Raw genomic sequence first — 72,089 nt, 5'->3', positions numbered from 1 at the left:
ATTACTTCTTGGAATAGGTTTGTGCTAGACACATCAATAGGTGGGAATTTCTTGGAAGCTCCGGTTTGGGAAGCTCTTAACGTTATGGAAAATCTTGTTGGAATCCCACCTATTGTTGACATAAAAGATGATATCACTTTAGCTCACATTATGAGTAAACTTGAGAATATAGAGCTAGAGATGCCAAGCATGGGTAAAATAAATGGAGTAGATCGTAGGATTCAAGGGAACTTAAATATACTTGATAGCTCCATGCACAAAATTTACAAAACTTTGGAGACCCTTAAATCCCATGATGTTGATCCTTTTAGGATTGATAAGATCGAGGATATTATTGAAACTTTAGGAACTACTCTATCGTCCATCAAGACTAAAAAGGTAGAAACACCCGCAAGTAAGGAACCTAAGTTCATTCACGTACCTAAGGTTCCTCAACCAAAAGCGAGTATACCTATTAAGGGTGTTGAAACAGTGAAGACCTTGGAAGAGATACCTCTCTTAAATAGAATAAGAAATGAAATTCCAATTGGTCTTACTACCTTTGCTTTTGTTCCTAGAAGTGATGCCACTAGTCCTCTCTTTGAGAGTCTTCTTAATAGTAGTTGTACTATTGAAGAGCTTTTTGATGATCTTTGTGATGGTTTAATTGATACAACTTGATCTTTTTGCATCATGCCTATCTCAAAAGAATAAAAGAAAGCGCTTGTTGGGAGGCAACCCAATTTGTTTTTACTTTCAGTTTTAGTGGTCTTGATGCTTGTTACTACTGTAGCAACATCATTGTATATTTATTTTCAAGCTTTGTGCCAAGTTTTAGCCTCCGATTGCAAGAAAGTTCAAAAGTTGTGACATGCTGTCCAAAAACAGATTATGTCTCCTTGACGGGAAAATTCACCAAAAATCACCAGATCATCTTTTTAATATGAATTGATTTGAAAGTATGGTCTATACAATTGTCTTTCTGGCGTCTATTCGGAGTTTCTTTATTTGAGTTGCAGAAGTGCCCCGAAAAAATTATTTACTACGTGTTGTTATGTTTTTCCCAGATTCTGCCCTATTTTTCGTTTTCATTGTTTTGCAAATCTTAAGGTTGATTTTTATTTGCAAAAACCTTTTGGAAATCTTGAGAAACAGTAGCTCTTCCTGAAAATATTTATTTCCAGTAGGGAATACATTATTTTATTATGGGCACTAACCACTCTAATCAGCTTATGATGAGTTTCGTATGAAGGGAGTTTTCAAGTATGCGAAGGAAGATGATGAAAGAAGATCCAGGAGTGTCAAGCTCTCAAGCTTGGGGATGCCCCCATGCACTCCCAAGAAATATTCAAGGAGACTCAAGCGTCTACGCTTGGGGATGCCCCCGTGCATCCCCTTTTGTATCAACAATCACCAGTTCGTCCTTCTCCATGCTATATTATTATCACTTCATATGTTATGTGCTATGCTTGGAGCGTCCCGCTCTTTACTTTTTAGTTTGTTTTAGTTTTGCTTGCTGTTCATAACAAGTTGTACTCTAGCCTTCTTTGTTTGGGAGAGAAACACGCTTCACTCCACCATAGAACATATCATTCATGCTTATCTTTTTGTGTGTTCTTTATCTTTTCATAGCTGCTGTCATGCTTAGCTCTTAGTTTTCATGCCTTATCTTTTTAAGAGATTTTATTTAGGTTGCTTTTGTAACTCTCTTGAGTTATCATGCTTATCTTGTTTAGAGATTTGGCTTGTTGCACTGAGTTGTGTGTATTTCATGAGTAGGTAATTGAGGTTGTTATTTAGTATAGTAGTAACTTGCAATAGTTTTGAGGTATTGATTTGAGTAATGTTTGGACTTTTGGTGTCAAGAGCTTGAGCCTATAAGTGGTAGGTGTTGTATTTTGGGAAATCCGTGTGTATTTTCAAAAACTAAAAAAATTAGTTGAGAACTCTAGCTACTAGATGGATCGCTAACCTCTCGAGGGGTTGGAATATATAGAGTACCATCACGTTATCATGGGTCGAGGATGCGCAAGGATAACCAAACCCCCAAACACTCCTCCTCGGTGTACTTGTCTCTCTGTGAATCTCCTGACTAGATAGAGAGTTACCAATAGTAAGTGCATGAGTTCTTCGGACTAATACGAGTATTCGATTGTTGGCACTTCCACCATCCATATTTTGCTAGCCTCCTCGATACCGTGCATTGCCCTTTCTCATACTGAGAGTTGGTGCATACTTCGTCGGTGCATCCAGACCCTTTGTCATCATAAGCCGCATTATACCTTTCCTCAAAACAGCCACCATGCCTACCTATTAATGCATTTCCATAGCCTTTCCAAGATACATTGCCATGCAACATCCACCATCTCATGACTTGATCTTCATGTCATACATGCTTTTGCTTGATCGAGGAGCCGCATGCTAGTTGGGCCTTGCCGTTATTATTGCTACATGACGCGCTAGTTTCATTGCTTATCCTCCTACACTAGCACACACATACATTTGCATACATCATGATAGTTTTCATTTGTCTTTATGTTGAGTACTTCTTATAAAGTGTGATGATCTTCTTTTTATTCTTGTAGAATATAGAGTGTTGCCCTTAAGTGAGGAAAAGATCCCAAAGAGGACAAATTAAAAGAACCCAAAAGAGGAGACATGAAAAGATCCCAAAGAGGAAAAATGAGAGATAAATAGAAAGAGCCAAAGAGGGCACAAAAAGAAATAAAAAGAAATAAAGAAATAAAAAAAGAAAAGGGGGCAACACTACTATTCCTTTCGAAAGATCCACACTCGTACTCCATTGTTATATTTGTACTCCATAGAGATTATCATCCATGCATAACTATGTGGGGACCCTTACACTATAGAACTTGGCTTGTATATTCCAATGACGAGCCTCCTCAAATGAGCTCTAGGTCTTCATGAGCAAGCAAGTTGGATGCACCCCCACTAGTTCCATCGGAGAGCTTACCTTAGCTCATATGAGCATCCGTTGCATGGCAATCCCTACTCCTCACATCATATCTATCGTTTGGCTTTCTCTCGCCTATGATTGTCCTCATTGACGTGAGCCTGCACACCCTTTTTGTCTTCCTTCCCCATCATTATTCTCTTTGCCATCCTAAGTGGCAATATATCTTGCTTGCGCTCATCCATTGCATGAGTGCTCAAAGTCGAAAGGGAGAGGATCATTTTGACTTGTGCCTGACTAGTTGTCTGGGGATGAGTCAAAATAAGATTCCGAAGGAGACCAAATGTGAAGTTTTAGTAGATTGAGTTCTCAATTAAACTACAAAATATTTTTATGCTCTACACCCATCTCCCACTTCTTGCACGCAAACACCATTTGGAGACATTCGAGTCACGGACAGCGAGAGCTCTTGCACCTCTATGTTCTTACTTTGCTAATTTCAATACTAAATATAGACTCTTGCTTGTTATTGTCTTGACTTGAATTGCATATATCACTTGCTTTACTTTGAAGTTCTTATATGTGTGTTAGCATGTCACCACAGAAATTATTTGTGTTATCATTTACCTACTCGAGGACGGGCAGGAATTAAGCTTGGGGATGTTGATACATCCCAAATGTATCTATAATTTCTGTTTGTTCCATGATCTTTTGGGTGACATTGTTATATGTTTTGCTACACTTTTATACCTTTTTACACATATTTGGACTAACTTACTAACTCAGTGCACCGAGTGCCAATTTTTGTCTGTTGACGTCTTTTTTCCAGGGACTTTTACGCAAATTTACAGAGTCCCAAAAATCTCGAGAAAAATATATGAAAATCAGCGTGACGGAAGCTTCTCGAGCACCAAAGGGGGGGGGGCAGAGGGGAGCCAGGACCTGCCCAGGCGGCCTCCCTGCGCGGCCCACCCCTCGCCACATCACCACGTCGCCTGGGTGGGGCCCACCTCCTCTAGTGCCCTCCTTCGGCCTATATTTACCTCTCCGATAGAAAACCCTACCATCATATCCAGAATCACGAATTTCTCCATCATTTCGCTGCCACAGCGCTTTCGAGATCGGGAGCGCGAGAAGACCTCTTCCCGGCACCCTGTCGGAGAGAGAATTGACCTCCGGGAGCTTCTCCACCGCCATGGACGCTTGCTGGACGTGCTGTCAGTAGTCCTCCTTGGACCATGAGTCCATGACCAGTAGCTATGTGATGTCTTCTCTCCAATCTTGTGCTTCCATGCTTAGCCCTTGTGAGTTTTCCTACATGATCAAGGCATCTATGTAATTTTCCTGTTGTCGCTATGCTTCGTTTGCTGGGATCCAATGGATTATGAGATTATGTTTAGATTGTGATGAATTATATATTTGGTTCTTCTTTTATATTATGTTCTTGGGTAATTCATGCATGTTCTCCGTTGCTTTTTATTGCTTTGGCCGAGTAGTAGATTGTAACTCCAAGAGGGAGCGTTATGCATGATTGTGGGTTCATGCCCCCTGATGTCTAGCTTGAGTGACAGAAACATGAGACTAGGGGATGTGCCGTTGCCACCAGGGAGAAAACAACGGTGCTTGTAACCACGGTTGCAAGGATTGTTTACCTTATGCAAAGCTCGTTAATGCAGTTGTCCGTTGCTTTGAGTTTACACTTTGGGTGGGGCTCGCAACTTAATACCAACGAGATGTTTGGGATAGATCTCTCAAGTTGGATGATTAGTAAGTAGATGCTGATGAATAAACGGTCTACATGTCTTGGCATACTGCTGATACGTCTCAAACGTATCTATAATTTTTGATGGTTTCACATTGTTATCGTGCCTTCTTTGTATGTTTTATGTACCTTTTTGTATCTTTTTGGGAATAAATTATTAATTCAGTGCCAAGTGCCAGTTCCTGTTTTTTCCGTGTTTTTGACTCCTTTCAGATCTGATTTTGGAACGGAGTCCAAACGGAAGAAAAAACCCGAAATGATTTTTTCCCGAACGGAAGAAGTCCAGGGGGCTTTTGGGCCAAGCCAGGTGGGCTCCAGGGAGCCCACAAGCCCCCACTCCGCCACCAGGGGGAGGCGGCGGTGGGCAGGCTTGTGGCCTCCCTGGCCGCCCCCTGACCTAGGTCTTTGGCCTATAAATTCCCAAATATTCCGCAAAAAATCAAGGGAGCCTCGAAAATACTTTTCCGCCGCCGCAAGCTTCCGTTTCCGCGAGATCTCATCTGGAGACCCTTCCCGGCACCCTGCAGGAGGGGACTTTGGAGTTGGAGGGCTTCTTCATCATCATCATCGCCCCTCCAATGAATCGTGAGTAGTTCACTTCAGACCTACGGGTCCGTAGTTAGTAGCTAGATGGCTTCTTCTTTCTATTGGATCTTCAATACAAAGTTCTCCATGATCTTCATGGAGATCTATCCGATGTAATCTTCTTTTGCGGTGTGTTTGTCGAGATCCGATGAATTGTGGACTTGTGATCAGATTATCTATGATATATATTTGAGTCTTTGCTGATTTCTTATATGCATGATTTGATATCCTTGTAAGTCTCTCCGAGTCTTGGGTTTTGTTTGGCCAACTAGATCTATGATTCTTGCAATGGGAGAAGTGCTTGGTTTTGGGTTCTGCCATGTGGTGACCTTTCCGAGTGACAGTAGGGGCAGCAAGGCACACATCAAGTAGTTGCCATCAAGGGTAAAACGATGGGTTTTTTTTATCATTTGTTTGAGATTATCCCTCTACATCATGTCATCTTGCTTAAGGCGTTACTCTGTTCTTATGGACTTAATAAACTAGATGCATGCTGGATAGCGGTCGACGTGTGGAGTAATAGTAGTAGATGCAGAAAGTATCGGTCTACTTGTTTCGGACGTGATGCCTATAGAAATAATCATTGCATATATATCGTCACGACTCTACATAGTTCTATCAATTGCTCGACAGTAATTTGTTCACCCACCATCTACTTGCTTTCATGAGAGAAGCCATTAGTAAACACTACGGCCCCCAGGTCTATTCACATCCATCGTTTATAATTCCGCTTTTACTTTGCTTTGTTACTTTGTTGCTTTCAGTTCTCACTTGGCAAACAATCTATAAGGGATTGACAACCCCTTCACAGCGTTGGGTGCAAGCTGTTTGTGTTTGTGCAGGATCTTGAGATACTCTTCCGCCGGATTGATACCTTGGTTCTCAAACTGAGGGAAATACTTACCGTCACTGTGCTACATCACCCTTTCCACTTCGAGGGAACACCAACGCAAGGCTCCAAGGCCACAGGGGAAATCCTTTGCATACTTGCCTAGGAAGTCCCTTAAGGCGTAGCCGCAACTGAAGTATTCCTGGTGCCGTCGACACAACTATTTCTGGCGTCGTTGCAAGTGATACACAATAGCCATCAACTGCCCATTACTTTTGATCCTCTAACTTTCTAGTAGCATAGTTAGCATTGCGGTGCATTCATAATTCTGTCAATTGCCCAGCTGTAATTTGTTCACCCAACATAGTTGTTTATCGTCTTTTGGGAGAGAGACATCACTAGTGAACACCATGAGACTCTCGTCTAAATTTCCACCATTGCTTACACCTCGACTATTTATTTATTTTTCCGTTACAATCACTATCATTATTCACGCTTGTGTTTTGATCCTTTGCAAACTACAAGGCTGGAGAGATTGACAACCTCTCTGTACTCGTTGGGAGAAAAGTTATTTGTTGTGTGTGCAGGTCCACGTCTTCTGCTAGCACTAGAGTTGCGGACACCTACTTGTTGATCCTCGGAGTCCTCCTGGTTCGATAAACCTTACCGTCCCCGTGTAAGGGAAATCTGCTGCTGACTATATCTCCACCTTCCACTTGGGGTAACCAACGAGGGGAGAGAAGTATATCCACCAACTCGTCAACAATGACGACCTCCAGCTACGCGAGCCTTGGAAGGTCTTCTCCCATGGATGCCACCACGACGACAAATGACGACCTGCACCTACGCGAGTCCGTCTCCAAGCAATGGACGTAGATGCATACTAAGATAGGTTCGCACCACCGCCGTCGCCCACCACCCACAAGCGCCACCCAGCCCCAAGGTTCCCGAAGCGGCGCCTTCAAGAAGGTAACGACGCCGTGAGTTCCGCCGTTGCCCAACAAAGTTAGGGATTTTTCCTGGGAGACCTAGGGGAAGGGGAAGTGAGGAGATCAGTCCATACCGATGTCTCCAAGGAGGGCAACGGCGCCGAAGGTGTCGCCGTCGGCGCGGCCGGTCATGGCCGGCCAGGGATTTCACCCGAACTAAATCCCCGCCACCAGCAACGCCTCCTGTACAGAACCGGCGACCAAGGGAAGCGCGGCCCGACCAGGCTGGCCCGCATGCCAAATAAAGGAGGAGGGGAGGTGCCAGATCGTGCGCACCGACCGCCGCAGAAGCCACCGTCAGCTGCCCACGACCACCGGGATCCCGCCGCCCGCACGGCCAGGACGCTAGATCCACCGCCCACATAGTTGCTCACCGGAGCCTGCCGTGCCTCGCCAAAAGGAGCCACCACTCCAGATCCGGGACTCCACACACAGAGCCAAGGCAGCCAAGATCCCGCCGCCACCATCCTTGGCTCCCCAGGCTTGCGCGGCGGCTGCCTCAGGCGGCGGTGAGGAGGTGGGACAAGGTGGGGAGGGGGTCGACATGGTGTGGCTAGGGTTCCCCGCCGCCGCCGGGGGTGGCGACGCGGGGTCGCGAGAGGAAAGGGTCATGTGAGGTTGCGAGAGGGTACAAAGATGGACTCAAGATGCCAAACAAACACAAGAACACCGATGCTGATATTCCAACACAACCTTTCTGTTATATATTTGTAGTTGCTATGTTGTTAATCAACTTGGAAGTTACATGTTATTTGTGACAACATCAATATATTAAGAAGTACATGTTTACTTCTCAATTTGTAACATTGTATTACTTTTTGACATGCGACTACTTCGGACTATGTGGTAGACCTTGATGTAAGATCAAGATATGAAGTGTATTGCCTATCAAATTCCATTTAGGGATCAAATCAAAAATTAATTTCAGGACAAAAATTAGGAATTTGACTAATCAAAAGTTATAGTAAATTCCGACCTTTTTGTTGTCCCGCTATCCAGCCATCAAAATAGTATAGCTCTCAAAGGATGTGATACCATGTTTGGCCGCGTCATGATATCTTCAGACATTTATACTGTGAAGTATAATCAATGGTTCCATGTTTTTGAATGTTTTAGCTATATTTGATGTGAATGTGACAATGAAGACTTCAACCTCAATTTATGGGTTTTCTCTTGACTAACAGGGTCCAGTTTCATATAATTGCATTCTAACTACCCTACTCTATCGCTAATGGTGTAACTACCAAGCAAGGTTAAAGAACTTCTCTGCCATATCCAAAAGTGTAGATAGATGCCTAAGTAGATGATACGATGGCATCAACATGCTTCAATCCATCTAATACATAAAACAAAGTGTGGGTATCTTCTCTCAGTGATGTCTTTCACCATCTATGAATGTGTATATATCATGATAACTTTTATTGCCCATGTTGCTTGAATAGGAATTCCATTATTTGTTCATGTTTTAACTTTAACCAGTGTTATGGTTGTAGATCGATGGTAAATTGTACTTTTTTATTTGAAAACCTTAGTGATGGATAGTCTTATCAGGGTTGTGTGTGCCGCTGCAAAATGGCAAGGTAAGTTGCACAATCCAAGAATTTTATGCCACTCACATCTGGTAGTATTTTTTGCTGTATCGAGTTTTGGTATGAACTACAAAGAAAAGTAGTACAATAAATAACTTTGCCTTCATTGATTGTTCTTCTTACAATCCCTTTCTTCCAAGGACAGACTAATTAAGTTTAACTTTTTGTCCTTAGTTGACATTTTAATGTTTTGTCGTCTATCTCTACTATTAAGTTGACTTGATTTTCTTGTTTTTTGGTGTTGGTATTTTCTTGTTTTTAGGTGCTGGTAAGAACATATGCTAGTTGTTGTCCTCTTTTTTTGACCATGTTAAGAAAAAGAACCTTGGTTTAAAAAAAGCCCATATAGTATGATTCTCCATAGCTTTGTAGGCAAAGGTTTCGAACATGTGGTGATCAAAATCTAGACAACTATTTTCACTACAAATTCCAAGTAATACTAGATGGTCTAAGATGGCACCTTCATATTCTTTTGTTGTTTCCTATGTTGTAGTTTTATACATTGCATGGACAAGGGGACTATGTTTGGTGTGTGTTATAGTGCCCCCGTTCCTAAATATAAGTCTTTTTAGAGATTCCACTAACTGATTGCATAGGAAGCAAAATGAATGAAGGGCTTAACTACAGAGCAGCGCCGCATGCAAGTCTTCCCATGCTGCGGCTAATTCCATCTCCCTACCATGCATGCATGCAATGACGTCATCAAGATTATCTCTATTGACTTAAAGTTTAAAAAGTTTTATTTCTAAAACTGTTAATTTAATTGGCAATCCGTTTTCACCGTTGGCTTTGTCGCCACGAAATCTTCAAAACTAGACCCCATGTTGACATGTTTCGAGAACTATTTTTCTCTATCCATAATTGCCACATTTTTAGACTTACTTGTCGTATTATTAGCCACTTACTTGTCCAAAAAAATAACTTAATTGCCATTTTTTTCTCGATGTGAATCATGTGCCGCATGTATCCATATTGCAGCACACAACAGTGTGGCTTAGAAGGATATGCAGATGGCATCACAAAAATATGCATTACATACAAAGCGTGACACAGAAAATCAGTAGAAAAAGTGTCTCACACAAAACATGTGTTGGCAGACCTTAATCACTAGCGAAATGCATCTGGTTAGTACTAGTACTACTAGTAGTAGTTTAAAATTGCATAGTTGCCAATTTTACAAAAACTTAGTTGTCAAGATGCTAGTTTAACTATGCCGAGTTGTCATATTTACAAACGATGACCAAAAAAGATTTGTTTGTGGTCACCGGTTTTAAATATGTTGAGTTGTCATATTTTTGCGTGTAATCGCCTCAAAAAGTTGTTTGTGTTTGCCATTTTGATTATGTCAAGATGTCATGTTCATACGCAATTTTTAAAAATTTGACGATTAAGTTATTTTTTATCAGACAAGTAAGCACTTACTAATATGACAAGTAAGTGCAGCAAATGTGGTAATTGTGAGCAAAAAAAAGTTGTCGAAACATGTCGACATGGGATCTAGTTTTAAAGATTTTGTCGAAACAAAGTCAACGGTGAAAACGGATTATCGATCGAATTAACGGTTTAAGAGATAAAAGTTTTTGAATTTCGATCATTTAGAATGAATCTGATGACATCATTGCATGCATGCAAGAGAACACACAAGCCGCTGTACCGGATGTCCATGGTGCGGTGCTTCTAGATAGAATTTCCCATGAATGAATCTAAATAATAAAGTATGTCTATATACATTCATATGTAGTTTGTAGTAGAATATCTAAAAGGACTTATATTTAGGAACAGATGGAGTATATTTCACTACACCACGACACCACAACGACGACATGCATCTGTTGGTATAAATGTGCATTTTGACACATTGTGTGTCCAAAAGAACGCTGACACAAAAATCGTTAGGGTTACTTAACATTTTCGATAATCAATATGTTACTAATGTTTAATAGTTCATCAACGTACTATGTGTCGACAGATGTTTGATGGCTGTTGGATTATGTGTTAATGATGCTTAACCACATGAAAAGTGTTAGTGTAGTTCAAGACTGGCCCACTTATTTTCACCTGCGCGACATGGGCCCAAACTATCGAGCGACAACCGATGTGCGTGTATCCGACAACCCAAACATATTTCGTCAAGTCCTCCCATCACATCTCTCTCAAAGCACACACATTCAACCTAAATCTAATTCATCACCGCTGCCCCGGACTTGCCCGTCGATCTGCTCGATTTGTCGTTGGTCCCCGCATCCCCGACCTCCCTTCCTTGGTCGACGCCCCCAACCTGCACGTGCGCTCGTTGGTCCCCACATGCATTGCCTCCCTTCCCTTATCTAGGAGTCGAGGAGCAGCAACACCGTCAATCAAACCGAGGAGCATCAACACCGTCCACCGACGAGTAGTAGAATTTCGGGCCTTCCGGAGCCAAGGATCTGTCGCGCTGACTGCTGCTGAGGACCACCGACTGTTCTTCTTCCTTCACCACAAAGCGTCTCTGTCACGACCATCTTCAGTTAACACTTGTAGTTTCGTCAGTTATCCAATGGCTGATAACGTATCTCTCCTGTACCGGTTCGTACCAGCCGTTGGATGGGACTGTTCACTGTCCGTTGCCGTTTTAACTGTAGCCGTTGCCGGTAATTCACCTGAGAGTTACTGTGGGTTAAACCCTCGCCTATAAAGCATGCCGGGTTGTGGCTTAGCTGGATATTGATTCCTCTTGTCTTGCCTTTGAGCAACGAATATTCCTCTTACAGTAATACAATTCAGATCGAGGCGATACTTTTTCCCCTTTCCCTTGCGCAAGAACGCTATCTCTTTCCTTTGGTCCTGACAAATTGGTATTCAGAGCTGTCGATTCTCGGCCACAAGATGATAGAGTGATAGATTTCCCTCCCGATCCGTGATTCCCACCCTTTTCCCACCCTGTTAGAGGAAGATAGGCTTAGTATGGCGGTGTAGGTGGCGGTGTTCATCTCCGGCAGATTTCTGGTGGCGATTGGTGGCGGTGTTTTCATTCGGGCATAAATCAGTCGAGCAGGAGTGGTTGATCGAACACACTGTTTGATCCGTAAAATTCCATGTCCTTGCACTGATTTGTATGCTTCAGGAGGCGTGGATTGTGGCGGCGGAAGGATCTTAGTTTTCTGGAAGGGTTGCGGTTGAGCCGTGGTAAAATTCCTCACCAGGATTGAGATCAAGGAGATGGGGCGTAAAGGCACTATTGATGAAGCTGATGTGCAAGATCTGCTGGCTCTGAGAGAGGAGTTTGGCACCCCACAAAAATACAATTCGGTGCTGCGAGCAAATGTGTCAAAACTTCAGGCTAACATGTACTCCATTGATGCTAAGCAAGGTGATATCTCTGTACATGTGGGTAGCATAGAGAAGGCAGTGCTAGATCTGGGTAAACAATTATCAAGCATCAGTTTGGTGTTACAAAATATTGTTCCATCTAGAGGCACAGTTGTGGGTAATATGCAGCCAACTAGTTCTAGTCAGGCAGTGAAATCCCCTACCTTACATCAGGAGAACTTGCAAGAGCAACAAACCAAAAATGAGTTGTTCAGGAAGCAATTGGAACTAGAGAAACAAAAAACAAAACAGTTTGAAGATATCCAAGCACATAACTTACCTCCATTGAAAGTTCAGAGACAGTCTTTTCCTCCTGGTTATGATAATCAACAGAGAAATGAGAATGCTAGTCCTATGGGTACTCCTGTCACTGCAAGAGATGGAGGTCAAACACCTGTTTTCAATAGATTCTATCAAGGTAACAAAGACAGAAACTTGTGGCAGGGTTATTATAGAAATTATGAACAGGATATGCAAGCTCAGTTCATGAAATCATTAACCAAAGGACCAAAAATGGAATTTCCTAAATTTGATGGAATAGATCCTGTTGGATGGATCAGACAATGTAACAAGTATTTTCAGATGTGTGCAGCTCCAGAGGAATATAAGGTTTCACTTGCTCAACTCTACATTGTGGGTGATGCTGATACTTGGCTCAGAAGGTCTGGTATTCTGAAGAAACAGTTGAGCTGGAAACAGTTTGGAGCTGAACTAGTCAAAAGATTTTCTGAACAAGGATATTATGATCTCACAGAGAAATTTAACTCTGCCAAGCAAGGAAGTAGCACTGTTTCTGAATATACTAAATTGTTTGAAGATTTAATGGCTGACATCCAGGAGGAAAATCCTGAGTTAAATGAAATCTGGTTTGTGAGGTGTTTTGTGAATGGGCTAAGAGATGGAATTAAATTTCAAGTCAGGCCCTTAAGACCATAAACACTCACTGATGCATATTGGTTAGCTAGGGATGTTGAACCTTGTCATCCTCCTGTGTCATCTTGGGTCAAGAAGAACACTGTCCCCTACTCCAATTTTTATAACAGGCGTAATACAAGCAGCAGTGTAGGCAAACAAATACATACTACTTCAGTGGCTACTGCAACAACAACTCTACCAAAGTCTAATGAGAGTTACCAAAGAGTTAGTAAACTGGGAGAATGTTGGAGATGTGGAGACAAATGGGTTCATGGACATAAATGTAAGCTAGTTCCTAATCTCCACATGATGCAACAAGAGGCAGAAGAACAATTGGCACATGAGATGGAAGAAAATTCAAATCAGGAACAACCTGAAGTTATCTCTGAAGGAGAACAAGCCATGTTCATCTCTGCTTTTGCTATGGGACAACAATTGACTGTGCCTACACCTACAGTCATCATACACATCAATGGAAAAAGAGCTGTGGCCCTACTGGATTCTGGTAGTACATCTTCATTTTTAAATCAAGATTTTGCAGTTAAAGCTAACTGTCAGTTAATTCCAGTTAAACCAAGACTGATAGCTGTAGCAGGAGGAGGAACATTAGTATCTGAAGCAGTAATTCCTCAATGCACATTTCAGTTAGGCAAGTTGAAGTTGCAGCACAGTTTCAGGTCCATATCTCTACCCAGTCATGATGCTATTCTAGGATATGATTGGTTTACAGCTGTGAGTCCAGTAGCATTTGACATTCCCAAACAGCTATTTAGCTTTACAGTTCAAGGACAACCGACAGTTACTACTGCCATGTTTACCAATGCTGAAAGTTTGAAAGAAGTTAAAGCAGAGAAAATGGATAAGTTGCTTGATAAGGGTGTGGAAGTGTTTCTAGTGCAAATCAACAACATCATGATGAATGCACCTGAGGGTTGCAAAACTCCTCCTCAAGTACAGAAACTACTTCTGGAATATGCTGATTTGTTTGAAGAACCAACAGGTCTTCCTCCTCACAGAGCTTTGGATCACACAATTCCTTTAATCCCAGGGGCTACTCCTCCCCAAGTAAGACCTTACAGGGTTCCACAACATCAAAAACAGGAAATGGAGGATCAAATCAAAAAGTTATTAGCTGCTCATTTTATCAGACACAGCCAAAGTCCTTATGCAGCTCCTGTTATATTAGTTAAGAAGAAAGATGGATCAATGAGACTCTGCACTAATTTCAGAAGATTAAATTCCTTGACAGTCAAAAAAAAGTTTCCCATCCCTGTCATTGAAGATTTATTGGATGAATTGAATGGGGCTACTTATTTTTCCAAACTGGATTTAAGGTCTGGCTACCATCAAATCAGAATGAGTCCTGAAGATATTCCTAAAACTGCTTTTAGAACCTTCTTAGGACATTTTGAATATTTAGTCATGCCTTTTGGATTGTCCAACGCTCCTGGCACATTTCAGGAATTAATGAACACTATTTTTGCACCCCATCTGAAAAAGTTTGTGCTGGTTTTCTTTGATGACATACTGATTTTCAGTAAAAATCTCAAAGAACATTTGGAGCATATCAAAATAGTTCTGGAAACACTGAAGACCCATAGTCTCTTTGCTAAGTTGTCCAAGTGTGTATTTGCTGCTCAACAAGTAGAATACTTGGGACATGTTATTTCTGCTGTAGGGGTAGCAACAGACCCTAAGAAAATATCAGCTATTGCTGAATGGCCTACTCCTGATACAGTAACTAAACTAAGAAGTTTCTTGGGGTTGGCAGGGTACCATAAAAGGTTCATTAAAGGATATGGAGTAATTTGCAGACCCCTTCAGGATGTGTTAAAGAAAGGAAAATTTTCTTGGCAAGCAGCTCAAGATGCAGCTTTCAAACAGTTGCAAGTTGCACTGATATCTGCTCCAGTACTAGCATTACCTGATTTCAGCAAACCATTTGTGTTAGAAACTGATGCTTCAGGGAAAGGAATAGGAGCTGTGCTAATGCAAGAAGGCAGACCAATTTCTTACTATAGCTCTGCTCTCTGCCCTAGAAATGCTGCTCTATCAACATATGAGAAAGAAGCTCTAGCTATTTTGGAAGCCCTTAAGAGATGGAGACACTATCTATTCGGAAATGACCTGACAATCAAGACAGATCAACAGTCTCTGAAATTCATCATTGATCAAAAGCTTACTGAGGGGATATAGCACAAACTGACGATGAAACTATTGGAGTTCAATTTCACAATCCAATACAAAAAGGGAGTTTTCAACAAGGTAGCTGATGCCTTATCCAGAGTACTTCCTGGCTGTATGGCAATCTCTGTAGCTACTCCTACTTGGGCACAGGAGTTAGTGGAAAGTTACCAACAAGATAAAGACAGTAAAACAATCTTGGAAAAGCTGCTACTACAAGAAAATCAAGCTGATTCTGATTATACACTGCATTCAGGGATCATCAGATACAAGGGCAGAATTTTGGTAGGTAACATTCCTGCTTTGAGAACTAAGTTACTAGCAGCCTTCCACAGTTCACGAGTAGGGGGACATTCTAGAAATAGAGCAACATATCAAAGAGTTAAGCATATCTTTTATTGGCCTGGGCTAAAGAAAGCAGTAGAAGAGTTTATTGCTTCTTGTCCTATATGTGAGAGAGCTAAACATGAAAACTGTCTTCAACCTGGATTGCTAGATCCTTTGCCTGTTGCAGACTTGGCTTGGCAACACATATCCATGGATTTTATTGAGGGATTACCAGTATCAAAAGGCTATGATGTGATCATGGTAGTGGTGGACAGATTCACTAAGTATGCTCATTTTATTCCCTTGTCACACCCTTACACTGTGCTGAGTGTGGCCCAAGAATTTGTGGATCAGATAATCAGATTACATGGTCCTCCCAAACTGATCATTTCAGATAGAGACATGATATTCACTAGCAAGCTCTGGAAGGATATTTTTACTGCTCTAAAAGTGGAATTAAGATACAACACAACTTATCATCCACAAACTGATGGCCAAACAGAGAGGATCAACCAATGTTTAGAAACCTATCTAAGGTGCATGACCACTACTGCTCCTAGTAAGTGGTTTTCCTGGCTATCTTTGGCAGAGTTCTGGTATAACTCCACTTACCATACTAGTTTAAAAATGTCCCCATTTCAAGCATTATATGGTTCTCCTCCCCCAATGATCAGTGAATTAGCTATACCTGGGCCAGATGATGAGGAAGCACAAGACTTCTTAAAAGTGAAACAACAAATGCTGGACCAGCTCAGAAACAACTTAATAGTGGCCCAGAACAGGATGAAGAAATATGCTGATTTAAAAAGAGTGGAGAGGTCTTTTCAAGTGGGAGAACTGGTTTATCTGAAAATGGCTCCATACAGATTGGCAACTTTTGGATTCAGAGGAGCTCTCAAGTTACAAAACAAATCTTATGGACCTTTCATGATCATACAGAAGATTGGCAAATCTGCTTACAAGTTACAATTTCCAGAACATGTCAAGATTCATCCAGTTTTCCATGTGAGCCAGCTCAAGAAACATGTGGGATCTCACTCTATCCCTAGTCCTAATCTACCAATGGTTTTGGCTGATGGTTCCATCAAAATGGGTCCTGCTGCAGTTCTTCAGGTTCGGCAGATTCTCAGACACAACATTCCAGTCGTTCAGTGCAAATGCAATGGGAAAATTTGTCACCAGCTGAGGCTACGTGGGAAGATGCTGATTTCATCAAGTATACTTTTCCGGACTTCTTCAAGCAGACGACTTCCCAATGGCGCCACGACAGGAACACGCCATGAGTACACGTCGTGCCTAAGAAGGGGCAATGTCAGGACCATCTTCAGTTAACACTTGCAGTTCCGTCAGTTATCCAACGGCTGATAACGTATCTCGCCTGTACCGGTTCGTACCAGCCGTTGGATGGGACAGTTCACTCTCCGTTGCCGTTTTAACTATAGACGTTGTCGGTAATTCACCCGAGAGTTACTCTGGGTTAAAACCTCGCCTATAAAGCATGCCGGGTTGTGGCTTAGCTGGATATTGATTCCTCTTGTCTTGCCTTTGAGCAACGAATATTCCTCTTACAGTAATACAATTCAGATCGAGGCGATACTTTTTCCCCTTTCCCTTGCGCAAGAACGCTATCTCTTTCCTTCGGTCCTGACAGTCTCCCGGTGGACCCCCCTACGCCACCTCCAAAACTCAGTAGGTAACTTCATGTACGTTTCTTTAGTGTTTAAACCATAGTTAGATGTGTTCATTAAAAGCCTAAGCATTCAAAAGTCTATGGAAAGGAAGATCTGTCTAGGGTGAAGCCTCTCACAACATCACTCTGCATTTACAAAACTGAAATACGAAGTTTCCTTGTAAAACTGATATTTGTACTAAAATATGGCCCTTTACTTCGTAAGACAGACATTACCTATAACTACAGATATATGTTTTGCTTGGACACACTATTGCCAAGGTTTGGTCCAATATTAATTGATTTCTTTAGCACAAATGTGTGTCACCGAAACTAATAGATACAAGTTAGCAGTTAATTGTTGCTCACCTCGCATATTGGTTGCAGATTGATCTATTACTAAGTTGAAATTCAGTGGAGCTGGTTTTGTTTTTCAGTACTTTCACTAAGGACTAGTTGGATGCCCGTGCATTGCCACAGACTAAAAATGGTATACGACCACACGATAAGTTATTCTGATTGAGAAATCTGTTGCTCATGAAAATATGCGATTTCAAAAATTAAGATTTGCGTTCACTCTAGCATTTTGTTCTCCTTGTTGGACCGAATAACACTTCCAAAAATGAAAAGGAGCTACAAATTCTGCTAATACAATGGTAACAACCTGGTGCTAGTACAAAATACTTACACTCTAAGCTGCTAATGCAAAGAACAAAAAATAAAAATATAGATTCATTTTTCAAAGTAATGGAAACATACCTCGATAAGATTAACCACGTGTTCCTCTTCTCATATATGGGCACGCACCTTGCTTACATTTCTAAGTGTAGTTGTATTAAGTAAACTTCGTAATAATGAACCATGTTCGTTAATATTTTTAGTGTAGTCCTGCGACCAAAGCTGGGAGCCAAATGCTGGATTTTCGGAACACCATCTACTTCATCAACCATTAAGCATCCTAAATAACATAAATAAACTGGATGACGTCACCTCCCCCTTGAGATTGGTAGATAAATATTCTATAGCAACACATAACTTCACTACCATAGGTAATTCTTTGGAATTGCCTTGGGTCAAAAAATTAAATGAATATACTCTATTAGATATCTTCTCCCGTGCATTAAGAAGCTAGGATTATTGGGCCCTACCTTGGGTCAAACATTTAAATTATAAACATCAACATCATCTCATAGTCAATATCTCCAGTTCTTAGAAATGGAAAAGAGAGAAAAGGAAATATAATCACTTAAATAACATCATGCAAACATGGGTAGGTAATCATTAGCTACAAAATATTTCATATTGACAAATTTATCAAGCTTTCTTGAAAGCTTTCTATCTAGCCTTTGATAGAAAAGGATGTGCAAGGAAAAACTAGTGGTAGTAGGAGCCTTGAAATCACACATCAATTTTTAACTAAGTTCATAAAAGCTAGCCCTTTAAATACTTTGGTACAGGTAATTCATTCATTATTATGAACTAACATCAAATTGTTCTAAGGTCATTCCTATAGTTCTGCATAGTAGAAAATTATCTCACAAACATGGAACTTTCCTTGAATAGTACTCATTTTGTGGCACCCCGCCTGATTACCACTATAGCCAAACGGTCGCCACACATACCAGCCCAAGAAATCACTTTGGTATGCACGTTTACAACAAGTATCATGAACACAAGAATTTCTATTTATGGATATATTAGTCTTACAAGATATATCACAAGGTTGATGGCAGCGGAAAAGCTCTATCTAAGGCAACATGGTCCTAGTGCGGCTCCAATCCACAGGGATCTGACTGGGTTACTCTCCTAGCCTGCGAATAATCCGACTCCTCGCCAACGGATGATGGATCCTTATGTGAACCTGGCCATGTTAAAGGCCGTTGAGTTCTTTTGAATATACTCGCAAGCAAACCAAACTAACATATACACCGAGCAATGCAATCCATGGCATTCAAGCATGCATTTCTTATTAGTGCAACATTACTTATCATGGCATAGCTTACCTATCTAGCAGGATTAAATATCATGATATAACAGGATTATCCAGCAAGATAACTACTAAAGTAAATACGATAAGGTAAAGCATATTAAGTAAATGATTTATACTCCGAATATTCTCATGATCCAATCCAACTCTTAGCCAGATCCAACTTACTCTTACGGGTTGTCCCACAACCCTCGAATACTCATGAGTCATCGAGTGCTTCTGATCATAGGAAAAGTTCTTCCATCATTATTACTGTTACTATGGTTTACCACCTAGTGAGGTCTGGACGGGCTGTCCAATACCGTGGACGCGGCTATTCGAATAGATTTTTCAGTCTACAGAGGTTGCGCACTTTACCCACACCATGAAGCACCTGGCCTCGTGATCCCATTCAGGTGGACGAGCGTTGCTTCAACGGAACCTGCGTGACCCATGACTCTCCCATCATACCATCGGCATTTATCCTCCCCCGGGGTCCTGCCTTGGGTGGCCCTATGTCCTCATGACACTTGCCACCGTCGTGGCCAACTAAACTGTCCCAAACGGGGACACCGGCACAAAACAATCAACTGGCTCACAAGGTTATTGCCGCCTACCGGGCCAGGGTAGCGCGCGCGCATAATCTTCCCTGTCTGGTGGTACCGGTGAAAGAGCACGCGATCAGACCAAGTCAAGGCTGTCCCATACCGGCAAATGTGGCTGCACGGATAAGCCCGGACAGGTGACTCTGGATCAACCGAGTAGGTTTAGCCTTAGCAAGTATTTCACAAGCATGGTTGTTTATCACAATAAGTCGAGATGGTAGCAGCTAAGCATGACAAAAACATAACCACTTATCTCCATATAATATCATGACAAGTCATTAGTGCAATGATAAGATGAGAAGTAGTAGGTAATGTAAATGACAATATCGAAATGGGAGGAGTTTAATTATTTCTAGCACAAGCATATCATTAACTAAACATGCAAGAATAACACACAACAATGCTTTAGGACATATATCAGATGGCCGGCTTGCCTGGGGTCGAAGAATATTCCGGGAAGAAGTGCGAAGGGTCCGCGGAGGGGATCGCTGGAAACTGTTCTCTCTCGAAGGGGCTGATTTGGAGTTACGAGCGAAAATATATTGACAATTGACTGCCAGGGACCCATCTATAAATAATTTATTTGCAACTGAGTCCTCAACTGTTATTTCAGTGGAAAAGAACAAAGTGCACTATGCACTTGGGCTGGCTTCGACCGAATTCGCTTCAGGAGGGGCGCGCGGGACCGGAGGGCTGCCAGGCCGCCGCTGCTGGGTCGGCCTACCTATGCTGCTGCCTCGCTTTAAAATGAGCAAAGGGAGGATGAGACGCTGACGAAAGGGTCCCACTGGCAGGGTCGCCTCCTTCCTCGCGCGCACTGACTAGAGGAACACAGGCAGCATCGGCCGATGGTTGCCAACGCCACCGGCCACTGTTTGCGACAACCGGCACACGGGCGTGCTCAGGACAACAAGAAGCATCCACCAACGTAGCTTACGGCTGCTGGGGTGCTCGGAAGCGGACGGGACGCCAGCTGTAGCGGACGGCAACGCTGGTGAGGTCACACTGAAGCCACATGCATCCTCGGAGCAAAAAGGAGACGGGATGGTGCCGCGGTGGTGGTGATGGTCTTCAAGTGGTGCTGGAGGAGCAAGGGAGGCTCGGGTGAGAAGAATTTAGGCGCGGACGGGGGCGACCATGGAGGCGATGTGGTGGCAGAGAGAACTCCAGCGAGGTAGTAAGGGGTCAGGGAGGCATCTGCAGGAGAGAGGAGACTACTGCGGGTGTTGTGTTGCTCGGGGAGGCTCGGGGTGGTGGCTTATATAGGTGGCCGAGGCGGAGGGGATGAGAACGGCCGCCGTGGCGATCTCATCATCACACTGGCGCTACGGGAGATGTGGCTGGCCGTTTGGAGCGTCGAGCAACTTCGTGGGGAGGGGGGAGACCTCGGAAGCGCTCAAGAGGGATCAAAGAAGAAGAGGACAGAGGGGAAGGCGACAACGACAGGGTCCACGCGTAGGACAGTGCCGTTGCGGCGCTAGTCGTGGCACGAGGATGATGATGGAGGAGGGTAGAAGGTGCGGGAGGGGGGCATGTGGACGCCGCGGAGTCACTAGATATGTCGGGACACGTCGGAGGTGGCCAGAGCGAGGTACCCGACGAGGACAGTACCGAGTGCGCTATTTCTGCATGGCATGGCATGGTCACCACGTGCACTACAAGCTCTGGCACTCTCCTGCGTGTCCAATTGTGTCCAACAGCTCCCTCACTGCTCATATAGAGGATCTATGTGAATGGAACCATATGGGAGGCTCTGAGGTGAGGGAAACTTGCTGAAGAAGTTTCTGACAACAAGGTGTTTGTGGTGATTCCAGAAAAATTGGCTGAGGAAAATAAGCCAAGTTTTGGTGTGTGTAAATTAAATACTAAGGTGAATCCCTTGACATGTTTTCAGGCCAAATGAACCACCCTAGATAGCATTTCCTTCACACACCAACACTTTGGACAGAAATGAAGATGTTGATACTGTACACAAATGGTTGAAGGAAATTGGATGGATTTTGGTGTATGGTGGTTGTATGAACATATGGAGATACTAGAAAAGTTTTAGCTCATTTGGAAATGCCTACATGGTACTTCCTTCAAAATACTTCCAAATGGACAAAAACTTGAGAAAAATGCTGTGGATGCAAGGATGGAGGGGTTGAGCTGGTTTTTGGTTTCCATGAGTGATTTATCAATGTTAGTCACCATGAAAACTTTCAGCTCAAATAGATCAAGGGTTCAAGCACTTCCTTTGCAAATTTCCCAATTGGACACAATTTGCAAATTGATGTTGTGCTCAATACTTGAACTATGGAACTTGGGTTCTTGACGGAAATGGGGAAGATATGGATATGAGAAGCTCCACAATTTATTTGGAATTTTTCCTGTCTACCAAAATGGTAGTTCCCTTAGAAAGTGCCCCAAATGCAATAGGAAAAATGCATTTTCTCCTCTTTAATTATGGCCAATATTTTAATGGGAGCTCAATATGATCACAAAGAATATCTCCACAAGTTTTCATGAACTGTGGAGATGGATAGACATTTTCCTGGGTTTAATTCCTTTAACTAACAAAAAAAGGAATTAATTATAAATGAAAATATTGCAAACGACTTAGAAATATTTTTTGCATATCCAGGGTTTAAAGATGAAGGATGATCACTCGAAACCATTTGGGAGGCAATAGATCAAAGGAAATTGGGGTTCCTTTGTAACTGGAAGGATTAGGGTTTCCCTTCCGGCAACTCAGAAGGTAGGGTTTTGATGGCAAAACCCTGAGAATAGATCCTAGGTGTCAAGGTTGGACTGGAGAGAATCTCTGGTTGGTTAGGAAAGGCAAGGCTAGATGACCATCTTCACATATGCAAGAGTTAGGGAAATCCAATAACACCGAGAAAAAAGACGGGAGTCAATTCCCGCAAAGGAAAAAAATAGGAGGGAAAACCAGGGTGTTACACATTTATATGTTGGGTAGATATAAAAACTAAAAACTTGAAGCCAGGCACACCAAAAATGATGCACTCACATTCCCAAGTTGGTCACTTAAAAACAGTATATATGTGTGTAGGATAACCCATATTATCATGAAAATAGTATCAAGTTTAGTGCCTTAATCACGACAACTACAAAACCAAATTAATACATCTTATGTGTAGTACATGTTTTTTCATAAATGTATGCTATAGTACGTAAACACATTGCTATAGTATGTAAGTTCCTTTTTTTTGCAAATTTAGAGCAAAGAACAATAACCCTTGAAGGCACATGGTAATTGAAAGCAGTACCATGGCAGACTTTTGAATGAACACTTTCAAATCATGCAATTTAGTACTGCCATATGGTGTAAGCTAGTTCTTCTAGCATGCATAGGTTCTCTAGCCGAGTTCATTTTAAGTAATCTTGTTCTTTTCCTATAATGTAGTTAACCGCGAGCTCATTTCTACTTTGTAGGTAGAGTTGGAAACCCTCCAGTTCAGCTCCAGGCAGGAGATCAATTGGAATTGGATCAGGATCACGAAGCTAACAAGTCGCCCTTTTGATCAACTACAACATCAACAACAATCAATAGTGGTAATAAACAACTCTCCTCCCTCCGCCTTTTATGTATCATGACATTAATTCTGGCCCATTTATGGTGCGATGCAAGTGGCTTTACTATCTTGTTCTTATTGTTTGGTAGCGAAATAGGAATTATGTGTAAATGCAGTTATCTTGTTTTATTGTTGTTAGAGCATATCTCTCCACATGTGGTTTTGGTAATTCATGACAATCCCTGTGGACTAATGGTTGCCTTGATTTATATTCAAAGGATTTGTCCATAGGAACTTCTTGAAGTCTATATGTTGGTCTCAAGAAGTCTATATGATGACCAAGGTTGTATTCAAGGTTTTATCCAAAGACTGGTCATAAAGACACATGGTTGATCAAGACTAAGTCAATGAGTGAATAAAGTTCATCAACACACAAAGCGTACAAGATGTACCGAGAGGGATCAAGTGATCCCATGGTATGGTAAGCATTGTCCATTACGCTTTGTGTACTAACCCATGGTCTTCGTGAGAGTTCTATGTGGGGCTGGGTGTGTTTCCATGGGCTTGCGTCAAGAGGAAGATCTCATTCAACACATGGAAGATTGCGGTGTGCAAGTTCAAGTGGAGCATCACGAAGATATCATGCTTGAAGCTTGTCTTCCATTGTGGTGGCAATGGACTTGTGAAGATGTGTTAAAGAGTGGCTCACCCATAGTGGAGTATGGGGTAGCAATCAACTAGTCTTCATCCAGCCAACACAATCAAGAAAGGTGGTCCATCTTGAGGAAGTCAAGATCGTCATCATCCAGCTCAAGTGAACGTTGTGCAAGGTATGAGTTTGACCTTGATAGGTTTACTATTTTACCGATCTCATGGTGGTAGTTGGGAGATTGGGTTATAGGATCGATTGTCGTAGTATTAAGGGGGGCTCTCAAGTGAGTAGCTTGATTGTATCATTTGTTGAGATCTGAAACCATTTTAATCCTTGAATCATCTTTCTTGGTTCTTTTTTGGTGGTTCTCTTTGTGAGACTTAGATCTTATGGTTATCTTCATGACAAGCTCGAGTTCATAAAAAATGGAGTCCATTGGCATCTTCTATGATGTTTTTTATGATGGAGTTTTTGCGAGTTCTTCAATTATAGAGGTTTCACATCTCCATATCATTGGATTTTTCATACTTCCTCTTCTTAAGCTCTTGTCGTCCTCAATCCAACAAAATTGAGTTTGCTCAATTTGGAGCTCGTATGCGAAAGTTTTGGCAGTTCAGAGCAGGTTTTCTCTCTCAAGCGGAAGTACCACTCGGGCAGAGCAGTAGTATCGCTCTAGCGGTACTGCCGCCCTCCCCTCTCGGCCACTCTTTCTCTTATTATTTATCTCTAGCTTCTTTAGGTGTGTTTTCCACTTTGAGCGGAAGTACCACTCAGGGCAGAGCAGTAGTACCACTCCGGCGGTACTATCGCCCTCCCCTGCTGTCCCCACTTCCGCTTATTTATCCTCAATGGCTTCAGAGGCGTCGTTGCTTTTTTTAAGCGGAAGTACCACAGTGGTCTGAGGGGTAGTACCGCTTGTGCACTGGTTGAGTGCATAATGGTTGAATTTCGATGTACCTATTTAAGGGTGTCTTCTTCCCCAATGGTCTCGAACTATTAAGCTCGTATTTGCCCCTCATTGTTGACCTTCTTTGAGCTTGCTAACTCTCAATCCCTCCAATGATTCTTGCCAATTCTTGAGGGAAAAGAGAGAGGAGATCTAAATCCACATTTCCACCAATCACTTTCTCCTCTTTGTGAGGGGAACCCCTTGGATCTGGATCTTGGAGTTCTTCATGTTCTTCTTTGTTCTTCCTCTCATTTTATTCCATAGCATTAGTTGTTATGGTGGGATTTGAGAGAGAAGGACATGGGCACTCCGTTTTCCCTTGCCATTGCATTTGGTGCATAGGTTTGAATTCTCCACGATGATACGTGGAAGTGAAGCTTTAGAATCTTATTACTCTTGCGTGTTTGAGCACCCTAGAGCTTGTTCCTCTTGGGTGCCTTGGCGCGTTAGATGCTTGGTGGTGCCTCAGAGCTCAATCATTGTGATGTAAAGCTCCGGGCAAGCGTCGGGGTCTCCAATTAGGTTGTGAAGCTTCGTAGTGTTGTTGAGAGACTCCAATTAAGTTGTGGAGATTGCCCCAACCTTGTTTCTACGAGTTCAGTGACCACCCTCAAGGGTCCCTTAGTGGAATCACGACATATTGCATCGTGCGAGGGAGTGAGGAGATTACGGTGGCCCTAGTGGCTTCTTGTGGAGCATTGTGCTCCACACTGCTCCAAATGGAGATTAGCATCCGCAAGGGTGTGAACTTCGGGATACATCATCGTCTCCTCGTGCCTCGGTTATCTCTTACCCGAGCCCTTTATTTATGCACTTTACTTTGTGATAGCCATATTGTTTCTTGTTATATATGTTGCTATCTCTTAGTTGTTTATCTTGCTTATTATAAGTTGTTGGTGCACATAGGTGAGCCTAATTCATTTAGGTTTTGTGCTTGACAAATTAAATTTTAGTTTTATTCCGCATTTGTTCAAGCCTAAACCGTTATTATTTTAAAGCGCCTATTCACCCCCTCTGGGCGACATCCACGTCCTTTAACTTAGCTTTAGCAAGGTGAGCATCAAGTAATTTTTCTAGTGGCATAGTTTCAATTTCATCAAATATTACAGTAGTATGATCATTAATTTCATATGTAGCATCATCAAGTTCATGCGATATGTCAGAACGAGCAACGACCGATGGTGTAATAAGCTGATTCAAAACAGTAGGTGAATCAAAAGCAGAGCTAGATGGCAGTTCCTTACCTCCTCTCGTGCGAGAGGGGACGATCTTGGTTCGAGTATCTTTCAGATTATTCATAGTAGAAATTGGATATCCTCAAGTTAACACGATAAATATAGCTATGCCCCCCGACAATGGTACCCGAAAAAGGTCTTGATAACCCACAAGTGTAGGGGATCTCAATAGTCTTCGTGGATATTTCACCTTGATTTATTGATTCAGCACAAGGGGAGCCAAAGAATATTTATCGTCCTTAGAAGCTGAGTTGTTAATTCAACCACACCTAGTATATCTCTGTGAAGCAAAGATTTAGTAGCATAGCAAGTAATTGTAGTAACACTAAGAGTGGTAGCAAAATTTTCGTAGCAATTGTGACAGTTGCAGCAGTAGTAGTAACTTAGCAAGATTAAATATACGTAAAGCATAGGAAAATAGACCAGTGATGGATAGATATGGATGACATTCATGATGTAATAGTTACACACTAGAGCGACACCAAACTAGCTCCAATTCATCAATATAATGAGGCATGTATTCCTTATATAGTCATACGCGCTTGCGGTAAGAACTTGTATGATATCTTTTGTCCTACCCTCCCGTGGCAGCGGGGTCCTAATGGAAACTAAGGGATATTAAGGCCTCCTTTTAATAGAGAACTGGAACAAAGCATTTAACATGTGGTGAATACATGAAATCTTCATACTACAACAATCACCAAAAAGAATCCAATTATTATCACCTTGGGGGATGCGGATAATAACACGTAATAGGTGCATACAAGTTGCAAGATAGGATCTAAACACTTTCATATTTAGAGAAGACATAATAGGTTCAGATCTCAAGTCATGGCACTTGGGCCCCACAGACAAGCATTAAGCATAGCAAAGTCATAGAAACATCAATCTAAGAACATAATGGATAGTAGAGATCAATCCCTATCAACTTAACTCGATTACATGACCAATCTGATCCAGCACCCATCACCGTCCAGTAAGCCTACAAAGGAATTACTCACTCCCCATGGCGAGCCTCATGGAATTGTTGATGGAGAAGGGTTGGTGATGACGACGACGATTTCCCCTCTCTGGAGCCCCAAACGGACTCCAGATCAGCCATCCCAAGGAAGAACGGGAGTGGTGGTGGCTTCGTCTCGTATAACCCGATGAAATCTTTTCTTTGGGTCTTTGCTCCGAAGATGTGAATTTACGGGACTAGAATAAGGGCCAGGGGAGCCACGTGGGCCCTACAAGCTATCAGGGCGTGCCCAAGGGGTGGGCACGCCCTGATGGCTTGTGCCCCACTAGCAGCCCCCTCTGTCGATACTTTGCTCCATAATTCATTATATAATCTAGAAATAATTCACAAGAAGTTTTGTTCAATTCTGATAACTTTTATTTCTCCACAAAAATAACACCACTGTAGTTGTGCTGAAAACAAGGTCAGTCCGGGTTAGTTCCATTCAAATCATGCAATTTAGAGGAAAAAACAGAGCGGGAGTGTTTGGAAAAGTAGATACGTTTGAGACGTATCACTATAGGCTAGTGAAGTTACTTTTACCATGGTGGTAGCCAGAGTTCTGCATGTACTGAATTTGTAACTGAATTCGTTACTCATTGCGAGTAGACTGACTGCCAAGGAACTCAATACCCGTAGAATAATTGCGAGTACTCTGATGTGCAGAGTTTTGCTGATACCATGGTTGAAACTTGTTGGCATTGCCATAGTGTTGTTGATGTGGGATATAAGCAATGTTCTGACAGTCATAGTTTGGCTGAATTTGGCATATCTATAGTTGGTGTGTGGAGTTGGGATGGTACTATTGATCGTGCTAAGTGATTGCTGGTGTATATGGTTGTGAATAGGAATTATTGGAATAGGTTGAGTTGTTGTTTTAGGAGAGAAATGGCAAGTGGTAGTACTACGATTGAGTGGAGTTTGATGCACTACAATTTGGTTGAAAATGGTTGTTTGTGGTGGCTATTTGAATAGTGCTGAATGTGGCCGGTATAAGTTTAGGTTTGTAGTTGGCTCGGTGTACTGACAGAAATATTCAAGTTGTGATGATGGATGGTAATGTTCTACTGTGTTGCGACCTAAGAAGAAGTTTCAATGAAATTGTATTTTGGGTGGTGTTGGGAGGGAAGGCTGAGAGTTTTGCGGAAAGGTTGCGGATTTGGTGGAAAGACTGGGTGGGGAAGCTTATCCAGCGTGAGCTTGCTAAAGTTTGATGGGCCAATCGATTGTGTGGAGGGAGTAGACGTTGCTAGCTGTGTCGTGGTTTCAATGATATGCATCAGGGAATGGTGTGGGAGGTGTTTTGTGGAGTAGAAAAGGAGTGGTTTTGTGGAGCGTTGCTGACGAGCTCACCTTCTCCGTTGGTAACAAGCGATGAAAGTTCGCATTCATCGATACCATCATCTCACTCATGCAAACATCTCACCTTGCGGGAAGTAGAGGGAGGACACCATGGTCGTTGCATTCGCATCATGTCGGTCGAGGCAATGGTTGACCGTGTGGATGTCTTATGGCACGCACTTGATGAGCTATGCCTCGCCCTGCTCATCATCTATAGTTCCTGATGATCGAACCATGGTGTCGCCCACTGCCATGCGAGCGTGCTCGTGATAAGAAGAGCGAGATCTATAACCAGACGACATGGAAGTTTGCTAAGGGACTTTACGACCAAATCCGATGAACTGGGAACCTTAAGGGCAATTTGGTGGCACGGAAGAAGTGAGGAGAAAAGGAAGGGATAGGTGGGAAGCTAGTCCAAGGGGCGGACTATTCTAATACCACCTTGTCGGGACCTCGAGCGATCACGAACTATTTCTGGAGGAGAGAGGGGAGGAGGGTCTTTCATGAGCAAGATCTATAGACAACTAAATAATGGTAACTTGCAAAGAAATAAGAACAATGTTTTTTGTTACTAACAGCGTGCCACCTGACCACCCTCCCTCATCCTATTATATCAAAAGGATAGGACTGTCGTGGGAATGATCGTGACGATAGTACCATGGGTAAGAACGGAGGGGCAAAGCCTAGCTAAGCGCAGTGGATACACTCGGATGTACGAGTTTGGGACCCACTCGGGAGTTGTAACAACCCTACGTCTCGAGCCCTGAGCCTCGTGTTTTGTTATGGGGTGTGCGATATTACATAATGCTTAACCTTTGGGTAGGAGCCCATGTCAGTGCACTAGGAAAGGGGTACCCAGTGCCACTTTAACTTATGCACAGGAGTAGTAGCATAGAACCCACCAGCATTGGCACTATGTCGAAGACCCAAGCAAGCATCTAGAACAAGACGTCGACAAGACTTACCGCAAGATCTACGCAGCTGCCCAAGACAGGGTGCAGCGCACCAAGAACCCCCGGCCTCCTGACGGGGACCAAGACACAAGTGCCCTCCCATGAGACCCGACAAGTCATTTCTCTCGCAAGCACGAGCCCATCTGTCATCGCTCCACCTCAACGCCACACCAGTCACTTATCGATAAGGTGTCGAGCCCCCAGGTGACTAAGTGGCTCTCGCTGCACACATGTAACATGCTGGAAGGCACATTATCTCCCCTTGACACCCATCCATAGGCGTGTCAAGCTGTGGTGCAAAGGTTAGCTAAAGTGGTGGCGAGAGCTTGGTGCGAACACAGCCCCGGCCGCCACCTAGCCTAGCATTTATGGCCCTTTGTCTTATGTGCCACAGTTAGGTACGATAGCACTATTAGCTGTATAATCATGTCTGTTTGCCACTCTGGACCCCCTTGGTACCATAAAAGAGGCCCGAGGCAAGCTAGCAAAGGATTCAGACCCTAGGACATTCACATGCACGTAGGAGCTCTCCTTCTGCGGCAACCCTTGTCGGGGAAGGAATATCATGCAAAATCTATTTTCACCAAATAAATCCACCAAAGGAGGAGTAGGGTTTTACATTTCTCAACAGCCTGAACCTGGGTAAATCCCCCCGAGTCTCATCAGTGCGTTGTCTCGCGGTTTCCACTCTTTGTGTGATGCAATCTCCCCGCCGAACCACGAAGGAGCCAGCGGTTCATAGGTGATCGAGTGCTACCAGCCCCGACATCTTTGGCATGCCAGATGATGACTCACAAGTATAGGGGATCAATCGTAGTCCTTTCTATAAGTAAGAGTGTCGAACCCAATGAGGAGCAGAAGGATCTGACAAGTAGTTTTTAGCAAGGTAAAATCTGCAGGCACTGAAATTGTCGGTAACAAGTGATTGTGTGGTGAGATGATTCGTAGCAAGCAACAAGTAGCAAAAGTAGCAACGGTGCAGCAAAGTGGCCTAATCCCTTTTGTAGCAAGGGACAAGCCTGGACAAAGTCTTATAGGAGGAAAAACGCTCCCGAGAACACACGAGAATTTCTGTCATGCTAGTTTTCATCATGTTCATATGATTCACGTTCGTTACTTTGATAGTTTGATATGTGGGTGGACCGGCGCTTGGGTACTGCCCTTACTTGGAAAAGCATCCCACTTATGATTAATCCGTCTCGCAAGCATCCTCAACTACGAAAGAAGAATTAAGAAAAAGTCTAACCATAGCATTAAACTAGTGGATCCAAATCAGCCCCTTACGAAGCAACGCATAAACTAGGGTTTAAGCTTCTGTCACTCTAGCAACCCATCATCTACTTACTACTTCCCAATGCCTTCTTCTAGGCCCAAATAATGGTGAAGTGTTATGTAGTCGACATTCACATAACACCACTAGAGGAAAAACAACATGCAACATATCAAATTACCGAACGAATACCAAATTCACATGACTACTATTAGCATGACTTATCCCATGTCCTCAGGAACAAAAGTAACTACTCACAAGGCATAATCATATTCATGACCAGAGAGGTAATGAATAGCAGCAAGGATCTGAACATAAACTCTTCCACCAAGTAATCCAACTAGCATCAAGTACAAGGAGTAATCAACACTACTAGCAACCTTACAAGTAACAATCGGAGTCGCGAGACGGAGATTGGTTACAAGTGATGAACTAGGGTTTGGAGATGAGATGGTGCTGATGAAGATGTTGATGGTGACGAGTCCCCTCCGATGAGAGGAGTGTTGGTGATGACGATGGCGACGATTTCCCCCTCCGGGAGGGAAGTTTCCCCGACAGGATCGTCCTGCCGGAGTTCTAGATTGGTTCTGCTCAAGTTCCGCCTCGTGGCGACGGTGAAACCACGAAAAAGCTCCCCCTTGATGTTTTCCTGGACGAAACCCTTCATATAGGAAAAGAGGGGGACAAGTGGGCCAGCAGGTTGCCCACAAGCCCTCATGGCACGACCTGGGGGGTGCCCGCGCCGTGCAGGCTTGTGGCCAACCCGTGACGCCCCTCTGGCGCTTCTTCGGCCCAGTATTTTTTAAAAATCCGGAAAAATCCTCGTTGATTTTTACGGCGTTTGGAGTTGCGCAAAATAGGTATCTCAAACTTGCTCCACTTTCAGGCCGGAATTCCAGTTGCCGGCATTCTCCCTCTTCATGTAAATCTTGCAAAATAAGAGAGAAAAGGCATAAGAATTGTACCGTGAAGTGAAAGAACATCCCAAGAAGCGATAAACATCAACATGAAAACATGATGCAAGATGCACGTATCAACTCCCCCAAGCTTAGACCTCGCTTGTCCTCAAGCGAAAGCCTAGTTCAATAAATATGTCCACATGTTTAGGGAGAGAGGTGTCGACAAAACAAGATACGAACATGCATGCATCATGATCATGATCAAAACGGCAATACCAACATATAATCTCTCATGCTAAAGTGACGATTCCTTCACAAAGTAAAGCATGGATTAAGAACCTTACTGAGAAGTAACAACCGATAGCCTTTAGTCATGGAAGCAATTGCAATTTATCACAACACCAGAAAGAGTCAAATAAGAGCTTGTAAAGCAAACCCACTTACTCAATCATTCTTTCGTTCTCTACAATTGCTACAACTCACGTGGTACTCATGAGATCAAAGTTTGAGCTAGATACAGAGAAAGATAGGGGCTTATAGTTTTGCCTCCCAACTGCTTACCTCAAGGGTAGTGTCAACAATAATAATTCATGAATACTTGCCTCCAAGTTGACATATGAATATAGATCTTTCCCAAGCATATGACGTTAGCTAAGATAAAGGCGAGGTAGGGAATTGGTGAAGATCACCATGACTCTTTCAAGGGCAAAAATTAAAGGTACAAGATAGACCCTTCGCAGAGGGAAGCAGAGGTTGTCATGCGCTTTTGAGGTTTGGATGCGTGTCCTCTTAGTGCGGAGGAACGTCACTTTAGATTGCCTCCTGTGATAAAGAACTTTATTATGCAATTTGTCGCTTTTATGTCTTCCTCATCATAGGTTCATACAAAGCTTATTTTCCACACACAAATAGATCATACATATTAGAGAGCAATTTTTATTGCTTGCACCGATGACAACTTACTTGAGGGATCTTATTCAATCCATAGGTAGGTATGGTGGACACACATGGCAAAACTGGTTTGAAGGTTTATGGATGCACAAGTAGTATCTCTACTTAGTGTGGGAGGTTTGGCTATTGTGAGGTGGAAGCAATCGTCACATGCTATGGGATCTCTAATCATATAACATTGTTCGGAGCCAAGCAAACACAATTCATTATGTTGTCTTCCTTGTCCAACATCTACTTCTAGGCATGCAATAGTTTAGTGAGTGTTCACTATCATAGATGGTGTCAGAGATGATATATTTATATGTGAACCTATCCTTCTTTATCACTTCCTATTAATTGCAACGATGACCAAGGTCTACGTTTGCCTACCCTCAACAAGTTTCAATCCTTATCCTTTTTATATGTGAAGCCATCACTTCCCATAAGATCATTACATGATCTTTTCAGGCTTTTATTCTATTCTCACTCTTTTGATCATGGCAAGAGGCAAAGCCCTTCAACTAAGACACTCTTTATTATATGGCTCACGAGCTCGAATACATCGGGGGTGACACAAAGCAAAACTCAAGACTAAAACACTAAGCCTTTTAATCTAGTAGAGAAAGAGAAAACTGAAAAGGAAAACTAAAACAAAGGTAAAGGCAAAAGATGTGATGGTGATACGTTACCGGGGCAACTCCCCCAAGCTTGGCACAAGCCAAGGGGATTGCCCATACCCATGTTCAGTTGTCTTCCTTTGGTAGTGATGGTGGTGGAGTTGTTGCAACATGGGTTTGATCCTTCGTCTTCCAAGGAATAGGTGCTCCATCATGGAAAGATGAACGAGTCTCCGGAATCCTCAAATCTGCAGCCAACCATATTGATTTAAATCTATACTCATACTCATAGTTTTGGTTCTGCAGGTCATAGATCTAGGCCTGGAGTTGATCAATCCTGTCATAGAGCCTGGAGAGGTGCTTCCCAATGTCATTGGCATCAATCCCGTGCTTGTTGGTGAACTCCGTGATCATCATGTGGTTGGCGTTGAGTCCACGCTCCACCATCCCTTGGCACTTGAAGACTTGTTGCTCCATTGCTTTGAGCCTCATCTCCACGCTTCCGGTCTTCTTGGGCACCTCAACATCACGTATGTGCAACATCCCCTCACGCATCTCGATAGATTGAGGGTGTTGCAGCACTCCCGTGAGGTAGGTATTGATGAATTTCTCGAAGATCTTGTCCTTCACAGCTTTTGGGGAAGTCATAGCGATCTAGATCTGCAACAGAAACAGGCTCGAAACGAAAAAACAGAGGAAATCTGCATGATGCACGGGTCAGACCAAACAGGAATATATATAATGATTTTTTTCAGACCAGAAGGAGTACCCTGCACGAAAACGGAGTTCGGGAGGTGCACGAGGTGGCCACAAGCTCTCACGGCGTGGCCAGGGGGTGGGCCCGCGCCGTGTAGGCTTGTTGTCTCCTCGCGCACTTCCCGGACTACTTCCAATTTTTGTATTTTTTTCAAATATTCCAAAACGGAGAAAATTTCCTACTGGAAAAGTTTTGGACTCTTTTTCTTACCGAATCACATACCTCTTCGTTTTAGGAGTCTAAAACAGGCTGATAAATATCCCTTAGGTATTCTTCCGGAGTTATGGTATTGATAATATTGCTTTCAACATTTATGGGAGTACCTAAGATATAATGCTTGATTCTCTGCCCATTTACAACTCTCGGACAATTACTTTCCGTGTTGTTGATCTTGATAGCACCGGAACGATATACTTCCTCAACAACATAGGGACCTTCCCATTTAGAGAGAAGCTTGCCTACAAAGAATCTTAAACGAGAGTTATATAGCAAGACATAATCACCTACATTGAACTCACGCTTTTGTATCCTCTTATCATGCCACCTCTTAAACTTCTCTTTAAACAACTTGGCATTCTCATATGCCTGAGTTGTTCATTCATCGAGCGAGCTAATATCAAATAACCTCTTCTCACGGGCAAGTTTGAAATCAAAGTTGAGCTCTTTGATTGCCCAATAAGCTTTATGCTCTAGCTCAAGAGGTAAATGACATGCTTTTCTGTACACCATTTTGTACGGAGACATGCCCATGGGATTCTTATAGGCAGTTCTATAAGCCCACAGTGCATCATCGAGCTTATTAGACCAATTCTTTCTGGACCTGTTGGCAGTCTTTTGCGGAATTTGTTTAATCTCTGTGTTGCTTAGCTCTACTTGACCACTGGACTGAGGGTGATAGGGAGACGCAATTCTATGGTTGACATCGTACTTAGTAAGCGTTTTACGGAAAGCACCATGAATGAAGTGTGAACCACCGTCGGTCATTAGATATCTAGGGACTCCAAATATAGGAAAATAACTTCTTTAAGCATCCTGATAGAGGTGTTGTGATCAACAGTACTAGTGGGGATAACTTCTACCCACTTAGTGACGTAATCAACAGCAACTAGGATATGAGTATACCCGTTGGATTTTGGAAAAGGTCCCATATAATCAAAGCCCCAGACATCAAATGGTTCAATGACAAGTGAATAGTTCATAGGCATTTCCTCACGCTTGCTAATATTACCTATTCTTTTACATTCGTCACAAGACAAGACAAACTTACGGGCATCCTTGAAGAGAGTGGGCCAATAGAAACCTGATTGAAATACCTTGTGTGCAGTTCTATGTCCAGCATGGTGTCCTCCATAGGCCTCGGAGTGACACTTCTGTAGGATCTGTCCCTATTCATGTTCAGGTACACAACATCTAATAACACCATCTAGTCCTTCCTTATAAAGGTGAGGATCATCCTAGAAGTAATGTCTCAAGTCAAAGAAGAATTTCTTCTTTTGCTGGTACGTGAAACTAGGTGGTATATATTTGGCAACGATATAGTTTGCATAATCAGCATACCACGGTGCACTACGTGAAGCATTGATGACATTCAGTTGCTCATCGGAAAGCTATCATCAATAGGTTGTGGGTCATCAAGAACGTTCTCCAACCTAGACAAGTTATCTGCTACTGGGTTATCAACACCCTTTCTGTCAACAACATGCAAATCAAATTCTTGTAGCAAGAGAACCCATATGATAAGTCTAGGTTTAGCGTCCTTCTTCTCCATGAAGTACTTAATAGCAGCGTGATCAGTGTGAATAGTGACTTTGGAATCAACTATGTAAGACCTGAACTTTTCACATGCAAACACGACTGCTAGAAATTCCTTCTCCCTATTAGCATAGTTTGTCTGGGCACTGTCTAGAGTTTTACTAGCGTAGTGAATAACATTCAACTTCTTGTCAACTCTTTTCCCTAAGACAACGTCAACAACATAATCACTAGAATCACACATGATTTCAAAAGGCAAGTTCCAATCAGGTGGTTGAACAATAGCTGCGGTTATCAAAGCCCTCTTAAGTATTTCGAAGGCTTCCTCACAATCATCGTAAAAAAAGGAATATCCTTTTGCAAGAGATCAGTAAGAGGCCTAGAAATCTTAGAGAGGTCTTTAATGAACCTTCTATGGAAACCAGCATGACCAAGGAAACTTCTTATACCTTTGATATCTGTGGGGTATGGCATTTTCTCGATTGCATCAACCTTAGCCTTGTCAACTTCAATACCTCTTTCATAAATTTTATGTCCTAAGACGATGCCTTCATTAACCATAAAGTGGCACTTCTCCCAATTCAAGACAAGATTGGTGTCTTTACATCTCTGTAAGACCCGATCAAGGTTGCTGAGGCAATCATCAAAGGAAGACCCGTAAACGAAAAAGTCATCTATGAAAACCTCGACAATCTTTTCACAAAACTCAGAGAATATAGCCATCATACATCTTTGAAAGGTGGCGGGTGCATTACATAAGCCGAAAGGCATACGTCTATAAGCAAAGGTACCGAAAGGGCAGGTGAAAGTGGTTTTCTCCTGATCAGATTGTGCAACTGGTATTTGGGAGAAACCAGAATAACTGTCTAGAAAGCAGAAGTGTGTGTGTTTGGACAACCTTTCTAGCATTTGGTCGATAAAAGGCAAAGGGTAATGATCTTTCCTAGTGGCTTTATTCAGTTTCCTGAAATCGATCACCATCCTATAGCCAGTAATAATCCTCTGTGGGATCAATTCATTCTTATCATTAGGGACAACGGTAATGCGTCCCTTCTTAGGGACGCAATGCACCGGACTCACCCAATCGCTATGAGAAACAGGATAGATAATACCCGCTTCCAGGAGCTTTAGTATTTCTTTTCTTACTACTTGTTTCATCTCAGGATTTAATCTCCTTTGATGATGAGTAACTGGTTTGAAACCAGGATCAGTTTTGATCTTGTGCTGGCATAGAGTGGGACTAATGCCCTTAAGATCATCAAGAGTATATCCAATAGCAGCATGGTGCTTCCTCAAAGTTTTTAGTAACTTATTTTCTTCATGCTCTGAGAGGCTAGCACTAATAATAACATGATATATCTCTTTTTCATCCAGATAAGCATACTTAAGAGTACCAGGCAACTGTTTAAGCTCGAACACAGGATCACTCTTTGGCGGGGGTGGATCCCCAATCAGTTCAACATGCAAGTTATTCTTAAGGATAGGATATTGTTCTAAGACAACTCTATCTATTTCATCCCTTTCATCCATATGCATATCATTTTCATGCTCAAGCAAGTACTGCTCTAAGGGATCAGTAGGAGGCACGACAATAGAAGCTAAGGCAATAGTTTCATCCCTACTAGGCAACTCTTTTTCATGAGGTTGTCTACCAAACTTGGAGAAATTGAACTCATGTGACACACCTTCAAAGCCAACAGTGATAGTTTGCTTCTCACAGTCAATATGAGCATTGACAATATTGAGAAAAGGTCTACCAAATATGATGGGACAAAAGCTATCTTGTGGAGTAGCAAGAACGAGGAAATCAGCAGGATACTTCGTTTTACCACACAAGACTTCAACATCCCTAACAATTCCCAGAGGGCAGATAGTATCTCTATTGGCAAGCTGAATAGTGACATCAATAGGCTCTATCTCAACAGGTGCAATCTCATATTTGATTTCATCGTATAAGGATTGAGGTATTGTACTAACACTAGCACCCACGTCACATAAACCATGATAACAATGATCTCCTATCTTAACAGAAACCACAGGCATGCCAACAACAGGCCTATGTTTGTCTCTAGCGTGAGGTTTAGCAATTCCAGCAGCATCTTCACAGAAGTGAATATTATGTCCCTCAACATCGTCGGACAGAAGATCTTTGATAATAGCAATGCTAGGTTCAACTCTAATTTGCTCAGGGGGTGTAGGTGTTCTAATGTAGCCTCTACGTATCACAATTGAAGCTTTAGAATGATCCTTTATCCTAACAGGGAAAGGTGGTTTCTCAATGTAAGCTCTGGGAACAACAGGATCATTATAGGCAATGACTCTCTCTTCAACTGGATTGGGTTTAACTACATTGACTTCTAAAGGAGGATGATATTTAAACCACTTCTCTTTGGGGAGATCAATATGGGCAGCAAAGGACTCACACAATGAAGCTACTATCTCAGAGTCAAGTCCATACTTAGCGTTAAAGTCACAAAAAGTATTTGTCTCAACAAAGGATTTAACGCGATCAAACGTGAAATTCATACCTGACTCCTTACCTTCTTCAAGCTCCCAATCTTCAGAGTTGCATTTAATTATCTCCAATAAATTACATTTGAAGTCAATATCTCTCTTCATAAAAGAACCGGTACAAGAAGTGTCAAGCATGATGCGATCATCATGAGAAAGCCGAGCATAGAAGTTCTGAATGATAATTTCTCTCGAGAGCTCAGGAATGGGGCATGAATATAGCATTGATTTAAGCCTCCCCCAATCTTGAGCGATGCTTTCTCTGTCACGAGGCCAAAAATTATAAATATAATTTTGATCACGATGTACTAAATGCATAGGATAAAGCTTTTGATGAAATTCCAATTTCATCCTATTGTAATCCCATGATCCAGTATCATCGCATAGCCTATACCATGTCAACGCCTTATCCTTCAAATATAAAGGAAAGACCTTCTTCTTGACCTCATCCTCGAGCAAACCTGCAAGCTTAAATAAACCACAAACTTCATCTACATAGATTAGATGCAAGTCTGGATGTGATGTTCCATCTCCTGTAAAAGGATTAGCCAGCAGTTTCTCAAGCATACCCGAAGGAAATTTAAAGCAAATATTTTCAGTAGGTGCAGCAGGTTGAGGAGCAACTCTCTGTGCTTCCGTTCGAGGTGAAGATACCCCGAACAAGCCCCTCAAAGGATTAGTATCCATAGTGACAAGTGACCACAAATTTCAGCACACTATATGAATGTTTCCTTAACAAGTTCCACTTACCAAAGGTGCTTCACTCCCCGGCAACAGCGCTGGAAAAGAGTCTTGATGACCCACAAGTATAGGGGATCAATCATAGTCCTTTCGATAAGTAAGAGTGCCGAACCCAACGAGGAGCAGAAGGATCTGACAAGTGTTTTTAAGCAAGGTAAAATCTGCAGGCAATGAAATTGTCGGTAACAAGTGATTGTGTGGTGAGATGATTCGTAGCAAGCAACAAGTAACAAAAGTAGCAATAGTGCAGCAAAGTGGCCCAATCCATTTTGTAGCAAGGGACAAGCCTGGACAAAGTCTTATAGGAGGAAAAACGCTCCCGAGAACACACGGGAATTTCTGTCATGCTAGTTTTCATCATGTTCATATGATTTGCGTTTGTTACTTTGATAGTTTGATATGTGGGTGGACCGGTGCTTGGGTACTGCCCTTACTTGGACAAGCATCCCACATATGATTAACCCCTCTCGCAAGCATCCGCAACTACGTAAAAGAATTAAGACAAAGTCTAACCATAGCATTAAACTAGTGGATCCAAATCAGCCCCTTACGAAGCAACGCATAAACTAGGGTTTAAGCTTCTGTCAGTCTAGCAACCCATCATCTACTTACTACTTCCCAATGCCTTCTTCTAGGCCCAAATAATGGCGAAGTGTTATGTAGTCGACGTTCACATAACACCACTAGAGGAAAAACAACATGCAACATATCAAATTACCGAACGAATACCAAATTCACATGACTACTATTAGCATGACTTATCCCATGTCCTCAGGAACAAAAGTAACTACTCAAAAGGCATAATAATATTCATGACCAGAGAGGTAATGAGTAGCATCAAGGATCTGAATATAAACTCTTCCACCAAGTAATCCAACTAGCATCAACTACAAGGAGTAATCAACACTACTAGCAACCTTACAAGTACCAATCGGAGTCGCAAGATGGAGATTGGTTACAAGTGATGAACTAGTGTTTGGAGATGAGATGGTGCTGATGAAGATGTTGATGGTGAGGAGTCCCCTCCAATGAGAGGAGTGTTGGCGATGACGATGGCGACGATTTCCCCCTCCGGGAGGGAAGTTTCCCCGGCAGGATCGTCCTGCCGAAGCTCTAGATTGGTTCTGCTCAAGTTCCGCCTCGTGGCGGCGGCGAAACCACGAAAAAGCTCCTCCTTGATTTTTTCCTGGACAAAACCCTTCATATAGCAAAAGAGGGGGGCAAGTGGGCGAGCAGGTTGCCCACAAGCCCTCATGGCGCGGCCTGGGAGGGGGGGGTGGCTGCACCGTGCATGCTTGTGGCCAACCCCTCGCGCCCCTCTGGCACTTCTTCGGCCCAGTATTTTTTATAAATCTGGAAAAAAATCCTCGTTGATTTTTATGGTGTTTGGAGTTGTGCAGAATATGTATCTCAAACTTGCTCCACTTTCAGGCCAGAATTCCAGTTGCCGGCATTCTCCCTCTTCATGTTAACCTTGCAAAATAAGAGAGAAAAGGCATAAGAATTGTACCGTGAAGTGAAATAACAGCCCAAGAAGCGATAAATATCAACATGAAAACATGATGCAAAATGGACGTATCACCAGACAGGGGGAATTGTTCGCGCAAACCCGAGATCACGAGCAGCATACTGATCCTCGCATCCGTTTCTTCTTCGTCATGGCTCCCAAGAAGAAGACCGGTGCAGCCACCCATCCTTCCACCTCGAAAGCCACAACGCTCGTAACTACGGACGTTGTAGGGGCCACAACGATGCTGTGGCGAACATGCCCCTGGTGTTGCGGTCGGGAGGGACATCCAACCCCCACTCTTCTGCCACACCGGTGACCGCAACCACCATAGCGGCACCCAAGCCGATGCAGGCCGCGACCCACCAGCTGCACCGGCCACGAGCGCGGGTGCTGGGCGCACACGTCGTCCAGAGAGAGACAGAGTGCTGAGCGGAGCCATGGATCCTCGAGCTCAGCCTCCCCTACATCAAGCCGCCACGGCGACCCGTGCGCAAAGACAAGGGCATGACGACACTCCTCTTGGTTCCATCAAGAATCGAGCAATATCGCGTTCTGCCTCTTTGCCCATGTCGGACACAGCCACAGAAGCAATGGCGCGGGCTCAGCTGTTGTTGAACTTCCCACGAGTAGCAGACTAAATGAACGAGTGGAGAGCCACCATCCAGAGTCTGGTTGGTTTTGACGAAGCCGACAAATTGCAGCAGGCGGGGCCGTCCCATCACCCAAGGACGATGAGGACGGCCCATACCAACGATCATGCTGAGGGGGCCACACCGACTGTGCATGCCCCTCCTCGACAACAAGACCAAGGGCAGCCGCACCAAACCCCGCATGTCGACGGGCCCGACGAGGCAACCATGACCTCGTCTGGGCCACACAACCAACGGGACCAGCGGCGTATCCTAGAAGATCGGGGGAGGGAGGACATGCGTACCACCCTTGAGCGGCATCGGGAAGCACACCTTCAGGCTGACAAACACAATAGCGTAGACGCCGGTAAACCCGTGCCCAGTGCTGGCGGATACCTGCCCTACGAGGTCGGGTGTCCCGCCTTCGCTCGCGAGCTATTGCAGGTTTGCTGGCCATAGAGCCGGGCTTTCAAGCCCGAACTATGACAGAAATAGGACGGGAAGCTTAACCCGATAGAGTTCTTGTGCAATTACACGATAGCCGTCCAAGCCACCGAAGGAAGGGCTGGGAAGGTGCTCGCTAACTATTTCCCTTTGGCAACCAAGCCAAATGTGAGGTCGTGGTTAATGCACCTGTGGAACGAGTTTGTCCATAATTCTATCTTGTCATGGGCTCACTTGTGGAACGAGTTTGTCAGCGCCTTCATAGAAAACCACCAAGAGCTAGGACATCCCAGCGACTTGCACGTCCTCCCGCAGAAGGAGGAGTAAACCCTATGGAAGTATATCCAGAGATTCAGCAGAGTTCACCGCGACATTCCTGAGATACACCCTGCGGCCGTGATTGCCGCGTTCCATTCGAACGTGTGCAACAGGAGGGTGCATGCCAAGATGAATGTCAAATTCTTCAAGACCGTCAACGAGCTATACACGTTGGCGGGCAAGTGTGCTTGAGCTGAAGAAGGGAGATGACTCCCCGAAGAGGAGGCGGGTGTCGGAGTCAACTTTGAGGACAACGATGCCGCCCCCGGACCGAAGGGAAGGAACCAGAACCGCAACAAGAAACACAAGGCAAAAGCTGAGACCCCCGGCAAGGAAGCTGTCTCGTGCGCTGACTGCCAGGAGGCCGTGGCCACAGAGAAAACTGGAAAGTACTATGTGCCATACTACAAGATCCATCACACCAAGGGCCATGATTTCCAAGAATGCCGCCAAGTCGAATAGCTTGCTGAGAAGTAGAAAGCAGAGTACGAGAAGCGCAACAAGGAGAAGGGCCAAGATGGTGCTACGGGGCAGGGCCACAGTGGCAGAGGAGGCCGTCGCGGCAAGGTCCCGCAGTGAAAGGAAAGGCCTGTCAGAGGCCATGCGAGAAAAGAACAAGATGACTTAAGTGATGACGCGGATGATGGAGAGGACTCCAGCGACAAAGAATACCAGAGGGCAACTAATACCATGTGCATTGACGGGGGTGCGCCCTTGCACTCCTCTTGCCGCAAGCTTAAAGAGTGGGCGCGCAAAGTTAACGCCATGGAGCCAGCAGAAGGATCAAGGAAACCGCTCGGATGGTCCCGCACGCCTATCATCTTCGACAGAGAGGATCACCCTGATTGCATCACTGTGGTTGGGTGTTTGCAGTTGTTGGTTTGCCCAACTGTTGGCAAACTCAAGGTCAGTAAGATTTTAGTTGATGGTGGGGCAGGGATGAACCTGATTTCTCCCGAGGTGGTTAAGAGGTTGCAAATCCCTGATGATAGGTTCGTTCCAAGGGATCACCCATGGCACGAGCCAACCGAAGGGGAAGATAACTTTGCCTGTCACGTTTGGCGGGGAACTCAACTACCGGACCGAAAAGATCGTGTTCGATGTGGTCGAGCTCTCCCTACCATACAATGGAATTCTGGGTCGTCCTGCCTTGGCAAAATTCAAGGCAACATCCCACTATGCTTACAACGTCATGAAGATGCGAGGCCCCATGGGAGTAATCTCCACCCCGCTAGACAAGAAAGATGCAGTCTTTTGCATGGACTAGATGTACCGAGGCGCGATAGCAGTTGAAACCATAGAGCGACCCGCTCCTGCCCAGAGTCCTAAAAAGGAAAAGAAGCCTAGCAGGAACACCGACAAGGACACCGGGAAACGTGCCTGTGCGGAGTGCACTGCGCCTGTCAATGACCTTCCAGAAAGTTCCACTAGCAAGAAGACCAAGGCCTCCTACCCCGCAACAAAGAAGGTCCCGACAAGGGAGGATGGCTCTGGTGGTACGTTTACCATCAGTGCCACCCTTGGCGACAAATAGGAAAGAGCGCTCATTGCCTTTCTCCGGGCGAATGTCCATGTGTTTGCATGGCAACCTTCTGACATCCCCGGTGTTCCCAGAGAGTTAATTGAGAACCACCTAGCTGTCTACCCTCATGCCAGACCCATCAAGCAGAAAGTCAAGAAACATGCCTTGGATAGACAACAATTCATCGCTGAAGAGATCAAGAAGTTAGAGGCGGCTGGTTTGGTTGAAGGAGTACTGGATCTGACATGGTTAGCCAACCCAATAGTGGTGCGCAAGGCTAACGGGAAATGGAGGCTTTGCATTGATCTCACTGATCTAAGCAAGACATGCCCGAAGCACCCGTTTCCCTTGCCGCAAATTGACCAAATAGTTGATGCCACTTCTGGGTGCAATCGGATTTCCTTTCTGGATGCATATTCTGAGTATCACCACATATTCATGGCCAAGGAAGATGAGGATAAGACCTCATTCATAACCCCTTGTGGCACATACCGCTTTGTACGTATGCCCTTCGGGTTAAAGAGAGCCGGTTCTTCCTTCGTCAGGGCCTTGCAGATTGGGTTTGGACCTTAATTGCAGAGAAACGTGGAAGCCTACATGGATGACATAGTGATCAAAACCAGAGACGAAGCTACTCTCGTACAAGACTTGGAAGAGACCTATGCAAACCTGCGTAAGATCAACCTGAAGCTCAACCCAGAGAAATGTGTGTTCAGCGTCCCGTCCGGAAAGCTACTTGGATTCTTTGTGTCTCAACGAGGGTTAGAAGCCAATCTCGACAAGGTCAAAACCATCAAGCAAGTACAAGCATCCTTGACAGTCAAGGACATGAGGCGCCTGGCCGGATGCGTTGCCACGTTGAGCAGATTCATCTCTAAATCCGTGGAACGTGCCTTGCCATTTTTCAAAATATGGAAAAGGCTGGACCGATGAAGTGCACTGTGGAAACAGATGCGGCACTGCAGGATCTAAAATAATATTTTTCCTCCGCTCCCACCTTGGTCGCCCCTAAAGCACAAAATACATTGTTGCTATACGTGACAGCGGCGAATCGAGTGGTTAGCGCAGCCCTAGTGGCGCAGCGGGAGGTAGATGAAGACGCGGCTGCCGTGGTAGATGCTGCGGGGAGGGAGCCAAGATATCCCTGGCAACGCCCAATACAGACCCAAAGGAATGCCAACAGGCTAACAAAGAGAACACCCAGGAGGTGAGGAGGAGGAAAGTGGTACAACGACCAGTATAGTTTGTCAGCTCATTGTTACAGGGCGCTAGATCAACGTATTTTGGAGTGAAAAGGCTAATCTTTGGCCTCATCATGGACTCGAAGAAGCTGCGCCACTACTTCCAAGCCCACGAGATCACAGTTGTCACCCGCTTCCGCTACAACGTATCCTGAGGAACCTCGAAGCCATGGGCAGATTAGTCGAGTGGGCGCTGGAGCTATCAAGTTATGGATTGAAGTACGAAAGCACTTCCACAATCCAATGGAGAGCAGTGGTGGAGTTCATTGCAGAATGGACACCCACACCAGACGAAGAGGCCCAAGAGACGATCCTCCCCGACAAAGAGACTCCTAAGGAATGGATTATGTACTTTGACAGAGCTTTCTCACTCCAAGGTGTCGGGGATGGTGTACTTCTCATCGCCCCTACCGGAGAGCACCTCAAGTATGTGATCCAAATGCACTTTCCCCGAAGTAGCTACCAACAACACTGCCAAATATGAAGGGCTCGTTGAGGGAGTCAGAATCACAATGGAGTTGGGAATCAAGAAGCTAAGCGTCAACGGGTATTCACAGCTTGTCGTGAAGCAAGTCAACAACAATTACCACAGTCCGTTGATGGATGCTTACATAGAGGAGATGAGGAAGTTGGAGGAACGCTTTGACGGGTTGCAAGCGGAACATGTGAGTGAGTAGAAAACAACATCTTCGATCAACTGTCGAAGTGTGCCGCGCAGAAGCTCCCCATGGAACCAGGAATCTTCGTCCTTCACCTCACCCAGCCATTAGTATCCTCATCAACGATGACGAGGAAGAAAAGAAAGGTTAACTCTAGCAAACGTCTCCTGGCAGAGCTCCATGAAGCCCCTGGTAGAGAGGTTGCTGAAAGTAGTTCTATTTCGCCTGGTGAGCCTCTCCCTCCCGCGGGACCACATGTTATTGTGATTGAGGCAGTCACTCCCACGAACGAAGAAACACCTTTAGTCCTCGCTGTCGAGCCCTAGGCTCCAGCTTGGGCACATCATATTGTCTGATTCCTTCAAACAAGAGAACTTCCCGAAGTGCAAGAAGAAGCCGAAAGAGTAGCCCGTCGGTTCAGTATGTACCAGTTTGTCGATGACACTCTTTACATAAGGAGACCCAACGACATGAAATTAAGGTGCATATGCCGGGAGGAAGGACTAAAGCTGTTGGCAGAGATTCACGGAGCCATATGTGGGTCTCACATAGTATCAAGGGCCCTTGCCGGGAAAGCCTTGCGACAGGGTTTCTATTGGCCCACTGGCCTCCAAGATGCAACGGAGCTAGTCACCAAGTGTGAAGCCTGCCAGTTCCATTCCAAGAATATTCATCAGCCGGCGTAGGCCCTCCAGACGATCCCTTTATCCTAGCCATTCTCGGTCTGGGGGCTCGACATTTTGGGCCCCTTTCCCCATGATGTCGGGGGGTTCGAGTTCTTGTATGTAGCAATCGACAAGTTCACGAAATGTGCTGAGATGGAACCAGTGAGAAAGGTGACCGCACAGTCAGCTATCAAGTTCGTGAAGGGACTAGTATGCCGCTTTGGAGTCCCTAACATGATAATCACTAACAGCAGCACCCAGTTCATGAGCCGCACATTCATGCAATACATCCAAAGCCTTGGAAGAAAGGTCTTCCTCACCTCTATTTCCCATCCTAGAAGCAACGGGCAAGTCAAGTGCATGAATGTTAAAGTATTGCGAGGGCTCAAGACAAGACCTTTTGATAAACTGTGAAGATGCAGCAAGCGCTAGATTGATGAGTTGCTGGTGGTTCTTTGGTCTCTCAGAACGACACAAAATTGAGCTACTATCTAGACACCCTTCTCCCTAGTCTACGGGATGGAGGAAGTTCTCCCCATGGAACTCACATACGGGTCACCTCGAGTGCTTGCCTATGACGCAGTAGAGAAACAGCAGCAACGGCATGACGATGCCATGCTCCTTGAGGAAGATCATCTCCGGGCTGCTGTGTGTGCCGCACGCTATCAGCAAACCCGTGCGCCGCTATCATAGCCGCAGGGTCCGCACCTGGAGTGTTGAGGAAGTCGACCTTGTCCTTAGGCGTGTTTAGTCCACCAAGGGTTCAAACAAGTTAATGCCAAAGTGGGAAGGACCTTATTGGGTAGTACAAGTCACCATACCTGGCGCAGTCCATCTGGAGACCAAAGATGGCACCAAGCTGCTTAACTCATGGAACATTGAGCATCTTCGTAAGTTCTACCCGTAAGGCATAGTTGTCGGGCGCAATCCCCGGTAACCACCTTTTGTACAAGCCTTGCCACAGTTCTATGTAACCCTTTGTACAAAGCCAGGCGAAGACCCTGTGCATAAACAAAGCTAGGCATTGCATCATAGCATCATCTGCATATGCATCATGCATCTACTTGTGTTATGATGTCACTACTGCCTTAGTCCAAGAGTTATTATGAATACTTGATAGATTTGTGATCCTTGTTACCACCTCTCCCCTCTTTTTAGATGATAGAGCCTCCTTTTTGCTATGTGTGTTTGACCCTCAGGTAAATAGGAGAATGCTAAAAAGCAAGGATGATGGGCCATCACACCTTCAAGGGAACTTTCCCTCGAGAGACAAGTTTTATGTTAAGCATTGGCCCCATACTTTTCCTTAAAGAAATCCCGACCACTCCTCTCTGTTGTGAGAAATGGGACTCTCTACACAGCAAGTGTTGGAAATATTCCCTAGAGGCAATAATAAATTAGTTATTATTATATTTCTTTGTTCATGATAATCGTTTATTATCCATGCTCTAATTGTATTGATTGGAAACACAAATACATGTGTGGATACATAGACAAAACACTGTCCCTAGTAAGCCTCTAGTTGACTAGCTCGTTGATCAAAGATGGTCAAGGTTTCCTAACCATAGACAAGTGTTGTCACTTGATAACGGAATCACATCATTAGGAGAATCATGTGATTGACAAGACCCAAACTATGAACGTAGCATATTGATCGTGTCGTTTTATTGTTATTGTTTTCTACGTGTCAAGTATTTGTTCCTATGACCATGAGATCATATAACTCACTGGCACCGGACGAATACCTTGTGTGCATCAAACGTCACAACGTAACTGGGTGACTATAAAGGTGCTATACATGTATCTCCGAAGGTGTCTGTTAAGTTAGTATGGAGCAACACTTGGATTTGTCACTCCGTGTGACGGAGAGGTATCTCGGGGCCCACTCGGTAATACAACATCACACACAAATCTTGCAATCAATGTCACTAAGTGTAAGTCACCGGATCTTGTATTACAGAACGAGTAAAGAGACTTGCCGGTAACGAGGTTGAAATAGGTATGGGGATACCGACGATCAAATCTTGGGCAAGTAACATACCAAAGGACAAAGGGAATGACATACGGGATTATATGAATCCTCGGCACTGAGGTTCAACCGATAAATATCTTCGGAATATGTAGGATCCAATATGGGCATCCAGGTCCCGCTATTGGATATTGACTGAGGAGTACCTCGGGGCATGTCTACATAGTTCTCGAACCCGCAGGGTCTGCACACTTAAGGTTCGGTGATGTTTTAGTATAGTTAAGTTATATTCGTGGTTACCGAATGTAGTTCGGAGTCCCGGATGAGATCACGGACGTCATGAGCATTTGTGGAATGGTCCGGAGACAAAGATTGATATATAGGATGAATTCATTTGGTTACCAGAAAGTTTTCGGGCATTACCGGGAATGTACCGGGAGTGACGAATGGGTTCCGGAAGTTCACTGGGAGGGGGGCAACCCTCCCGGGGAAGACAAGACTTATGGGTGGCACATCATACCTTAGTGGGATGGTGGGACAGCCCAAGAAGGCCTATGCGCCATAGAGAAAAAACTAAAGAAAAAAAAGAAAAGTTGGGAAGGAAGAGAAGGACTCCACTTTCCAATCCTATTTTGAGTAGGATTGGAGTAGGAGTCCTACTCCCCTCTTGGCTGGCGCCCCCTTGGGGACTTGGTCCTCAAGGCAGCCTCCTCCCCCTCCCTCCTATATATAGTGGTGATTTAGGGCTGATTTGAGACAACTTTTGCCACGTGCAACTCAGATCTAGACACCATAGTTTCACCTCTAGATCGTATTTCTGCGGAGCTCGGGTGGAGCCCTACAGGAGTAGATCCTTCACCACCACCGGAGCGCCGTCACGCTGCCGGAGAACTAATCTACTTCTCCGTCTTGCTCGCTGGATCAAGAAGGCCGAGATCATCGTCAAGTTGTACGTGTGCTGAACGCGGAGGTGCCGTCCGTTCGGCACTAGATCAGAACGGATCGAGAGATAGATCGTAAGACGGTTCGTGCAACTGATCGTGATACGGTTCGTGGGACGGATCGCGGGACGGTTCGTGGGACGGATCGCGGGACAGTTCGTGGGATGGTTCGCGGGGAGGATCTAGGGACGTGAGGACGTTCCACTACATCAACCGCGTTTCTTAACGCTTCCTGTTGTGCGATCTACAAGGGTACATAGATCCAAATCTCCTCTCGTAGATGGACATCACCATGATAGGTCTTCGTGTGCGTAGGAATTTTTTTGTTTCCCATGCAACATTCCACAACAGTGGCATCATGAGCTAGGTTCATGCATAGATGTTATCTTGAGTAGAACACAAAGGGTTTAGTGGACGATGATGTTTGATTTGCTGCACTCCTTAGTCTTTTCTCGATTCGGCGGCATTGTTGGATTGAAGCGGCCCGGACCGTACGCTTACGAAAGACTGGTTTCATTGATTGACATGCAACCTCGTTGCATAAAGATGACTGGCGGGTGTCGGTTTCTTCAACTTTAGTTGAATTGGTTTTGACCGAGGCGGTCCTTGGAGAGGTTAAATAGCAATTTGCACATCTCCATTGTGGTTTTGGCATAAGTAAGATGCGATCTACTAGATACCCATAGCAGCCACATAAAACATGCAACAACAAATTAGAGGACGTCTAACTTGTTTTTGCAGGGTATGCTTGTGATATGATATGGCCAATGACGTGATATGATATATTGGATGTATGAGATGATCATGTGGTAATAGTTAATATCGACTTGCACGTCGATGGTACAGCAACCGGTAGGAGCCATAGGGTTGTCTTTAAACTAACGTTTGTGTTTGCATATGCATTTACTATATTGTTAGGACATAGCTTTAGTAGTAATAGCATAAGTAGCATGACAACACTGATGGCGACACGTAGATGGAGATCATGATGATGGAGATCATGGTGTGGTGCCGGTGACAAGAAGATCATGCCGGTGCTTTGGTGATGGAGATCAAGAAGCACTTGATGATGACCATATCATGTCACTTATGAATTGCATGTGATGTTAATGCTTTTATGCACCTTATTTTGCTTATAACGACGGTAGCATTATGAGGTGATCTCTCACTAAAATTTCAAGACGAAATTGTGTTCTCCCCGATTATGCACCGTTGCTACAGTTCATCGTTTCGAGACACCACGTGATGACCGGGTGTGATAGACTCAACGTTCACATACAACGGGTGCAAAACAGTTGCACACACGGAACACTCGGGTTAAGCTTGACGAGCCTAGCATGTGCAGACATGGCCTCTGAACACATGAGACCGAAAGGTCGAGCATGAATCGTATAGTAGATATGATTAGCATAGAGATGCTTACCACAGAAACTATTCTCGACTCACGTGATGATCGGACTTGAGATAGTGGATTTAGATCATGTACCACTCAAATGACTAGAGAGATGTACTTTTTGAGTGGGAGTTCTTAAGTAATATGATTAATTGAACTAATTATCATGAACATAGTCTAATGGTCTTTACGAATTACGATGTAGCTTGCGCTATAGGTGTACTGTTTTATATGTTCCTAGAGGAAATTTAGTTGAAAGTTGATAGTAGCAACTTTGCGGGCTGAGTCCGTAAAACCGAGGATTGTCCTCATTGCTGCGCAGAAGGTTTATGTCCTTAATGCACCACTCGGTGTGCTGCACCTCGAGCATCGTCTGTGGATGTTGTGAACATCTGACATACCCGTTTTTGATGACTACATGATAGTTCAGTGCGCAATACTTAATGGCTTAGAAGCAAGGCGCCGAAGACGTTTTGAAAACGTCGTGGAACATAAGAGATGTTCTAAGAGATGTAATTGTGATTTCATGCTCGTGCCCTTGTTGAGAGGTATAAGACCTCCGATAAGATTCTTTGCCTACAAAGTAAAGGAGAAAAGCTCAAATCGTTGAGCATGTTCTCAGATTGTCTGAGTACAAAAATCGCTTGAATCAAGTGGGAGTTAATCTTCCAGATAAGATAGTGATGGTTCTCCAAAGTCACTGCCACTAAGCTGCTAGAGCTTCCTGATGAACTATAACATAACAAGGATAGATATGATTATCCTTGAGTGATTCGCAATGTTTGACACTACGAAAGTAGAAATTAAGAAGGAGCATCAATTGTTGATGGTTAGTAAAATCACTAGTTTCAAGAAGGGCAAGGGCTAGAAGGGATACTTCATGGAACGGAAAACAAGTTGCTGCTCGAATGAAGAAACCCAAGATTGAACCCAAACCCGAGACTAAGTTCTTATGTTATGAGGGGAACGGGCACTGAGGCGGAGCTACCCTAGATACTTGGTAGATAAGAAGGCTGGCAAAGTCGACAAAGGTATATTTGATATACATAATATTGATGTGTGCTTTATTGGTACTCCTAGTAGAATGAGGGTATTGGATACCGGTTCGGTTGCTAAGTGATTAGTAACTCCAGATGAAAGCTATGGTATAAACGGAGACTAGCTAAAGGCGGGGTAATGATATGTATTGGAAGTGTTTCCAAGGTTGATGTGATCAAACATCGCACGCTCCTTCTATCATCGGGATTGGTGGTAAAACCTAAATAATTGTTATTTGGTGTTTGCGTTAAGCATGAACATGATTGGATCGTGTTTATTGCAATACGATTATCCATTTAAAGAGCATAATAGCTATTCTATTTGCTTGAATAAATTACTATCAATGGTTTGTTGAATCTCGATCATAGTGTTACACATGTTAATAATATTGGTGCCAAAAGATACAAAGTAATAATGATAGTACCACTTAGTTGTGGCACTGCCACTTGAATCATGTTGGTGTAAAATGCATGAAGAAGCTCCATGCCGATGGATCTTTGTACTCACTCATTTTTGAAACGTTTGAGACATGCAAACCATACCTGTTGTTATAAACGCATGAAGAAACTCCATGCGGATGGATCGTTTGGATTCACTTGATTTTGAATCACTTGAGACATGCAAATCATGGCACATGAAACAAGAGATTAACTTGTTGGGAGTAATACACTTTTGATGTGTGTAGTCCAATAAGTGCTGAGGCACGCAGTGGATATTGTTATGTTCTTACTTCACTGACGATTTGAGTAGATACAGGAGTATTTACTTGATGAATCATAAGTCTAAAATATTGCAAAGTTCAAATCTATTTCAGATTGAAGATCATCGTGACAAGAGGATAAACTTTCTACGATATAATCATAGAGACGAATATCTGAGTTACGAGTTTATGGTACGCAGTTAAGACAATGTGAAAATTGTTTTGCAGTTCATGCCACACGGAACACCATAGTGTGATGATGTGTCTGAACATCATAGCCACGCCCTTTTTGATATGGTGCATACTATGATTGCTCTTATCGAATTACCACTATCATTTATGGGTTTTGCATTAGAGACAACCGCATTCACTTTAAATAGGGCACCGCGTATTCCTGTTGAGATGACACGGTATATACTATGGTTTGGAGAAGCCTACATTGTTGTTTCTCAGAAGTTTGGGGCTGTGATGCTTACGTGAAGAAGTTTCAGTCACATAAGCTCGACCCAAAGCGGATAAATGCATCTTCATAGGATATCCAAAACAGTTGGATAGATCTCCTATCTCAGATCCGGAAGCAAAGTGTTTGTTTCTAGAAACAGGTCCTTTCTCGAGGAAAGATTTCTCTCGAAAAATTGAGTGGGAGGGTGGTGGAACTTGATGAGGTTAGTGAACCGTCACTTCAACCAGTGTGTAGCAGGGTGCAGGAAGATGTTCCTGTGGCGCCTACACCAATTGAAGTGGAAGCTGATGATGGTGATCATTAGAGCTTCGGATCAAGTTACTACAAACCTCGTAGGTCGACAAAGGTCGCGTACTACTACAGAGTGGTACGGTAACCCTGTCTTGGAGGTCATGTTGTTGAAACAACAATGAAACGACGAGTTATGGAGAAGCAATGGTGGGCCTGGATTTCGACAAATGGCTGGAGGCCATGAAATCCGAGAGAGGATCCATGTACAAAACAAAGTGTAGACTTTGTAAGAACTACTTGATGGTAGTAAGACTATTAAGTAAAGATGGTTCTTTAAAAGGAAGACAGACGATGATGGTGATAACTCACTATTAAGAAAAACTCGACTTGTTGCAAAGATGTGTCCGACAAGATCAAATAGTTGACTATGATGAGACTTTCTCACTCGTAGCGATGCAAAAAGTCTGTTAGAATTATGTTAGTAATTGCTGCATTATTTATGAAATATTGCACATAGGATGTCAAAATATTGTTTCCTCGACGGTTTCCTTGAGGAAAGATTGTACGTGATACAACCATAAGGTTTTGTCGATCCTAAAGATACTAACAAGTATGCAAGCTCCAGCGATCCTTTTATGGACTGGTGCAAGCATCTTGGAGTTGGAATATACGCTTTGATGAGATGATCAAAGCTTTTTGGTTTGTACAAGGTTTATGAGAAAATTTGTATTTCCAAAGAAGTGAGTGGGAGCACTATAGAATTTCTGGTAAGTATATGTGGTTGACATATTGGTGATCGGAAGTAATGTAGAATTTCTGTAAATCATAAAGGTTGTTTGAAAGGGGTTTTTCAAAGGAAGACCTGGATAGATCTACTTGAACATTGAGCATGAAGATCTGTAGAGATAGATCAGAATGCTTAATAGGACTTTCAAATGAAATGCATGCCTTGACAAGTTTTTGAAGGAATTCAAACTAGATCGGCAAAGAAGGAGTTCTTGGCTGTGTTGTAAGGTGTGAATATGAGTAAGACTCAAAAGACCGACCACGACAGAAGAAAGAAAAAGGACGAAGGTCGTCCCCTATGCCTTAGCCATAGACTCCAAAGTATGCCATGTTGTGTACCGCACCTGATGTGTGCCTTGCCACAAGTCTATTAAGAGGTACAGAGAGTGATCCAAGATTGAATCACTGAACAACGGTCAAAGTTATACTTAGTATCTAATGGACTAAGGAGTTTTCTCGATTATGGATGTGGTTAAAGAGTTCGTCGTAAAGGGTTACGTCGATGCAAGCTTTGACACTAACCCGAATAACTATTAGTAGTAAAACGGATTCGTATAGTAGAGTAGATATTTGGAGTATTTCTGAATAGCATGTAGTAGTAGCATCTATAAGATGACATAAAGATTTGTAAAGCACACACGGATCTGAAAGTTTCAGAACCGTTGACTAAAACCTCTCTCACGAGCAAGACGTGATCAGACCCCGGAACTATATGGGTGTTGGATTCGTTAAAATCACATGGTGATGTGAACTAGATTAATTGACTCTAGTGCAAGTGGGAGACTGTTGGAAATATGCCCTAGAGGCAATAATAAATTAGTTATTACTATATTTCTTTGTTCATGATAATCGTTTATTATCCATGCTATAATTGTATTGATTGGAAACACAAATACATGTGTGGATACATAGACAAAACACTGTCCCTAGTAAGCCTCTAGTTGACTAGCTCGTTGATCAAAGATGGTCAAGGTTTCCTAACCATAGACAAGTGTTGTCACTTGATAACGGGATCACATCATTAGGAGAATCATGTGATGGACAAGACCCAAACTATAAACGTAGCATATTGATCGCGTCGTTTTATTGCTATTGTTTTCTGCGTGTCAAGTATTTGTTCCTATGACCATGAGATCATATAACTCACTGGCACCGGAGGAATACCTTGTGTGCATCAAACGTCACAACGTCACTGGGTGACTATAAAGGTGCTCTACGGGTATCTCCGAAGGTGTCCGTTGAGTTAGTATGGATCAAGACTGGGATTTGTTACTCCGTGTGACGGAGAGGTATCTCGGGGCCCACTCGGTAATAAAACATCACACACAAGCCTCGCAAGCAATGTGACTAAGTGTAAGTCATGGGATCTTGTATTACAGAACGAGTAAAGAGACTTGCCGGTAACGAGGTTGAAATAGGTATGCGGATACCGACGATCAAATCTCGCGCAAATAACATACCGAAGGACAAAGGGAATGACATACGGGATTATATGAATCCTTGACATTGAGGTGCAACCGATAAGATCTTCGGAGAATATGTACGATCCAATATGGGTATCCAGGTCCATCTATTGGATATTGACCGAGGAGTACCTCGGGGCCTGTCTACATAGTTCTCCAATCCGCAAGGTGTGCACACTTAAGATTCGGCGATGTTTTAGTATAGTTGAGTTATATGCGTGGTTACCGAATGTTGTTCGGAGTCCCGGATGAGGTCACAGAAGTCACGAGGGTTTCTGGAATGGTCCGGAGACGAAGATTGATATATAGGATGACTTCATTTGGTTACCGTAAAGTTTTCGGGCATTATCGGGGATGTACTAGGAGTGACGAATGGGATCCGGAAGTTCACCGGGAGGGGGGCAGCCGTGCCGGGGGAAGCCCAAAGGACTTATGGGTGGCGCACCAGCCCTTAGTGGGCTGGTGGGACAGCCCAAGAAGGCCTATGCGCCATAGAGAAAAACCAAAGAAAGAAAAAAAATAAAAGGTGGGAAGGAAGAGAAGGACTCCACTTTCCAATCCTATTTTGAGTAGGATTGGAGTAGGAGTCCTACTCCCCTCTTGGCCGGCGCCCCCTTGGGTACTTGGTCCTCAAGGCAGCCTCCTCCCCCTCCCTCCTATATATAGCTGTGATTTAGGGCTGATTTGAGACAACTTTTTCCACGTGCAACTCAGATCTAGACACCATAGTTTCACCTCTAGATCGTATTTCTGCGGAGCTCGAGCGGAGCCCTGCAGGAGTAGATCCTTCACCACCACCAGAGCACCGTCACACTGTCGGAGAACTCATCTACTTCTCCGTCTTGCTTACTAGATCAAGAAGGCTGAGATCATCGTCGAGCTGTACGTGTGCTGAACGCGGAGGTGTCGTTCGTTCGGCACTAGATCGGAACGGATCGTGAGACGGATCGTAAGACGGTTCATGCAACGGATCATGAGACGGTTCGTGGGACGGATCACGGGACGGTTCATGGGACGGATCGCGGGACGGTTCATGGGACGGATCGTGGGATGGTTCACGGGACGGTTCGCGGGGCGGATCGAGGGACATGAGGACATTCCACTACATCAACCGCATTTCTTAACGCTTCCTGTTGTGCGATCTACAAGGGTACGTAGATCCAAATCTCCTCTCGTAGATGGACATCACCATGATAGGTCTTTGTGTGCATAGGAAATTTTTTGTTTCCCATGCAACATTCTCCAACAGCAAGAACCCTTGTCGGGATGAGCCATCCTTCGTCTCTTGTCGCTTATTAAGGCCTTGACCGAGACAACGACGATACCGGCAAGAGGGGCCTTGCCGGGAGGTTGTGTCCGTCTGTTGTCAGGGGGATCAGTACCCCCTTCGACACTTATGTTCTACATCAAACCAACAAGGAACCTTGCATGCTAACAAAATACACACCACATGAGGCAAATAACAGGGCAAGAAAATAATATTTAAGGAAAATAGATAGAACTTATTTTATTCTTTCTTCACTACAAAGTGAATAGAGGATAAATAGGATTATATTTGCGCTCACAAAAGTGTAACAAGGGCCTTGTCGTCGTTTTGTCACGGCAGATGTCCTCGTGAAAGGACTTAGTGATGGTGCCATCGCACCTAGGTGGCGACTCAAAGAGGTTGAACGGGAGCGAGAGTCGGGTTTACCCAGGTTCGGCCCCTCCAATGGAGGCAAAAGCCTACGTCCAACTTTGTGTATATCAATGATGGAATCGATTACAAGGGAGCGAGTTCGCTTGACCTAGCTTTCGATGGATTGCAACTTGAATTTCTCAGCCCTAGAGACTCGCCTTTATATACAGTTCAAGGCTCTAGGTTTACAAGAGTCCGGATCATCCATGACCCATGACCTACTATAATTCCTAACCCGCCTTGTTCATCAAGCAAGGAAATCCAGGATGACTCTTCTTCCAGGAGGGTTCTGTGAACCGCCCTCTTGCTGTCTTGGGCCGCCACGGGTTCTTGTGTGTGAAATATCTCATGCCTCTTGTCCATGGGTTAACGCCCATGTTGACTTGGACCTGCTAAGCCGCCATAGTCCTGACCCGGTATTTTCTGTCGGGTCATACCGCAGGTTATATCCCCAACATTAGGCCCCAAATTGACTTGAATCTATTCACGTCAATTAAACCTTGCTTTTAATCTTGGCGGCTTACACACCATCTCCAGCTTGACCCTTCGTTCGGGAATATGTCACCGGCGAGTCTCTTCTCGAGCTCCAGCTCTATAAAATGATGATATCGCCTCCTCCATAATTCGAGGTGATCCTGATGACGTCAACCCCAACTGATCTTTTTCTAACAAATCCACTTATCCCGAGAACCGAGGCGCCATCACCTCCGAGATTTATTGTGCCTCCTTGTGTGGGGACCCCGACTTACGAGTCGAGATCGCCAAATGAATGTGCTTAGTGATCCCAAAGAGCAATGCACACCGAACACACAAATGCTGAATATTGAGAATCTTACATCCAAGTACCGAATTATTACAACACATGACCGAATGGTCAAGTTCACAAGGTAGGGCCTATAAGGCCAAATCACACTGATACAACTAGTAGCGGAAATCTTAGGGCTAAGAGGGTGCCCATGCCATCAGCTGATAACCCACCAGTGTAGCGATCGCAACAGTCTTCGTGGGTAAGTTAACCCAATTTATTGATTCGACACAAGGGGAGCCAAAGAATATTTATAAGCTTTAACAGTTGAGTTGTCAATTCAACCGCACGTGAAAGATACTTGCTTGGAAACGAAATATTAGTAGCAATGGTGATATGGAAGTGATGGTGGCAACGGAAACAATAGTGGCAAAGCAACAAAAGTAAAACAACGAAAGTAAAGGTACTTGTGACCAATAAGATTAAAACACTGTAGGCTAAGGAGATGGATGGTTGGTCAGGGATGAGAGATATCATGTATTTAACTTGGGTCATCAATCCGTTTCACAATGAAGACGATGGTTGATGACCCAGTTTCAACTGCTGTGACAGTTGTACGTCTAGTTTGGAGCGGCTTGGTATTGAAAGCAAAAGACACACAATCCCGGGACACACAGTCCCTACTATATTCTCCTTGATCTAAGAACACACAGTCCTTTCCCAACACTCGTGGTAAGTCTTTAGGGCAGACTTCCAAACCCTCACAAACTTTGTCACCCGACGATCCACAATTGACTGCTCGATTGCTCTAGACCATGACGCCTAACCGTCTCGAGGATGCACATTCCTCAAATGTAAAAGGCTTCAGTCCCACACAGGAACAAATTCTTCAGTGATGCTCAATCACCTGGTTTTTGGTTTGTGGTTTGGTGTTTGGGGTATTTCGTCACTGATGATTTACTCTCGAAGATTGTGAGCAATTTGGGTTGCTCTAAGTGACAAGTGTCAGTTTTTCACAGAGCAGCCAACCAACTAATGGTTGTGGGGGCGGCTATTTATAGCCTCGGAGCATCCCAACATGATTTGACATTAATGCCCTTAAATGACATGACCGTTGGTGCGGATAAGATCGGTGATGTGGCGCGAACTGCGGCAACGGTCGGGACCCTCAACCGTGAGAGTCCTCATGTCTTTCATATTCCTCACTTGAGGCTTTTGGTAGGATTTGTCTTGGGTTGAGCATCATGAGGAAATTCATTCCGAAGTGTTACCTAGACCCCCTTTAACAGTATGGTGTTCCTATGACTCAAGAGTGAAGAAAATAAAATAGACAGAATAAATCTTCATGCTTCAAAGTCTTCAGATTGATTTTCTTCAGGACAGACCGAATTCCTCATCTTCAATATCTTCATGAGGAATATCAATTTCATCACAATTTCTTCGCGATTCAACTCTTCAACAAAAGACCAATTTCTTCAGCCAAAGATATACATTTTTATGGGTCAATATTCATCGAATATTTCAAACTCCTCAACGACTTATAGATCCTGTGTACACTCATGAACACATTAGATACTTAACCTATAAGTCTTCAAACCACCAAAATCACCAAGGGGCACTGGATGCACTTACAATCTCCCCCTTTTTGGTGGCTGATGACAATTAGGTTAAGTCTTCAACGGGGATAAAAATATGAAGTGTAAATACTCATTTTGAGGAATTTGAAATCAAGATACAGAGAGACTCCCCCTGAAGATGTGCATATCTTGAGGATTTTGCTTTTTACAGCAGATGCATATTGATGATTTACATCATGGAGATCTCCCCCTGAGTCCTGTAAATCATGCATACATATGACATATAATATGAAGAATTTGAGAATGCATGATGACAAATGGTATCTGACGAATTTCAGCATGCATGCATTAATATTTTGAGGAATAAGCATGCGAAGAAAAACGTTCAAAAGCGTCAGAGTACCACCGGGCTTAAGTTACAACTGATTACATAAAACACTTCAGAAGAACCAAGAGTTTGTAACTTAATAAAGTTCATAAGCCCCAAAATATATCCCACATGAAGACTAACTCTCAGATTTCTCCCCCTTTGTCATCAAGTGACGAAAAGGGACAAAACTGAGGACTAACGCCCCTTGAAGACTTTCACTTCTTGGCAGTTGAGGAAGACACATGAGGATTCTTGGGAGCAGGCTTCCTCCTTGGACCAGTGGCAGTATATTCTTGGTCTTCATCAGGTTCTGCAGTGCGAAATGAGGAAAATGAACTGTCCTCAAGGTGTGGAACTGGAATTGGCTTGAATTTCTTATTTGGTGGCCATGACGAGTCAAAGTCGTGTGTAAACTCCAATTCATCAAGTTCTGCTGGAGTCTTCAAATGAGCCAGTGTGTCCCAGGTGCGATAAAAAACCTCATGAAGATAGTGGTGATTAATCTTCACTGCATTCTGAGTTTCATTGAGGGTTTTCACAATGGCACAGAATTGGCGTTTGACCCATTTGTGATTGTGATCGGCCTTCTCATGAAGACTGAGGAGTACCTCTCTGTTAGTCATCACCCTTGGGGCAACTGGGCTTGGCGGCTCTTGAGTTTCAGTATCATCCCATGAAGAATATGCATCTGGTTCACGAAACTGGCTATCAAGGGGCCGACTTCCTTCATCAATCACAGACTTGCCGTTTCCTTCAACTGGCTCGAAATTATTCTTGTTGACTCTGATCAGAGGCATATATCCAATGTGATTGTTAAAATCAGCATGATAGTTGATGCGTGGCCTGCGTCCGATGAATCTCATGATCCATGGAGCGTAAATCTTCATGTCGAAAGGTGACATAGCATTGTGACCCAAAGTCCTCAAGAAGACATCGTGAAGGTTTATGTTGATGCCATGGATGACGTTCTTCATGATGCCTACAACATCTTCTTCATCATCATGGCCCTTGATTGGAGCAATGACACTGCACATGATCCTGTAGACAGTCCTGGGTTCATACTTCAAATCTTGGACCAGGAAAGTCATTCTTGGTGGTTGATCCTTAGCCAAAGGCTTCATGAGGACTTCCATCAGCTTATTAGGCAATTCCCGTTCATCATACATCTTCCGAACATGTTCTGAAGGAATTGAAACAGGAAGTACTTGCAAGAGCTCATTTGTAGGGGCCTTGAAGTGTGTGTTGCGTCATCCAATCCAGCACCCAAGTGTTGATATCTATTGGATCTCCAGAGATGTGCAAAGTTGCATAGAATTGAAGAATGATGTCGCTGTTCTAATCACAGATATCAGTGCAAAGTGGCAGCTGTCCGGCTTCATGAAGAACGTTGAGGACTCGGGCGAAGCAAGGAATTTCTTCAAGCTCAACATGAGGAATATGACTATGCTGAAATATTTTGTTTCTTCCACAGAGCACAGATGCATAATAGTTGAGCTGAGTCCTTGTCCAAAACTTCAAATGCGTGATGCGAAGCTTGTCATAAGGATTGTCTCTAATGAAATACATGCGTTCTTCATAGAACGCCTCCTTCTGAAACTTTGGCCTCTTTGAGAAGGGCCGATGTTGCATAGGCTGAAGATTTTGCTGCTTCTCTTGAGGAGAGACGATCATGGCAGTCTCCCTGTTGACAACCACAATAGCAGTTTCTGTATTGGGCGCAGGAGCATTTTCTTCAGCATGTTCCTTAGGTTGAGGAATTTCATTAGCCTATGCCTCAGGTTGAGGGTTTTGCTCCAGGTGAGGATTGTCTTTAGCCTGAACCTCAGGTTGAGGATCTTGCTCAGGATTAGGATTTTCCTCGGGCTGAGGATCTTCTGCTTGGTTTTCCTCAGCTTGAGGAATTTGCTTGGAGGAGGAGCCAAATTCTTCACCTGTTGCAGCTGATCCTTGAGCAGGTTCTTCAGGAGGAATGAATGTCTGAGGAATATCATCAATTTGAATTTCCTCATCTGTGTGTTCCTCAGACTGAGCAGTTCTCATTTCCTCTTGGGTCAGATAATCCTTATCTTCGCTTTCGAAGGGAATCATAGCGTAGGATGGAGCAATCTTGGGAGGCACAACATCCAAAGGAGCATTTTCACCAAGATATTTGAGGCGCTTGGCCTCTGTTGATTCTGGAGTTGAAGAAGCTTTTCTTTTCTTAGCTTCTTTTTCTGTAGCTCTGGTTTTCTTCACGTCTGATGCAGACGGAGTCATTTTCTTCACCTTTGAGGATTTTGATGAAGGCATTTTCTCTTCAGGAGGCGGAGCCGTATCCATCCTTGCAATTTCCTCAGCTGAAGCCTTTTCTTCAGCTGGAGCAGATTCATCAGCTGGCTTAGATGCATCAACTGGAATATCCATAGCTATTTCCTCAATAGTCGGTGCATCAGCACGGCTTTCTTGAGGCATTTCCTCAGCAGGGGTTGCTTGTTCTTCCTCTTCTTCTGTGTGTTGAACAGAATAGCTAGCCTCAGACTGCTTAGGCTGTTGTGGTTTTGCTGGAGGAGTAGCCTTCTTGTTGTAATCATTAACTGCATTGGTTGCAAACTTGATGAAATTGGTCTTGAGACTTTGACGATCAGATAGTTTGGTATAGTTTTGTGTCAAAGTCTTCTGTTCTGCGTGGGTTGACACAAGAGCATCACGCGTCAGGCTGAGGAGATTCTGTCTGAGGAATTTTTCCTTCTTCAGCTTTGCAGCCTTGGCTTGTTTGGCTTGCGTCTCCTTCCATTTGGCCTCATTGATGAATGTGGCCACCATATGGCTGATACCCGGGGGAAGCTTGAAGTCATCAATGGGTGTGTTAGGGTCATCATACCAGAGATTGATGTAGTCCAACAGGACTTTTGGGTCCATGGCAAGAGGAATGGCGCTGCCTGAAGCTTGAGCGACCCGTTCCTGCTTGTTTCTAATGATGGCTTGCAATGTTTGATCATCATATTCATCACTTACTTCTCATGCAGAAGGGACTCTGATGACTTTGCTTAGGCTGGGTCTGTTTCCTCTTCCAGCAGTCATCTTAGTCTTCAACGATGTTGGTGAAGACTTTGTCTCCGAGCTCGTGGCAGATGGAACAAAGGAGCTGGAGACAGTAGGCTTTTGCTTCACAATCTGCTTGTGTTCAGGCTTTGAAGCGTGTGTGGTTGTTGAGGCTTTTGGTGCAGACGCAGGCGCAACCTTCTGAAGCAATTTCTCTTGAGATTTTGGAGCCTTTGATTTCTATGGCAGAGGCTTCACTTGAGGAAAGGCCATGCCAGAAGTTTTAGCGGCTAAGGAGGTGGCTGCGGCAGCAGATTCTTCATTGAATTTCCTCACAGCAGCTTCTGCTTGCTTCTGAAGCTTTGACAAGTGTTTGTTCCTTTCCTCAGGATATTCATCAATCGTCTTGAGGCTTGAAGGATGGGCATTCTGATGATCCTCAAGAGGAGGCCTTTTGCTAGGTGGCTTAAGAGCGAATTTCTTCGCGTACTTTGGAGTGACGAAGCGGTATTCCTTCCACTCCTTAGCCCACCTGCGTTCTATCTTTTGGAGCCTGATTTTCCTCTTTGGCATTGATTCTTGCTCATCTGGTGTGCAATAGTCCAAGTATATATCCTCAGGGATATCAATGGCAATGTTTTTTTCGAGTTTCTTGCCACATTTTTGCTTCCTGTCATCTTCCATTTTCTTTAGCTGAGGCTTTTGCTGAGGAAATTGAGCTCTTGAGGATTCTGATGACACTGGCAGATTTTCTTCAAGAAACTCTCCAAATGAGTTAAGTTGATGAGAACCTAGAGATTCATTGGCTGACATTTTTGTACGTGTGAACAGAGTATAGTTGCGAGGAATTTGGAGAGGTCATATGTGTTCTCAGATTTGAAGAAATTGAAAAAATTTAATGTTGAGGAATTTGACCAGTGGGTTGATGAATTTGTCTAAGCACTCTGAACTTGGGTTCTAGAGTTGTACATATTCGAAAATTTGCACAATTGAGGAATCACGTGAAGAATTTTAGTTGCTTAGTGGAATTCATCAAGTGTTTGAGGAATAAGCAGTGTTTGAGGAATAGAGATTGATAAACGGTGAGGAAAAACAGATTCCACGAATCTAAGGTAAAATAGTAGATTGAAAGGGACTATAAAAATAGGATTTTGTTTACCCTATATAGCAAGCACGAAGAACAGAAGAAGTAGCAGTAGGTGCTCTTTGGTGCGACTCTACTGCGCCCTAACTTGGCGACAGCAGACGACTACGGCGGCGGCGGACAAAGAAGTTCCAGTTCCGACGTGATTTCGGCAACGAAGAGGTCGAGGCAGTGAAGTTGTTCCTCGCCGGCGAAGAAACTTCTAGCGGTGGTGCTAGGTCTTTGCTGTAGCGGAGAGGAGGTCGAGAGAGAACGAAGAGTTTTGACTGGAGGGGGTAAGGACGTATTTATAGCTCAGGTGAAAACTGTCCGGCCGATTCTTCCGGACCAAACTGCCCTTGCCCTTTTGTCTCCGCATGACATGTGTAGCTACAATTTAAAGCGGTGGAGATCGTGCTTATCTGATCGTGGGAAGTGGGGTTCAGTTACTGTGTAACAATATAAAAATCATTTTTGAGAATTTGAGGATTTTGTTGCAAAATCATCAGCTGACAAGGACGCAGTGAGGATTTTGAACAAAGTTTCAAGTAGAACGCATATGAAGAATTGAATAGACTAAGTGAGTATAGCATAGAGGGGAGTAGGGTCCGATCACATTCACTTAGATGAAATATCAAGTTGAAGAAATAGCTATAAGTGAATGCTGTTGAGGATATTGAAATCATAGTCTATATATATATCTAGGCAAATGAAAATCATCAAGTGTTTTGAAGATTTTGATTAACTTGAGGATTTTGTGACAAAGCGTCATGTTGATGACTTTTAGCTTTGAAGAAAAACACATTTCAAGAAAATCAACTTTGAAGAAAAACAACTTTGAAGAAAATCAACTTAGGGATTTTCAAAGTTGGGTGGTGGCGTGACCCACCGTAAAAGAATGATGATTTCAGGCGCCTCGTACAATTGTCTTAGGGCCCTGAGAACCAATTTCTTCATTAATTTCCTCACACTAAGAGTGATATTCTTGATTAGTTGAAGAAAATCGATTCTTTGTGTGTTTCACATCTAAGTCATCAATTTTGCATAAGTGTTAGGATGTGTGCATGTTTTTACAAAACATTTAAAGATTCTAAGATATTTAGCTCACACCACAACTTGCAAAACGTTTTCTCATCCAAGGGCTTAGTGAAGATATCTGCTAGTTGATCGTCAGTCTTCACATGGTCGATGAGGATATTGCCCTTGAGGACATGGTCCCGAAGAAAATGATGACGAATCTGAATGTGCTTAGTCTTCGAGTGTTGTACAGGGTTGTATGCAATCTTGATTGCACTGTCACTGTCACAGTAGAGAGGCACATTCTTCATGTTCATGCCGTAGTCCTTGAGGGTTTGCTTCATCCATAGCAATTGAGCACAACATGATCCATCAGCAATGTACTCAGCTTCGGCAGTGGAGAGAAACACAGTTCTGCTTCTTTGAGGACCAACAAACTAATGATCTTCCGAGGAAATCACATATGCCAAAAGTTGACTTGCGATCCACACGGTCACCACCATAGTCAGAATCAGAATATCCCACAAGATGAAGATTTGAGCCCTGGGCGTACCATAATCCTAGTTTTGGTGTGTGAGCTAAGTATCGAAGAATATGCCTCATAGCCTTATGGTGTGATTCCTTCGATTTTGGTTGAAAACGTGCACACATGCAAACACTAAGCATTATATATGGCCTAGATGCACAAAAATACAGTAAAGAGCGAATCATGGAGCGATATACCTACTGATCGAATTCTTTAACATTTTCGTCAGTGTAGAGGTGGCCGCTGGTAGGCATGGGAGTCTTGGCACCTTTGCATTCATGCATGTCGAATTTCCTCAGAACATCCTTGAGGTATTTCTCCTGTGATATGAAGATGCCATTGCGTTGTTGACAAATTTGAACACCTAAGAAGAATTTCAGCCCCCCATCATAGACATCTGATATTCTTCACTCATCATGTAAGCAAATTCATCACTGTAATGTTTGTTAGTACAACCAAATATGATGTCATCGACATATATCTGGCACACAAATAGTTCATTATCATAGGATTTAGTGAAAAGTGTTGGATCGAGTGAACCAGGTTTGAAGCCTTTCTTCATGAGGAATTCCTTCAATGTATCGTACCACGCCCGAGGGGCTTGCTTGAGACCATAGAGCGCCTTTTTGAGTCTGAAGACTTTGTCTGGATTCTTTGGATCCTCAAAACCTGGGGGCTGAGCAACATATATTTCTTCCTCAGGCTTACCATTGAGGAATGCACTTTTCACATCCATTTGATATAGGATAATGTTATGATGATTAGCATAAGCAAGTAGTATTCGAATAGCTTCAAGTCTAGCAATACGTGCAAAAGTTTCATTGTAATCAGTTCCTTCAACCTGTGTGTAGCATTGGGCTACAAGTCGTGCCTTGTTCCTCACCACTTGACCATCCTCATCTTGGTTGTTTCGGAAAATCCACTTGGTGCCGAGGATATTATGCTTGCGAGGATTTGGTCGTTTGGCGAGCTCCCATACGTCCTTCAGCTTGAATTGAAGAAGTTCATCTTGCATGGATTGAATCCATTCTGGTTGCATGAAAGCCTCCGCAACTTTTGAAGGTTCTATGATAGACACAAAGGAAGAATGCCCACAAAAGTTAACTAAGTGTGAAGCTTTCGAGCGAGTGAGAGGACCTGGTGCGTTGATGTCATCGAGGATTTTGTCAAGTTCTATTTCATTTGCAATCCTCGGATGATCTGGTTGAGGATTTTGTCTGGGCTGAGGAATTGGTTCTGGAGAAATTTCCCGAGGAGCATCTTCTTGATTTTCATCAGTGCTGGGAATGATTTCTTTAGCAATTTCTTCAGTAGGAACAATGTCTTCAGTAGCTTTGAGCTTTATTGCTTCCTCAGGAGACAACTTATCTGGATCAGGAGCCAATTGCTCTCTTTGCGAGCCCTTAGATTCATCGATCCACACATGTCTCAACAATCTTGTTGTGATAGGTGTTGAAGACTCCATAGGTGTGTGAGTACTTTCCGTAACCTAGCATAAAACCCTCATGTGCCGTAGGTGCAAACTTTGAGCTATGGTGAGGATCTCTAATCCAGCATTTTGCACCGAAGACTTTGAAATAACTTACATTGGGTTTCTTGTCAGTGAGGAGTTCATATGAGGTTTTCTTGCGGAATTTGTGAAGATATACCCTGTTGATGATATGGCAGGCAATGTTGATTGCTTCAGGCCAGAAACGACGAGGGGTCTGATATTCTTCAAGCATGATTCTTGCCGTCTCAACCAGAGTCCTGTTCTTTCTTTCGACGACACCATTCTGTTGAGGAGTATAAGGAGCAGACAATTCATGAGTAATACCAAGTTCATCAAGATAATTATCAAGACCAGTGTTTTTGAATTTTGTTCCATTATCACTCCTGATGTGTTTGATCTTCACGTCGAAGTTGGTCGAGGCCCTTGAGGAAAATCGTTTGAATACTTCCTGCACATTAGTTTTATACAAAATGATATGCACCCAAGTGTATCTGGAATAATCATCAACTATGACAAAGCCATATAAAGATGCAACATTTGTTAGAGTGGCATAATGAGTAGGTCCAAATAAATCCATGTGAAGCAATTCAAATGGACGAGTAGTAGTCATGATAGTCTTCGAGGGGTGTTTGGATCTGGTCATTTTTCCAGACTCACAAGCACCGCAGAGGTGGTCCTTGAGGAATTTGACTGATTCGATGCTGATGACATGCTTCTTCTTCGCCGGCGTGTGCAAATTCCTCATGCCTGCATGACCAAGTCTTCGATGCCACAACCACCCTTATGAGGTTTTTGCTAATAAGCATGTGGCTGGTTGAGGACCTGTAGAGAAATCAACAATGTACAAATCCCCTCTTCTAACACCTTCGAAGACTTTGGGTTTGTCATATTCCATGATGACAACACATCTATATTTTCCACAGATAACAACCATATCAAGATCACAAAGCATTGAGACTGACATGAGGTTAAACCCAAGGGATTCAACAAGCATCACTTTGTCCATGTGCCTGTCCTTGGAAATAGCTACTTTGCCAAGTCCCAATACCTTGCTTTTACCTTTGTCAGCATAAGTGATTTGCTTCAGGGGTGATGGAGTTAGTGGCATATTCATCAGCAAGCTTTTGTCACCAGTCATGTGATGTGTGCAGCCACTATCAAGAACCCACTCAATACTCTTGGGTTTGTCATCCTGCAGATGAACAAGTACAACTTACCATCTCATATGCTTCAGACTTGAAGAATATGATATCAATTTCATCAGATAGGAATATCGTTATAAACAGAAATTATGAGGACGTGTGAAATGTTTTTCATTTCATCATTGTTAGCTTGCGTCCTATCAAGCATTTTCCTTAGGTCTCCAGCAAATTCTTCAGATGATGATTTTCATCTGGAGACCTGACGTGCATAAGTGATTAGTTCAATTTTTTCACCACCCACATCTGAAGGGGTGGTAAAGAGTTCATCATCCTACGAGCACCATATGAGAAAGGGGCATTGAAGCTAATGCACTTCTCTTTACACTAGGGGGGTTAAAGTACTGAAATGAATAGGCAGAGAAATTCTTTGAGGATTTATGAACATAATGAATTGAAAAGTAATACTCATATTCATGTCCCTTGTAATTTTCCTGCATATTTGAAGCATTAGCACGTGTATGAGCATAGTTTTGACCAGTTGAGGATTTTGATCCTCTTGAAGAATTTGGTCCTCGTGAGGAATTTGATGTGGGGTTCAGATTCTTCATAGGTGGTGTCATGAGGACATTCACCTGAAGATTATCAAGGCAACTCTTGGGGACCCAAATTTTCCTCAGGGGCGGTCCATTCCTGCAGTTAGTTCCAACATATTGAGCAAATACTTCACCAGATTGATTTTTGAACAGTTTATAGTTGGATTCAAATGACTCACCCGAGGAATAGGATAATTCACATGCAAAGCCTGTTAGATTGGATTGATAAACAAGATGACCTTTAGCAGCAACCCATGAGGTTTTGGGATACTGCTCAGGTTTCCAGTATGATCCATCAGCATTCAATTTCCTCTCAAAGGCAATTCTTTCTTTCCTCGGGTTCCTGTTCAAAATCTGCTTTTTGCGCACATCGCAAAGGGTTTGGTGCCCTTTGAGACTTTTGTACATGCCTGTCACATACAATTCCTTCAGGCCTGCATTTTCATCAGCGACATTTGTGGTTTTCTCAAGTGAGGAATTTGATACCACATGAGCACTTGAAGAATTTGTAGCAATAGAAGCATTTGATGATTCTGGTGAAGAATTAACAGTTTCATGTTCGATGCATTTAAGACATAGAGGAATGAATTCAGCCTGAGCGGCACTGATCTGTTGAGCGAGTAATGAATCATTTTCCATACGAAGTTCATCATGAGAAATCCTCAGCTTCTGAAGATCAAGTTTCCTTTGTAGAAATTCATGGGGAAGTTTCTCATGATCAGTGAGGAGTGTGACATGACGATCTTGAAGATTATCAAATCTAGACTGAAGACTTTTCATATCTTCAGTGAGGATTTGGGTAAGATTCATTTCATCATTCAACATGTCATCGCTTCTGTCTAGCAGTTTTTGAAGCTTTTCTAGGGCAGTTTGTTGTTTAGTAGCAATGATATCAAGTCTACTGTAACTGGGTTTTTTATAATCATCAGGTTCACAGTCACTTGAATCAGAGCAGGAAGCATCATTCGGTACCTTTGAACCTTTTGCCATGAAGCAATAGGTTCGAGCGAAGTCATGAGCATAGTCATCAGTGTGGATGGTGTTGTCAATGTCTTCAAGGTTAAAGATTGACTTGCTGACGAATGTGGTTTCTAGTGCAAGACTAGCCTGTCCAGATTTTGAGTCTTCTTCAGATCCCTCCTCTTCATCACATTCCTCAGATTCTGCCTCAGAATCCATTTCCTTGCCAATAAGTGCCCGAGCCTTTCCGAAATTAGTCTTCTTGTGCGATGAGGACTTTGAGGATGATGATTTTGAAGATTTCTTCTTTTTCTTCGAGTCATCAGAACTTTCATCCTTGTATTTCTTCTTCTTTGGTTCCTTCACCCAACAAGGACAATCAGCAATGTAGTGACCTGATTCTTGCATTTGTGGCAGGTTCTTTTCTTGTAGTCCTCAGATGAAGATTCTGATTGCTCATATCTCTCCTTGAAGATTTACCAAATTGACCACGTCTTGTAAACTTCTGGAATTTCCTCACGAGCATTGCAAGCTCCTGTCCAAATTCTTCACGATCACCAATGCTGCCATCAGAGTCTTCTTCTTCGGATGAGGAAATTACTTTGGCCTTCAGTGCACGAGGTCTAGAATAGCTTGGTCCATATAGATCTCTCTTTTCTTCTTGTTGGAATTCATGAGTATTGAGTCTTTCGATATATCAGCAGGATCAAGCATCTTGTAGTCTGGTCTTTCTTGAATCATCAGAACCAAAGTATCAAATGAAGAATCCAAAGACCTTAGCAATTTCTTCACAACTTCATGGTCAGTAATGTCTCGAGCTCCTAGTGCTTGCCGTTCATTTGATATGTTAGTGAGGCGATCAAAGGTATCTTGGCAGCTTTCATTGTCAAGCCTTTTGAAGCGATTGAAGAGATTGCGAAGAACATCAACATGAGAATCACGCTGGGTTGATACTCCTTCATTTACTTTGGATAGCCTTTCCCAAATTAGTTTTGCTGAGCCCAAAGCACTCACTCTGCCATACTGACCTTTGCTCAGATAGCCACAAATGATATTCTTCGCTTGAGAATCAAGTTGCTTGAATTTCTTCACATCAGCGGCAGAGACAGTAGAAGTGATGATAGGGTCACCATGTTCCCCAATATACCAGAGATCATTGTCAATAGCTTGTAGATGCATCTGCATCTTGGTCTTCTAGAAGGGAAAGTCCTTTCCTTCGAAAGTAGGACATCCTGCAGTAACCTTGATCATGCTTGTAGTCGACATAACTAAAACTCAAGGTGGTTAAACCAAAATCACACACAACAAGGGAGTACCTTGCTCTGATACCAATTGAAAGTGCGTTATATCGACTAGAGGGGGGGGGGTGAATAGGAGATTTTTAGAATTTCGTCACTGAGGAAATTCCTTTTGAGGAAATTCCACACTGATGACTAACTTGCAGCGGAAACAACAAAGGATCAGGGGTGCAAAGTATCACTACAGCAGTTTTCAAGATGAAAAATATGAAAAGCAGTTTGCACAGTATGTAGGCACACAGAAAGCAGGTGAGGACTAACTCGCGTGAAGAATTTGGGGTTGAGGAATTTCAGAGGAAGTCGTCAGCAAATTCTTCAAACGATGATCAAAGTGCGTTATATGGACTAGAGGGGGGTGAATAGGAGATTTTTAGAATTTCATCACCGAGGAAATTCCTGTGGAGAAAATTCCTCACTCATGACTAACTTGCAGCAGAAACAACAAAGGATCAGGAGTGCAAATTATCACTACAACATTTTTTCAGAGTGAAGAATATGAAAAACAGTTTGCACAGTATGCAGGCACGGAGAAAACATATGAGGATTAACTCGCGTGAAGAATTTGGGGTTGAGGAGTTTCAGAGAAAGTCTTCACCAAATTCTTCAAACAGTGACACTGAAAATCATCAACACACAATCTGAGGAATGTAAAGAATTGAAGAAGTAGAACCCGTTTCACAGTGAAGACAATGGTTGATGACCTAGTTCCAACTGTTGTGTCAGTTGTACATCTGGTTTGGAGCGGCTTGGTATTGAAACCAAAACACACACAGTCCCGGGACACACAGTCCCTACCGTATTCTCCTTAGGCTTAGAACACACAGTCCTCGCCCAACACTCGTGGTAAGTCTTCAGGGCAGACTTCCAAACCCTCACAAACTTAGTCACGTGGCGATCCACAATTGACTGCTCGATTGCTCTAGACCATGACGCCTAACCGTCTGGAGGATGCACAGTCCTCAAAGGTAAAAGGCTTCAGTCCCACATAGGAACAACTTCTGCAGTGATGCTCAATCACTTGGTTTTCGGTTTGTGGTTTGGTGTTTGGGGTATTTCCTCACTAATGAATTACTCTCGAAGACTCTGAGGAATTTGGGTTGCTCTTATGACAAGCGTGAGTTTCTAACAGAGCAACCAACCAGCTAATGGTTGTGGGCGGCGGCTATTTATAGCCTGGGAGCATCCCTACATGATTTGACATTAATGCCCTTAAATAATATGACCGTTGGTGTGGATAAGACCAATGATGTGGCGCGACTAGCGGTAACGATCGAGACCCTCAACTATGAGAGTCCTCATGTCTCTCATATTCCTCACTTGAGGCTTTTGGTAGGATTAGGCTTGGGTTGAGCATCATGAGGAAATTCATTCCGACGTGTTACTTCAACCCACTTTAACAGTACGGTGTTCCTATGACTCAAAGGTGAAGAAAATAAAACAGACAAAATAAATATTCATGCTTCAAAGTCTTCAGATTGATTTTCTTCACGACACACCGAATTCCTCAATTTCAATATCTTCATGCGGAATACCAATTTCATCGCAATTTCTTCGCGATTCAATTCTTCAGCTTTAGACCAATTTCTTCAGCCGAAGATATACATTTTTAGGGGTCGATATTCATCGAATATTTCAAACTCCTCAGCGACTTATAGATCCTGTGTACACTCATGAACACATTAGATACTTAACCTATAAGTCTTCAAACCACCAAAATCACTAAGGGGCACTAGATGCACTTACAATCTCCCGCTTTTTGGTGGTTGATGACAATTAGGTTAAGTCTTCAACG

The sequence above is a fragment of the Hordeum vulgare genome, chromosome 6H, assembly GCF_904849725.1.
Source record: "Hordeum vulgare subsp. vulgare chromosome 6H, MorexV3_pseudomolecules_assembly, whole genome shotgun sequence".
In the NCBI taxonomy this organism is placed as follows: Eukaryota; Viridiplantae; Streptophyta; class Magnoliopsida; order Poales; family Poaceae; genus Hordeum; species Hordeum vulgare.
This window is presented reverse-complemented; position numbering follows the sequence as displayed.